At 34.7% G+C, this 72,089-nt stretch overlaps 3 protein-coding genes across 4 annotated transcripts in view; 1 reads left to right on the top strand and 2 right to left on the bottom strand.

Annotated features, from left to right (window-relative positions):
• The window catches only part of fbxw7 (F-box and WD repeat domain containing 7), a 276,839-nt gene extending 263,046 nt beyond the window's left edge, over positions 1-13,793 (bottom strand). For both annotated transcript variants that reach the window (XM_056459555.1, XM_056459563.1), the window contains exon 1: positions 13,395-13,793. The gene's annotated coding sequence lies outside the window, so the exon portion shown is untranslated. The remainder of the gene's footprint in view (positions 1-13,394) is intronic.
• A 10,980-nt stretch (positions 13,794-24,773) lies between these two features.
• On the bottom strand, positions 24,774-42,665 carry tmem154 (transmembrane protein 154). The gene is made up of 9 exons (XM_056459540.1): positions 42,448-42,665; positions 40,965-41,009; positions 40,746-40,784; positions 39,899-39,943; positions 39,579-39,788; positions 35,363-35,414; positions 34,530-34,603; positions 32,898-32,946; positions 24,774-26,822 (listed from the first exon to the last, which is right to left on the bottom strand). Exons 1-8 carry the CDS (start codon positions 42,500-42,502, stop codon positions 32,912-32,914), a joined length of 555 nt encoding a protein of 184 aa, XP_056315515.1. The 5' UTR covers positions 42,503-42,665; the 3' UTR covers positions 24,774-26,822; positions 32,898-32,911.
• Positions 42,666-43,694: 1,029 nt separating this feature from the next.
• mnd1 (meiotic nuclear divisions 1 homolog (S. cerevisiae)) lies at positions 43,695-54,354 on the top strand. Its single transcript, XM_056480052.1, has 6 exons — positions 43,695-43,742; positions 45,169-45,234; positions 45,386-45,443; positions 47,307-47,455; positions 54,062-54,136; positions 54,232-54,354. The coding sequence occupies exons 1-6, from the start codon at positions 43,740-43,742 to the stop codon at positions 54,352-54,354; spliced, it is 474 nt and encodes a 157-aa protein (XP_056336027.1). The 5' UTR covers positions 43,695-43,739.
• The last annotated feature ends 17,735 nt before the right edge of the window (positions 54,355-72,089 follow it).

The following is a 72,089-nucleotide window of genomic DNA, read 5'->3' as shown; positions in this document are numbered from 1 at the left end:
GACAAGCGTGAATGCTCCGAATCGGGCCCAGACGGTTCAGTTGGCTGGCCCTGGCCCAGTTGGAAGAGGTGTGCCAGAGTGCGGTTCACTTGAGCTTAGGCATGGTGCGCTTGTAGTGTGAGTGCAAAGCATGCCTGAGTGCAAAACTGAAGACGTGACATCACTTTCATATGGATTTATTAACAGGGCTCGAAACTGCCACCGTTTTGGTCGCACATGCTCCTGAAATTATCTATGCGACCTCAAAATATATTTGGGAGCATTTGTGCTAGTGCATAAAATTGTTGCCATGAGACCAGTTTTTGCTGCAAAATGTTCACCATATCCAACGTATTTAAGAGAAATTCTCGCAGAATGCATCTTTGCACCAAAAAACGCTAAACACAGCACTTGGGAATGGTTTAAAACAGTTGACATATCAACTTGCTGCAGTAAAGCCCACTATGCCTGTTCCGCCTTGAAGCGCTTCTTACTGGCCCACTGCTCTAGAACAGAAAGCAAATGGATTGGTTAATATCAGCTGTCAATCGCTCAGTTCAGATGACAGGGTGTAAAGGAATGACAGAAAATGTAAAGGTCTCGATACGAGAAAACAAAAGTAACAGAGATTTTGTTTTAGAAACCACTAAAGTTACAAATAACGGCACATCTTATTAGTGATCATGTGATAATTGTTAATCCACCATTTACGCTTTTCGAAGAGTGGATAAAGACATCCGGTGGCTTCAAGTCTGCTATAAAAACGACTAAAGCCATTCACCATAAAGTCTGTGGGACTGAGTTTTAGGTAACAGCATTTGCCACATCTACACATTAAGCACAAAATGTTCTAACCTTACTTAATCCTTCATTTAATCATCAGTGTGCTGTCAGTTGTCTGACCGGCACCGCGTTCACCATCGCAAAAGAGTATATATATATTCACTGAGATTGAACTAATATTGCAGCTCATGAAAAGACTGTTTTATTAATAAGTTATACATGAATATCAATGGTGCAATTTCAGACACCACCCGTGAGAACATCAAAGTTGTTATTGATAACTTCCTCTCGTTCACGTCAAGCAGTGCGTGCAGGGTCGATGAGCGCATGCAGATTTTTTTTTGGTTTGGTAGTTTTAGATTGCTTTCAAATGTAGTAAATCTGTTAATATAACAATTTTAGTAACTGTGCTCAAATTTAAGTTAGGAGCACCAGTGCTACCAAGCAAAAAGGTTCATTTCAAGCCTTGATTAAACATTCTTTATTTTCAATAAACACAAACTGTCAGTTCATCAAAGATTCAAAAGCCCCACTGCACATCAGCTGCACCTTAAGCAAACCTACTAATATGTGCAGCACGATGACTTGTGGTGGATCCATTCAGCAAAATATTTGACCATGCCACTGTTTCCCAAACGACTAAAAATAATATAAATAGATATAGCTAAAGCAATGTCCACTGTGCTGAGTGAGAGCACTCCTCTTCCGCTTAAACTGAACAGTCGCATCATCGATGATGTCACTGTGCTCCGGAAGGCAAAATATAGCATGAGTGCAGGACGTCGGGAGAGAGGAGAGGGGGCACAAGCATCCTTCGGCAGGGTTCAAAGCAACCATGCCTAGTGTGATTACACCTTTATATGAATTACTAATGTGACTGGTATTTTTACAGTATAGTTTAAAAACAAGCATACAGCATACAGTGGTCACTCGTTATTAGTGGGAGCAAAGTTCTAAAAATAACCTGCAATAGGCTAAATCTGCAAAGCAGTCAGCTTATTTTTTTACAATTATTATAGATGTTTTAAGCCTGTAAAACCCCTCACTACACACTTTATACACTTTTTTTTCAGACAGACATAAACATTCACACTTTTCTCTCTTGTTTAAAAACTCACAACGTTCAAACCTGCGTAAAAAAATAATTCCAGTATTACAGAATGAAACCAAAGATCAAAACAACTTGATCTTCATTTATTTATTCCATAATGGCCCTCTACATCTGTGTAACATCTACTTTGCTTTAGCATGTCCAGAAGTTAAAACTTTGTGCGATGGTTAGCATCTTCCTCTGCCATTTGGGTGCTACCGCAGGTGCCTTTGACGGAGGCAGAACATTTGCAGAAAACTTGCAAACATACAGTACAGCACTTCAGAGCGATCGAAGATTTATGTCAATTTGGCAAGCTGAACGCATTTTGTACTGTACAGGAGACTCGGCACGGAGGAGATTGAGTGACAATAGTCTACAGCCAGTCAGGACGCAGAACACAATGTGCTGTAGAAAAAAAACATGTCAAATTACAAGAAAAAAAAAATCAACAAAACTGCGAGGCCACGAAAGGTGAACCGTGTTATAGCAAGGGATCATATGTTTTAGCATTGTATTTGCTGTGAGGCTTTTAAAAGTGTTTTGTAAACTTTGATTGTTCGATTTTTCCAGAAATATATAAAAATTCTAAAAAATTTACTCAAATCCACTTAAAAATAACACCTTTTAGCTTTAAGCACTAGTGAAGAGATCTAATGTGAAACAAGCTGTGTGGGAGTAACTCCAAGTGTGAGGATTACATATCTATATTCTCAGATCAACTATAAAACAAACCATCATTGGATGAAGTTTTTAAGAGGGGATCGCTACAGAACAAGACTAATTCCATTTTCTACAAAGACATCTGCAGTTATGTTTTGCAACATAGGCTTTGGTAGACTGGACAAACAGCACAAGTCATCTTTGGGTTCAAACGAGGGATCAGTCAAGTGGTTTTAGTCACATGAATGGCCTGGTGTGACACACCTGCATGTACAGGAAAGAGAAAGAAAAAAGGAAGAACTAAGCAGAGAAAGTGAAGAATAACACCCTCCACCCATTTATCTACAGTCCGTGTGTTAAAAACAACTTCACCCAGCAGATAAGCAGTGTCGATGCTCAAGAGAATTTTGGGCAAATCAACAGGTGGAATAAGGGAGTTAATCGTTATTATGAGTATAACAGCATGGCAAGGAGCCCAAGTTCAGTTCCCGGAACAAATGGAGTGTCATTTTTTAAGAGAGAGGAGGGCAACTGCAGAGATATGCAGACATTCAAAATGACTGAGTTGGCATAAATTTCTTCGTTTGCAAAGACCTGATGGGGAAAAAAAAGTTAAGAGAGCTTATTACAGCAGCAAAGCAAATAAACACTCCATAATTCATCAGAAGTGGGACAGGGAGGCTGTGTGTTCACAGCGTGATTCACAAAACAACACAGGAATTCACCACCCATACAGCAAGGGCATACACCCAAGACTTTAAAAAGAGATACAAAGCTAAAATAATCTCTCCAAATGTCACAGAGACATCTGTGGAGAAATTAAGCCTTGGTATGCAGTGATTTGGTTTCATTTTTTGCTATAATTCCTTTGTAAAGTAAAAGGAAAAAAATATTGGTAACCAGTCCATCATACTTTGCTAACAATATATTTCAATTTGTGATTTCCCAATGCCTGAGATGAAACAAAACGGTTAGTGGTTTGCATAGGCCATAGCAGATGTTGACTAGTAGTCCAAAAACTGGGATCTACCCATACTTACGCACATATAAAAAGTTAAAAATAAAAATAAAAAACCGGAATGGCAACACTAGGATGTACATTAATACTAAGAAGTGTTTAGAAATGAATACAATAAATAGATTCAGATATTCAAATTAATCATTTTGAAGTGAACCATGATTTCATTCAACCATGAGTCCAGATATTAGCCAGTCCAATAACAACTAGGGTTGGGCAATGCTGACCAATTTGGCATCGTACGATGTCTAATGTGAAACATCATGACATAGTCGGCTGTGAATTATCATTTATGAATAATTAATTAATAACTAATTAATTATTTGTAGCCTACTGTTTCAACTACCTGACCCGCATGGTCTTTGTTTAACCCATAATCAAATCATAAATAAAGATAAATTACAAACAAATTACCATCTGTCAAACATTCTCAAAAAATAAATAAATAAACTTTCCGCAAGACTCTGGCATGAATAGGCAGAGTGATCTTTTTCATTATAAATGGCATCGACAAACTTGGTTGGTAAAAAACGTGCACAACCAAGAGGAATCAACCAACAGTATCTGAGGTTTTTGCTAAAATTACTAAGTAAAAGCGTGAACTCGAAAGATTAAAGCAGTGTACTGAGGCTGTGACGCCTTACCTGATAGATTCAAAAGACTGAAGAGTCATTAGATAGAGACAAGATTAAGTAATAAATATCACGTTTAACAACTATAGTGAGCCGTGATCCAGCGATACATCCTTAATAAACTGTGTGACTGTAAGCTATACAGTCATTTATTTGGCTTTAAAGCAAAAACACTTTAAAATTGACATGTTTTCAGAATACACAGTGCCCGTTTTGCATTAGCATCTACTAGGGCTGGGCAATTCATCAAAAAGTAATCGAAATAGTCATTCAGAACCTATAATCAATCTAATTTTTCCACGTTGATTTTTTTCGATAACTTTCCTACCATATGTGGAGTCACGTGACTCCGCTCTGTTAGCCACATTTTGCAGCCACATCTGATCTCTGGTCAAGTAGGAAGATGGACCCTTAATGAGCCTTACTTTGCACTACATTGATGATTTTGATTTTAGGCCAAATCGCTAAACCCTAGCATCTAATAAAGCATGATTTTGTGTGAGCCAAATGGAGACTTTAAATATTTTACCCATTTCTCAACTAAATGTCTGTTGTTTTCCACACTAAAGGGAAGTTTCTAATTTATACACACACTTGGGCATGAAGCATGCCGAGTCTGATCAGGGACTAATTAAAAGGATGTTGTAGGATGACATGGAAAACAAGCTCTTATAACCTTAGGCATAAATGTTTGCGGATTTATTTCAAACTCAGCAAGATATTTGACTGGGAGAGCAACCAAACACACAGATTTCTGTATTATATTCCCTCCTGAAAGATGCACCACCCTCTGTACTTATGTCTGATTGCTGTGAGAGCACATGAAACAGCACAGCAGCCACACTCCATGGCAACTCACACCTCCGTTAAAGCAGAAGAGATGACAGTCATGTGACCGTGGCCTTTTATATTCCCTCTGCATACCAACTGAACACACACAACCATATCAAGAACTCAAGATAGTGTGATGTAAAGACTAAAGGGATTGCTCAACCCAAATTTTGTTGCTTTACTCAACATGTCAATCCAAACCTCAAACTTCTGTGGAAGACAGAAATATACAAATACAAAATAAATTGGTAAATACATATACAAATTTATATTAGAGATATCACAATACTCAATATAAGATTGAACCATTCAGTCCAACATCCATGGTTCAATACATTTTGAAATTGCAGTTATTTAGTTTTGTTTTAAATTTTAAATTGTATTTTGCATTTCCCCCTTTCTTTAAAGGAAGGGGTGCTGAAACAAGGCTCACTGCGAGAAAATGTCCCATCAGTGAGCACTAAAGTTATGGATGCTTTCAAGTGAAAATTAAATAAAATCAAATGAACCTGAGAAGTGCCTCATCTGAACAGGTGAATGACGTGCAAATTAAGTCTTCCTTCACAATGGTAAAACTCAATTATAACCAGTGTTGGGCAATAACGTGTTACTACTAATGAGTTACTGTAACGGCATAACTTTTGACAGTAAATAAAACTGCAACATTACTTTAAATATATTAAAGAGCCCATATTATGGGTTTTTGAAAATGCCCTTCCATGTAGTGTGTCACACAGCTCTAAGTGAAGTGAAATATCCAGCTAAGGCTTAAATCTGTAAGTGTACAGTGTTTAAAACTATTGATTCATCTATAAAAGAGTCGACTCATAGTGCTTCAAACGAGTCGTCTTGATAACGAGTCATTAGGTGTTTCGCGATGACGCAGCTACGAAACACAAGTAGTTGGGCGCGCAAACCCGGGAGATTTGAAACCTGCGGCCCCGCCCACTAACATAAAAAAAAAAAGTCTCACACACACACACACAGACAGACACCGGTCGAATGAAGTCACGCTGTGCAGATGGATATTATGGACAGTCTAATCAAAGATGAAACATCAGCAATATAGCCCAGCCTTGAGCAGTTCTGAGTGCTTCTGAAAACTATATGATTTCAAAGAAGACTTCTTCAGTTTGTTAAAGGAAGGATCAGTGAAGACTGTCTGAACATGGATCAGTGGATCATGGATCAGTTTCTTCCCCCATTTCACAAGTGTAAGTACGTGCGATTAAAATTATTGCCTCGTTTACTCTATCTTGCAAAATATGTATTTAGTTGTGTTTTGTTACTTGTAACCGCGTGTGCTGTATCAGGTTAACTCTTTATATTCTCATATCGCCTGTAAAGCCACGTTGAAAACGCGACGCGTGCCGCTTTGATTACGGATCGTCAGCTGTTTACACACATGCAACTGTCAAGTTTCAAAATATTTCAGCTCAGGTTCGAGGTGAGGTGTCTAAATTGCACCCAGCAAGCTGAACTAGCGCTCTAGGCGTGTGTGTCGTGTCCTCGGGTAGGAGTAATGTGTCTGTGTGTGTGTGTGTGTGTGTGTGTGTGTGTGTGTGTGTGTGTGTGTGTGTGTGTGTGTCCGTGTCTCCTCGTGTGTGTAACGCACGGGTATTCGCGGATACAACTGAGCGCCGCGCCGCGCCCTCTCAATTCAGCCGCTCCTCTATGGAGGCGCCGGCCCTGTGTGTGTCTGTGTCTCCTCGTGTGTGTAACGCACGGGTATTCGCGGATAACCGCGCCGCGCCCTCTCAATTCAGCCGCTCCTCTATGGACGCGCCAGCCCTGTGTGTGTGTGTGTGTGTGTCTCCTCGTGTGTGTAACGCACGGGTATTCGCGGATATAACTGAGCGCCGCGCCCTCTCTATTCAGCTGCTTCTCTATGGACGCGCAGGCCCTGTGTGTGTGTGAAAAGAGCAAGAAGACTGTGACTAGGAGGCTAGGAGATCTCCTCGCCAGTTCTTGGACTTTTTGCTCAATAAAATAGTTAGTCGTCAGTATTTTCTAGTCCATCGTCTGTGTTTACATTCACCCACTGGCAGCCAAAATCCACTATGAAGCGTGTATGCACTGTGACTACTTTTATATTGTAGATCAGCAGCTGGGCATTTCACTCTGTCTCACGCTGAAGCCTTGTCCGTGTCGACCAATCGCAGCAGGCTGTCATCGGTCCAATCAGCGCAGATTAGTTTCGCGCTGAGGAGGGGTTTGGGAACATATGAATCGCTGAACGATTCATATGGGAGTCGGTGGGATAATTAGGTAAAAATAAATGCAGATTATAAGACCATCAAAGTGTTTTTTGACCTTGCATGCATATTAGACTGTTGTTGGAGACCCTTACAACCTAAATATGACCCTATTTCATGTATAATATGGGCTCTTTAACTCCGTTACCATTACAATATGATGCGTTTGTCCGTCAATTGGCAAGTGAATTAATTTTGGCTGCAATCTAGCCTACATCTTTCTGTTTACAGCAGCGACGCATTGTAGGATTGGTGGATGCCAACCAACCACTGTAAAGACATGTGGTGTACGAGGCTTCAGGCTGGACAAAAGTAAAGTGAAAGAACAGAGACCGGGTGCACGTGAGAGGCCAAGTGTACGCGCAAGAGAGACAGAATGTGCCGTGGTAGGCCGATTGTGCACACGCAGAAGACCGAGACTATTAATGTTATTATTATTAATTCTTAAAATTTAAGGTAGTCTATAATAGCAACTTTTTTGGTGCCGTGTTTCACCAAATCGATTCTGAATGATAATTCAGATTACTTTCATGAAGGTTTTGTGTTTGTTTTGCATATTGTCGCTATTTTCATACTCAAGCTCTGAAGAAAAATGTTTCAGGGTTAAATACAAACTTTCATGATACTTAAACAAGCAAAAACTAAAGCTACTTGTTTATTCAGCTGGTTTATATTATTATATAGTTGATATTTTAATTTTCGTACTGCTGGTCTGATTTAAGTGTTTACAATTTTTTTTTAATTTAAGTCTCTTTTGTATTTTAATTGTGAGAATGCAAATTAATCATAAACTGAGAAGCTGACCACCAATTTCTTTTCGATGCAGCACTGATGTGATGTTATAAGGGCACTAATGGGAGAATTAAAATAAAATGTTTTTTGGAAAATGTAACTCAAATTACTTTTAACAATAGTGCATTACTTTCTGGTGTAAGTAATCAAAGTAATTGAGTTACTTTTTGAATAAGTAACTAGTAACTGTAACAAGTTACTATTTTTCAGTAGGTTGCAAAACACTGATTATGACCAATAATCATGACAATCTGTCCCACTTTGTAGAATCTGTCCAGCATACAATAGATTATAACATTCAAGAAATTGTGTTGTCTGAACTTACTCATTGTGCTGCATCTTAAAGTAAAAACATCTTATTCCTGCTGTCTGTGTTTTTAATATTATTCAAACAACAAAAGATAATTAAAAACCACTTCCCCTGCTCTTGACTAAGCTACATACTATAAAGGCTACTGTAGCTCAATAATGGATAACCTTTATGCAATTTATGCATTGAAGATACTTTATTTGACAGTTTATGTAACTGAAAGCTACTATTAAATATACAAAAAGCACTGGTTATTTGAGTAGTATCTTTGCTATATTGTATTAATTTTGTTTTCCATTTTACTAGTAGAGGTGTTTTTTCCTTAAATTTTTATTTGAAAGAGCTTTTTTACTGCACATATCATTTAGACCTTTTTCTTGGAACGCAAAACTACCCATTATGCTTTGCGTGTATGCGCAAGGAGAATGCTAAGAACTCCCGGCTGGCAGCTGATGCGTGTAAACAGTCACATTTGGACAGCTTTGAAACGATGATTGTAAACTATTTTAACTGCATTTATCTTCTTTAAACTGATACTGTTGTCGATAAGCACCACCTCCTGGACTGATCATTTTAAAAAATGGGATCTAATAGGATGGAAAACAACTAATGTGGGACATTTTCCCCTCGTTGTCAGACGGCATCTTCTGCTGTTTACAATGAAGCCTCGTCATTGCTAAAGTCACATGTACTGTCCCACTAGCACACAGATTTAATAACTGTCACAAAGTGAAAATAAATTGACATTACGAAATGACAGAAAAACACAAACCGTGGTAAATACAACACACTAAATGAAAAAAACAGCTCACGATTAGAATGAACATGCAAATCAGCCAGCAGAGTATCAGTAACAGACATTTATTTGTCATTTTTGTAAATTGCATGACTTGCATACCTGTTAAGTTTCATGCCAGTAATCTGGTTTGCTCTATAGTGCAATGAAGTATTGCGTGTGGCGTGTGTGTATTAAAGAGCCGCTGAGCTAACAGCTGACAGGCCAGGGAAACACCACACACACACTGTATTTCTGACGGCAGACACGTGAACTAAGAGAACGTTTTTTACGTGCACTTGAACCACTTCTGACAAATTGCAATGGCTTTAACACACCTTTCAAAGTTGTGTCACAAAAACACTCCGTAATCCACTCAAAACCCATTTTCGGAGCACAAATTACCGGTTGTTAACGCTGCAAACGGAAGTTCTTAGCATTCTACCGGAAGAAGCTGGTCGCTATGGTGCCCTTTATGCAGCAGCCAAGAAAAAATATTCTATAGCAATCTGTACAAAATCTGACCCTAAAACCGAACCATGAGAAGTCTATTGCTGCATTACTAATTTATTTTGAGAAATAAATGACTTTTGTCCAAACAGAAGTCAGGAAAAGTAGAAATAACATGTGGGTGAGTAAGGTCCCATTTTTACGGGGCGTCAGCATCAACACTTCCCATTCACTTTGAATGGGTGACATCAAACGTTGCTGAACCAAATTACGGGTCTGACGGCACTGCTTCTGTGGCATTGCACATTGCGGAAGTTGGGAATTTCTCAACTTTTCAAGTGCCAACAGAAGCGTCGGCCAAACAGATTGCTTTATGTAAATTCCCCAGCTTAGACAGCCGATTGCGGACTTGTTTCATTAGCTGACGCTGATATGACGATCGCATCAGCCCCAACTTCAGAAATGCATTAACTGGGCGTAAATTATGACAAGAATGTTTTTAGGGTAAATATTTTTTTATGAGAAGGCCAAATCAGTGCTGCAAAGTTAAGGTGCAATACATCAAGCAGAACTTGGCATACATTATTTTTGCTGACAAAATTTTTCCATGTTTTTAAGTGCAAATACCTTGTGTAACTTACGTTTGTGTGATTTAACAAAATATTAAACAACTGAATTAATATGTTGAGCTAAGTTGATAATTGTATCTTTTAATACTGTAATAATGTGCTGGTAATACAGTGTCTTACAGTTAGAAGTATTAGCTGAGATATTTAGCATTTCATCCATCTGAAAAAAAATCTTAAAGAATCTAATTTATTAAAAGAGCTAGAGACTGTTCAATAAACCTCCGTTTTTATTAGCTAAAGTAAAAAAAAAAAAAAAAAAAAAAAAAAAAAAAAAAAAAAAAAAAACAGTAAAAAAAAATGGTACTTGGTAACATAATTATGTAATATAGTAAACAATTCAGTACTAGTGTACTTCAAATCAAATTTCTACATTTTCCACTACTATAAGAAAATCACGGAAACCCACAGCCCTTTAACACTAACAATATTGTAAAATATTATACATAAAACATATTGGAGAATTTAATGCAAAATAAGACAACAGCTGGTCACTTACTAAAAAAGAAAGAAAAGTTTCTTTGGTGTGGATATCAGTATAGCCGGCTTTATCTTTAGCTTACTGTTGTGTAAATAGGCCTCAAATATGACCTTACAAAGTACTGAACTAATATTTGTAGCTAGGAGAAAAAAAATGAAACTGCTGCTCCAATTCAAAGAAAATAAGCAACTGAAGCCCTTTTCTCTTTTAGACCTATAACAACAAGTTTTATTTTTGTAGCAAGCATCTGCCTTCAGCTGAAATCCATGCCATGTAAACTAAATAGCTCATTTATCAGAACACTTGGCCCTTTGCATAATTTACTTATTCCAAGATTCATTTAACTCCAAGCAGATCTTTCAGTTGAGCAACAAAATCTATCATATTCCACCACAGAAGAAGAAAGCGATTGAAACTTGAGAAAACTTGCTGCTAGTGAACACCCGGAGGAGTCCAAAGAAGTCCAGAGAACACAAAGGGAGTTCGAAGTGAAAGGCTGCCGACTGCTGCAACCCTTTTAACCAAGACTATCTTTAATCAAAACCACACAGCAGACCTGCTTGCATTTTAGCTGAGTGCCACTAACAAGTGGCTGACCTGAACAAAATATTCTCTTCAAAGAGCCACTCATTAGATGACCCGCTTCCTTTCTCTCATCTCCCAGCCCAGTCATGCTTTCTGTATGCGCTCTTTGTGTTGTGTCAAAACATTAAGGCCATTCAGCAAATCTCAAAGATCCATATGGGAGATGTGAAGGACTAGAACCTTGTACGCTTTCATAGCATGAAGGCCACAGTGAGAAAGAGAACAAAATATTAGCTGGGAAAGCAAAGCACTACACCCATCCAAGAGGGATGCCGGATTCCAATAGTAACTCTGGGCTCTTGGAGGTGGAAATGGATGTGGTGGAAAGGGTGTGAGAGGATGAAAGACCTCACACATTATCCTTCATGTTTCCTGCTTTTCTTTTTCCTTCTTCCACTCCAATTTAACAGTCAGACAGTGACCCACAAAATTCAGACGACTTCAAAAGATCTTTTTTACTCACCCAAAGAATCACCTGATGTTTCAACTTCGCAACAGGTGAAATAACTGCTGAAAACTAAAGACTAGATTCTTTTTAAACTCGCAAACTGACCTCTGCCTGTTCTGTAGAGAAACTTCACTCCCTCCTCCTTCCAAGTAACTTTATTTGACAACAGATATTACATAAACACATGGAGCAATCGATGGCAATACAAACCCTGTGAAAGTTACATAATATTACAGACGATGCTGAAATTTTCAAGCAAGCGCAAAACACCGAAATTAACGAGGAGAGCCATTCTTGCATATTTATAAATTAAAATACTATAGGGTTGATCTGTGCTTGTGGAACTTATTGACTTTTGGTGCTAATAAAGTTATAGCCATGTGATCATAGTTGTAGTTGTTTTCATGCGTTTAGCTCCCTGGGGTTTTACAGATAAATAAGTTCTCATTACTATTATGAAGCGGAAATGTGATAAACTAACTCAATCAATAGTTTCAGAGAAAAAAAGCACATCTGTATCACAAATAACAAACTTGTATCGACTTCTAATCGGTGGTAACATGTGCTTATCTCGCGCCGTGCACGCGCTGCACATAAATCTATACAAATTAATAATTTCATACTCGCAACGTGCCGCACCGGCTAACATTTCTTGAAAATGACTATTATAAAGGGGAAAGTGTGTACGGATATTGGCGGGTACTTGACGAGAATTTAAACCCCTTATGGGAGGCGGCGGTGGCAAAAGGCTGAACGTCGATTGTTAGCCGGCTAAGCTAATATGCTAGGCTAACCGCTATCAGATGTTCCAGGTGCCCTTGATGACACTGGCACAAATGGAGCACCTTTTCATATAAATGGCAATGTAGTGGACAAACGTATAAACGTATTCGTGAGCAACTGTGTGTTTCGAATGTCCAGCTGCTTATATGCTAATAGTGTTAGCCTGAGCTAAACCACCTATGGCTAACCGGCTAAATAACAGCAGAACATCCTAAAACAGATGGAATATTGATATTAACGATGCATTGATGATTATTAGTAGTCTACAACGAAAATCGACCATAAATTGTATAGAAACACCGTATAAATGCTGTTGTAAAATTGTGAAATGCATACAACTGTTATGAGGCAACGAAATTAAGCGTTTTGGTCTTCTGTTAAGTTGTATTTTCAAACAACGTTGGATTTTTTATATAACAAAAACATTAAATTCAGGTGAAGTTTGTACACAAATAAAACTAAATTCAATCAAACTGGAAAATAATTAAATACTGTAGCTCACGCTTTTCTGTATTAGGTTTGTTTGCTGCAACTTCAAAAGTCCAGTAAACACAATTTTATTGTGTTCTATTTTCGGAAATGGGTTAACATTAATTTAACTATCGTTACAATAGTTTAACGCGAGTCATTTCTCGGTGTTATTTCGTGATGTAGTTTTAAACGCCAGGCAACCTGCTACACTACCGTCACACACCATTACACTGAAAATGAGAATTAAAATACTATATAAACAAGAAAGGCCATGCATTCGGCTTAATATGTCCTATACATTCACGAGGTTGTGTAGTGAAGCTGGTCACATGGCCTTTTACTTTAAATATCAGCCTCGCATGGTCAAGTTTGCCTTCCTGCAAAACACTGAGTTTAAACAAGAGACATACGCAAGTATTTACCCTGAAAACTGGTGGAAAGGCGAAGAGGGAAAGCTCCTATGTGCAAACGAACGGTTAGTTTCCCCAGATATCCAATCCAGAATCCGGTTTGGGTAAACCGGTCTCCCCTCTACTCCTCTCCGGTTTGCCCGAACGAAAGATGAAACGATCCTCTGAAAACGAGCTGAAGTTTTACAAGCACAAACCAAACATTTTCATCCGCCAAAATAAAGTAGGAGCGTCAGTAGCACCCTTCGGAGCCCTGCATCAGGGAGAGCTGAAATGACTTCTTTATCTTCTGCAAAAACTCAAATCCCCCTGGAATGATATGTGACCGATCTGAGAACGCTAGGGATGCGGCACGCGACTCCGATGCTGCTCCGTTAAAGCGCGATCGCCTTTATCCAACCGATTCCCGACTCCCTGTCCACGGATGATGGCGTCACGGTGTCGTCCAAAACGTCACAGTTGCTCTCGTCGCTTAAATAAGACGCAATTACGTCACCCATGCCTGCGAGTTTAATTTTAAATGGCTTTACTTGCAGCTCCGTACGATCATTTTGAAAAAAAAGTGCAAGATAATAAGGTTGATAATAAATAATGTGGATGCTGAAGGTTTGACTTTCTCATTACAAGATGTACTATATGGAATACCTAAATATTGTTCTGCTTTGCACGATTTGATAAATATGATCATTGTATTAGCCAAATATTTTATTCATAAATGCAGATATTTTAAAACCCCTCCACAACACAATGTCTTTATAAAAGAACTTAAAACCTTATTGGATGCCCTGACCAAAATGAAAACAAAAACTGTCTTAAATTTTTTAATTTATTTGTTTCGTATAACTTGCCATAGCCGAGATCTGTCTTATATTGAGTTCTTTTTTATCTTTTTTAGTTTCACTCTTAATTTTACTTTAGTTTGGATGGTTTTTGTCATTTACATTTTTGTATTTTTTTATATTATTTCGTGTTGAGCCTTCCACATGTGATACACAATTTGTAAAGTTGAATGCCATTTTGTAGTATTTAGATTTTGTATTTTTAATTAAAAAAATTTATAAATAAAGAAAAGTTTATTTTTAAATGGTTTGTTTTTGGATTATTTATTAATTAATTAAATTATTTATTTATTTATTAGTATTTTTTAGCTATTAAGTTTGGCACGTTTGTCATTGCAGGGAAGGCAAGATTTAAAATCGAATCAAATATTAAGTGTAACATAAAGTAATGATAACAATAACAGATAAAAGGTAACACGTCTAATCATAACATATTGAGCTGCATAATAAATCATTCAAATTATTAACATGCTTTGCGATACTTTTTTTACCATATTTGTTAGTATATTATTTGCCTATTTAATGAATTGGTGATCTATTTATGTATCTATTGATATATGAACGCACTGCACTTTAACCAAATTCTTACTTAAAACAATAATGACTACAATAATTTTCCACCAACGGTCAAACTGTGTGTACACTTTTTTGCATGTGTACTTGTCTACCATGTGCCTACGTGTGTGTAATGTGTTTTTCTTAACGTATTTATAGTCTGTCATGTATTTATTGTCTTATACGTATTACTGTCAACATTGCTAATAGTATATTGTTTTGTTTTTTGGTGTATGTTGCCAGGGGTGTAGTGGACATTTTAAAAGTGGGGGGGACAGCTTTATGAAATCCAAAAGTTTACATTCCTAATCACCTGTTACTAACTGGTCTGTCTCTAAAAGTGAGAGGGACGCATCCCCCACGTCCCCCCGCTTGCTACGCCCCTGTATGTTGCTGTATTTTGCACTGTCTGTATTGTGTTTGTCTGAAGTTAGCACCTAAGCTTTTCACTCATTATAGTACATGTGTTGCTGATGATGTGACAATAAAAGTGATTTGATTTAATTTGATTTGATATTCACCAAAATTTCACATCATAGAAATAAATAAATAAATACATCTTCAACTGTTTATTTCATTTATAATAAAAAAAATAAGCAGATAACGGCATCTTTGCATAAACAAACAAACAAACAAATATTTATTTATTCATTCATTCATTCATTTATTATTTTCTTTTCGGCTTAGTCCCTTTATAATCAGGGGTCACCACAGCAGAATGAACCGCCAACTTATCCAGCATTTGTTTTACACAGCGAACGCCCTTCCAGCTGCAACCCAACACTGGGAAACACCAATACACACTCATTCACGCACATACACTATGGCCAATTTCAGCATACCCAATTCACCTGTGTCTTTGGACTTGTGGGGGGAACCGGAGCACCTAGAGGAAACCCACACATACACGGAGAGAACATGCAAACTCCACACAGTAATGCCAACTGACTCAGCCGAGGCTCGAACCAGCGACCTTCTTGCTGTGGGGCGATTGTGCTACCCACTGCACCACCGTGTCGCCCTCAACAATGAATATTATTATTAATACATTTTTGAGGGTGACTCAGTGGTTAGCACTGTCACCTCACAGCAAGAAGGTCGCTGGTTCGAGTCCCAGCTGGGTCAGTTTGAATTTCTGTGTGGAGTTTGCATGTTCTCTTTGTGTTCGTGTGGGTTTCCTCTTGGTGCTCCCATTTCCCCTACAGTCCAAAGACATGCGCTGTAGGTGAATTGATTAACTAAATTGGTCGTATTGTGTATGTGTGTGTGTAAATGAGAGTGGTTGTTTCCCGGTGTTGGGTTGCGGCTGGAAGGGCATCCGCTGCGTAAAACATATGCTGGATAAGTTGGTGGTTCATTCCGCTGTGGTGACCCCACAGGAATGAAATAATAATTTTTTGAGCCTCACTATAATATAGCAGAGTATGTGCAATAACAAAATAAATGTAAAGCAGTCTCCTCGTATTCATGGCAAAAAGTACCATTTATATCAATACCATTTTTACATTTTTGTAAGTAATGTATTCCTTAATAAAATCTGTGGATAAGTTTATAGGATATTTCTTTCATTTTATTTCTCATATGATATTTCTGTGGTAACAGTCATACTTTTCTCTAGCAAATCAATTTACCTTTAATTCTTCTTCTTCTTCTTCTTCTTCTTCTTCTTCTTCTTCTTCTTCTTCTTCTTCTTCTTCTTCTTCTTTCTTTCTTTTAAATTGTGTTCTGTCATTTCAGCACATCATTATTGATCTCCCAGAAAGTGCTAGAGACTGAATTGCCAAAGAATGTATTTCTGAAAAGCATGTAGACACAGCAGTAGTGCCAACCAAAGCTCAGAGGGATTTTAGCAGGGGGGGAAATCATTTATGCATTGAATTTTAATTTCTTTTTTTTACTTTTAATATTTAGTTTTTAATTCATTTTGTTTTTAATATTTCTTTATTAAATTTTTTGTCAGTTAACATCTTTTAATATTTAAAACCTTATGATGATGCTGAGCGTTAATTTTGTTGTAAACAGTTATGCTTTTTTAATATTCGTTTTTGCATTGTACACTGTAAAACCCAACAGTCAACTTTATCAAATGAAATGAGTGTAGTTAACTCAAAATTTACTGAAGGTTAATTCTACTTATTTGAAAAGAGTTTTAAACTTGTTGAATGTAATGAATTAATTAAATACCTCATTACTTCAGCTTAAATGAAGTAAGTTCACAGTACTCATATAGATTGTTTTTTTAACTCAAATGGTTTGTTGCAATCGGTTTCCTTAAACGGTTTGAGTTGCCTTAACTTATTGGCTTTTACAGTACTCAGTCGGTTTGAGTTTTCTTCATTTATTGGATTTTACTGTGTTCAAATTGCATCATTTACTCAAATAAATTAAGTTCACAGTACTCATTAGGGTTAGTTTATGAACTTAAATGGTTTGTAGCAATCTGTTTCATCAAATGGTTTGAGTTACCTTAACTTTTTGGGTTTTACAGTGTATGTATATATGTTCAGTGGTTAGTACTGTCGACTCACAGCAAGAAGGTTGCTGGTTCCAGTCCCACCTAGGCCAGTTGGCATTTCTGTGTGGAGTTTGCATGTTCTCCCTGTGTTTTCCTCCGGGTGCTCCAGTTTCCCCCACAGTCCAAAGACGTGCTATAGGTGAATCGAATAAACTAAATTGGCCATAGAGTATACTGTAAGTGTATGGATGTTTTCCAGAGTTGGGTTGCAGCTGGAAGGGCATCTGCTGCATAAAACATATGCTAGAATAGTCGGCGGTTCATTTCACTATGGTGATCTCTGAATCAGAAGGAAAATGAATGAATGAATATATTTATATTTCATTCCTTTATTTTCCTTCGGTTTAGTCGCTTTATTCATCAGGGGTCGCCACAGCGCAATAAACTGCCAACTTATCCAGCATATGTTTTACGCAGCGAAGTACATAATATATAATATTAATGGTAAAATAATTATAAAATAAATAAATAAGTAAATAAAATAAATAAATAAATTAGATTTTTTTCAGAAGGAAAAATATAATAAGAAATATGTGACAAACTTGGGATATATTTCCCAAAACACAAAATGTCAGAATATAACATACTTTGGTTAATTGGGGTATGTTAATTAGGTTTATGTTAATCAGGCAAGTCACTGGGCAACAGTTATTTGTTCCATAGCTAATCAAAAAATTGTATAATAATGTCTTAAAGGGGATAACAATATTGACCTTAGCTAAAATAATATAAAAAAATAACATTAATGTTAAATAATATTAAACTAAAATAAAAAATCAATACACAATACGTTAGATAAAAATAAATGTTGCAGTCTGATTTTACACATTATGATATTATGTTTATAAACGTAAAGCACAAAAATGCTGCCAAAATCCCTACAATCTTAAAGCACACTAAATATAACCTCAACAATTCTCAGACAGCTAACAAAACAGTCTGTAATACGCAATGATTAATGCATGAGTACAAACAACTCATTCAAGACGCAAATGCATCTGCACGGAATACTCCGATCAACAGGGTTTTAAAACCAAACAGACCAGACAAGAAGACTGGAGGAGCAGGAAGAAAAAAAAAAGAATCTAATGAGTTCCATCTGGTGTTGTTTTCCACCACTGTTCCACTAGTGCATGGGTTCTACTGCGCCTCATGACAGCAGGACTGCGCTTGCCTAAAGTTCTGTTTTGTTCCAAGCCCCACTCAAAGGTAAACACTGTTCTCTCATATTCCCATCATATTCCAGCAGACCTTTGGCAACGTGTTTAGAAGAAGCTGCGTGCGAGGCCAAAAGAATGATCACTTTATTGAATTACACAGTCACTGGGGCAGCATAAACTCTGTAGATCACAGAAAGTTCAAATGCATAACGTTCAATAAATTGTCAAAGCTAGTTTGTTCATGTCATTTTTCATGTTTACATGTGTAAGATAGAATTGCAGTGTGTTGTTGAGTGTATTTACCGCCTTATACTGAAATGACTTTTTTTAAACTCTCATTTATATTATTTTTTTTCTTCAGTTGGGCTCAGTTTATTGTATTATTTTGGAGGAAATAATACATTTGTATAGTACTGATTTAAGGGCGACACGGTGGCTCAGTGGTTAGCACTGTTGCCTCACAGCAAGAAGGTTGCTGGTTCAAGTCCCGACTGGGTCAGTTGGCATTTCTGTTTGCATGTTCTCCTCGTGTTGGCGTGGGTTTCCTCTGGGTTCTCCAGTTTCCCCCACAGTCCAAAGACATGTGCTTTAGGTGAATTGAATAAACTAAATTGGCCATAGTGTGTGAATGAGTGTGTATGGATGTTTCCCAGTACTGGGTTGTAGCTGGAAGGGTATCCGCTGCGTAAAACATATGCTGGATAAGTTGGCAGTTCATTCCACTGTGGTGATCCCTGATGAATAATGGGAGTAAGCTGAAAGAAAATGAATCAGTGAATGTGTGCGAATGAGAGTGTATGGATGTTTCCTAGTACTGGGTTGCAGCTGGAAAGTCGTCATCTGTGTAAAACATTTGCTGGATAAGTTGGCGGTTCAGTCCTGATAAACAAAGGGACTAAGCTGAAGGAAATAAATGAATGAGTGTGTCTGGATGTTTCCCAGTACTGCGTTGCGGCTGGAAGGGCATCCGCTGCGTAAAACATATGCCGGATAAGTTGGCGGTTCATTCCACTGTGGCGATCCCTGATGAATAAAGGGACTAAGCTGAAGGAAAATGAATGAATGAGTGTGTATGGATGTTTCCCAGTACTGAGTTGCAGATGGAAGGGCATCCACTGTGTAAAACATATGCTGGATAAGTTGGTGGTTCATTGTACCGTGGCGATCCCCGATGAATAAAGGGAGTAAGCTGAAGGAAAATTAATGAATGAATGTGTGTGAATAAGTGTATATGGATATTTCCCAGTACTAAGTTGCGGATGAAAGGGCATCCACTGTGAAAAACATATGCTGGATAAGTTGGTGGTTCATTCCACTGTGGCAATCCCTGATGAATAAAGAGACTAAGCCGAAGGAAAATGAATAAATGAGTAATTTATTAAGTAAAAACAAAACAAAAAAAAAGTAATGGCATAGATAAATAAAATTTTAATAATGTAAATAACATTTTTCAATAAAGATTTTTAGGTTCCATGAATGCTAGCAGTTTATCAACCATCAATATGAATAAAGATAACAATAACATTTATTTTGAAAAGCAGTGAATTACTTTTGAATAATTCATTGTTGGGCAATGCAGTGGTGCAGTAGGTAGTGCTGTCGCCTCACAGCAAAAAGGTCACTGGTTCGAGCCTTGGCTGGGTCAGTTGGCGTTTCTGTGTGGAGTTTGCATGTTCTCCCTGCGTTCACGTGGGTGTCCTCTGGGTGCTCCGGTTTCCCCCAAAGCCCAAAGACATGTGGTACAGGTGAATTGGGTAGACTAAATTAGTGTAGTGTAAATGATTGTGTGTGGATGTTTCCCAGAGATGGGTTGTGGCTGGAAGGGCATCCGTTGCGTAAAACAAATGCTGGATAAGTTGGCGATTCATTCTGCTGTGGCGACCCCAGATTAATAAAGGGACTAAGCCGACAAGAAAATGAATGAACGAGTGAATAATTAATTGTTTTTAAATAAACACAGTTCCCTAACAATCTCAGCTTCACTAAATCCTGAAAAAAATAGCATGGTATTGTCAGAAATGTGAAGCAGTACAGCTGCTTTTAACTGTCATTATAATGAGATTATATATTGCAAAAGATGATAGGATCAATAAGTCATGACAACAATAGTCCAAACAACACAATTCTAAAATTGTTTTGGGACAACCATGTTTCCCCGCTCATGTTATTTTGTTTTTTGTTAGTTGTTATTGTAAATATTGTACTTTGTATATACACTGTAATATACACGGATGCCACACTTTTCTTTTCTGTAAATATTTTCTCTTGTTATTATATATAGTCGGGGAGATAGGAGTAGTTTTTGCATTTTTATTTTTGTTATTTTGTTAGATGTACAGTTGAAGTCAGAATTATTAGCCCCCCTTTGAATTTATTTATTTTTTTAATATTTCCCAAATGATGTTGAACAGAGCAAGGAAATTTTCACTGTATGTCTGATAATATTTTTTCTTCTGGAGAAAGTCTTATTTGTTTTATTTTAGCTAGAATAAAAGCAGTTTTTAATTTTTTAAAAACCAAAAGGTCAAAATTATTTGCCCCTTTAAGCTACACTGTAAAAAAAAATAATGTAAAAAAAAGGTCAAATGACTGGCAGCTACGGCTGCCAAACAAAAACCATTATATTATGGTAAAATTTCTTTGTTGAAATAAAGTGCAAAAAATAATAAATCTACAGATATTTTCATTAAAATGTTTACAGAAAAACACTGTTATTTTACAGACTTTTCCTAGATTATTACGATCAAATCCGTTTAAAAAAGTTACACACTAAGAGTTTTACAGAGAAACACTTATTTCACAGACTTTTCCTAGATTATTATGATCGAACACCATCAATAAAGTGACTGCACTAAAATTTCAAGAGAAAAAATGTTATTTAAAAGAATTTTCTCTCTCAACCATTACAATTAAACACCTTTAATAAAATGCCAAGACATGCTCATGGTCGTAATTTAACAGTTTTATTTTGGATCAAAAACGTCTGGATAAAACAACAAATGAGATACAACGGATTAAAATTCTCACAACTTTAAGATTACAGTTGTTGCATTTTATTGAATAGTATTTATATAAAACATGTAGAGGTTTAAGATATATGGAATAATTCAGTTACAAATCTTAAATGAAATGGAACTGTAATGTGAAGGGGATGCTGACAAAGGAGTGCAGATCCAAATGCAGGTTTATTATACAGAGATGGTCAGGCAAGCAACAGTCAACACAGGGGCAAACAGATGCATGCAGGGAATCCAGAGTCATGGTAAAATAACAGCCAAATGGTCAGTCCCGGCAGCAAACCACATAAACAATTAACAAACAAAGCACGGCAAAAGAATAGAAACGCATCATAATGTTCACAGTAACAGTATAACAAGACTTAGCAATTGGTGCGTCCGTCTGTGCTGCTTTTAAAGTCCATGTAATCAGTTCATAACAATCCTCCGACTGTGTGTGTGCAATCAACGGAATCCGGAGCAGGTGCATGTGAGCGGAATTTATCCATTTTATTTATTGAACAGATTTGATCACAATAATCTGGGAAAAGTCTGTAAAATAACAGTGTTTTTCTGTAAACATTTTAATGAAAATATCTGTAGATTTATTATTTTTTGCACTTTATTTCAGCAAAGAAATTTTACCATAATTTTATGGTTTTTGTTTGGCAGCCGTAGCTGCCAGTCATTTGACCTTTTTTTAAAGATTTTTTATTTTTTTTACAGAGCAAATAATTACAATTTATTACTTTAATTTTACGTAATTTTAAATGTACTTCAAAAAAACTGGAAAAACCCTGTGTAAATAATACGGCAATTGTGATGTATAAAACAGGAAAATTGCTGTAATGTGTCATTAATTATATAGTACATAAAATAACAGTCAAGCTGTTAATTTACAAATATTCTTTGTAATTTTTACGGACTTTTGAATATAATTTAAAATAACAGAAAAAATACTGTATAAATGATACTGTAATTTCCCTATATAAAAACAAAAATGTCAGTAATTTGTTTTTAATGATAAAGTACCTAAAATGAAAGTCAAACTGTTAATTTAGAAAGATTGTTTTTCATTTTACTAAGCTTTGAATTTAATTTGAAATGACAAAAAAAACTGTAAAAAATTTAGAGATATTTTCTGTAAAATTAGGGTTTTTTTTACAGTGTATATATTTTTTGATAGTCTACAGAACAAACCATTGTTATACGATAACTTAATGTAACTTCAAGCTGTATAGAATAGTGTATAATGTCTTGAAAAATATCAGGTCAAATATTAGGTATACTGTCATCATGGCAAAAATAAAATAAATCAGGTTTCAGAAATGAGTTATTAAAACTATTATGTTTAGAAAGGTGTTAAAAAAATCTCTCTTTTAAACAAATTGGGGGAAAAATAAACAAGGAAGCTAAAAATTATGACAGCAACTGTATTTAGTTTCATTTCGATGTTTAGGTAGGGGATATATATTTTTGCCTGTTATTTTTTTGTTGGTCCTCTCCAAGGTTTTTGGCTTCATGTTTTGGGTGTTTAAAAAAAGAAAAAGATAAAAAATAAATAAATAAATAAATGGACCCAACTTCAAGGGTTCATAAAAGTGATTTTATTTGTCCAGTGTTCTTTTATGTTATGTCCTTGACCCTAGACCACAGTCGTAACACTAGTTGTTTTATGTTGAATCCACAAAATTTAAAAAACAAGCTAACTCAATTAATTTGTGTTGGGACAACATGAAAAAAACTGTGGAACCCAGCACTTTAAAAAAATGACGTTTGCTGTTTGTTCAAACTACTTCTTTAAAATGAGCTGAAACTACCCAATTTTGGATTTTTTTTTGGGGTGGGGGGGATGGGGGGGGGCAACTTAATTGTTTTATGTTTAATCTACTTAAATTTGTAAAAATTTAATTCTTTCATGTTGTCCCAGCACGAATTGATTGTTTAGAACCCACCATTTTTTACAGTGTACACTGTAAAAAATGCTGGGTTTCACCCAATTCCTTCAATTAAGTTATTTTAATTCAATTCCTTCGATTAAGTTAACTTAACACCTTTAACAAATTCATGTGGATTAAACATAAAAAATTAAGTTAGCCCAATGAAATCTCAAGACTTGTGTTGTTTCATCTCATTTTAATTAGGTAGTTTGAACGACCAAAAAAATTATAATTTTGAATGTATGTTTTATGTTAATTATAACGTATTAAAGTTAAATAGATTTAATAGATAAGTTAATAACAGTTTAATGTCATTTAGGTTAAAATAACTCAACATAAAATTTAAGGTAAAAATGTTGTAATAGTGTAATAATATTATTTTTCTTCAGCACCAAATCATCAGGGATCATGAAGGCTTATAAAACTGAAGTAATGACCGAAAAAGAAAAATCAGCGTTGCCATCACATGAATTAATTACATTTTATATTAAAAGAAAACACTTATAAAAAGTGCCTTTCTCCAAAAGTGCCTTTTAGAGAGCATATAAGGCACTAGGGAAGCTGTACTCAAAATAACAACAAAGATGACAATTGTTCCTCTTTTAATATAAAAAAGGATTACATAGCAGGAAGTGCGTTGGTGTGTTCTCAAAAATAATCAGGTGATTTAAACAGCAATATATACATTGTAAGTACCGTAAAAACACAAAAGTTGTCACTGTGTGCACACATTTGCAACACTACAAAATGTAAAAAATAAAAGTGTAATAGAATGTATTAAGGTAAACAGAGTAATGTCTTTATAATTTAAATGAAATGATTAACCACATTCATTGAAAAAGTTTTGTGGCAGCCCTTGCATTCAGAGAGGAACCATTATGACACAGTAAACTAATAATGTGATTTATAATAATGTTATGTACTCCATGTCAGAAACAATCTTTTCAAAGGTACACATTTAAACCTATTGTACATATTATTAGTAATATATGTGTATTTATTAGAACTTAAAAGTGTTCAAAAGTGATAGTTCACCCAAAAGGTAGAATTTTGCCCTTTTCTTGTTCCAAACCTGAGTGAGTTTCTTTCTTAGGCTGAACACATAAGAAGACATTTTGAAGACAGCTGAAAGCCTGTAATCACTGACTTCCTTAGTATTTTATTTTCCTACACTGTTAACAATTTCCTGTAAAATCTACAGTAACTTACTGGCAGCAGTTCGCCAGTAACTTACTGTAAATCAATTGCAGCAAAAATACCGTATTTACATATGCAGCACCATTTATCTTGCTCTATATGTATTTACAGAATTATATGTACATATAAAATGTAAAATATATAGTATTTTTTACACTGTAAAACCAAATAAATTAAGGTACTGTAACTCAAACCATTTGAGTAAACTGATAGCAACAAACCATTTGTAAGTTCATACACTAATCCTAATGAGTATTGTAAACTTAATCCATTTAAGTACACAAAGCAATTTGAGTACATAAAACCTTATAAATGAAGAGAATTCAAACCAACTGAGTACTGTAAAACCCAATAAGTTAAGGCAACTCAAACAGATTGAGGAAACTGATTGCAACAAATCATCTGAGTAAAAAAAACTAATCTATATAAGTACTGTGAACTTACTCCATTTAAGTTAAAGTATAATGAGGTATTTAATTAACTCATTACCTTCAACATTGAGTTCAAAACGTTTTTAAAATGTGTAGAATTAACTTTCAGTTAATTTTGAGTTAACTACACTCATTTCATTTGATAAAGTTGACTGTTAGGTTTTACAGTGCGCAATGCAACTTTAAAATACAGTAACATACTGCATAAATATCTTAAAGTAAAATACAGTTCATATTACAGTTAAATACTGTCTAATTTACAAAAATCGTTAACAGTGTAGTATTTATGTCAATGGTTACCCGTTTTCAGCATTCTTCAAAATATCTCTTTTGTATTCAACTGAAGAAAGAAACTCATAAAGGTTTGCAACCATTTGAGAGTGAATAAAAAGTGAGTGGATGTCATGGTGGACAGTGGGTGGCACGATTGCCTCACAGCAAGAAGGTTGCTGGGTCAGTTGGAATGTCTGTGTGGAGTTTGCATGTTCTCCTCGTGTTTGTGTGGGCTTCCTCTGGGTGCTCCGGTTTCCCCCACAGTCCAAAGACATTCGGTATAGGTGAATTTAATAAACTAAATTGGTTTGTGGATGCAAGAGTGTATGGGTTTTTCCCAGTGTTGGGTTGTAGCTGGAACGGCATCAGCTGCGTAAAACATAAGTTGATGGTTCATTCCGCTGTGGCGATCCCTGGTGAATAAAGGGACTAAGCCGAAAAGAAAATGAATGAATGAATAAATAGTGGATGACGAAAAAGGATTTGAGGTGAACTATCCCTTTAATTTCGAAGTTAACTTGTTTGGTATTAATGTGTACACTTTGTATTCCTGACAGTGTGAAAAGTGGCGAAAATCTTAACATCAGATATACGCAGAGAATCATAACAGCTTCCCAAAAGAGAAGTGTTGTATCCTCTTCAGTGCAATAGACAGGAAAACATTTTTATGTTTCATTCAATTTGTTCTTTTTCATTCAAACAGGAACGTTCTTCAGGCAGCAGGCTTTGATCATTTACACTGTTAAAAATAGCTGTTAACTAACAGTTTCTGTATTTAGTGATTCACCATTTAATAACAGCCGTGAATTGCATAATGGGACACTGATCTCTGCTCTGTCCAATTTTGATGTTGAAAATTCCACTCTACAATTTAACAAAGTGACATTTGCTGACATTTTAGTAGTTTGAAATAATGTATAAAAAATAATATAGGCAGTAATGCAATGTATTTTTTTATTTAATGCCATGTCAGCAACCAAGGCTATTTTCATGGCAAGAACATTTAAAAAAAAATAAAAATACAATTAAAAATCTACAAACAAATGAATACATAAATTAAATAGGATTTTCAGCACAAAAAATAAAAAAAATTCTCGGTGTCACTTTGCTAAAATAATATAGGGACAAATAAGTCTATAAAATAACAGAAATTGCACTGGCAGTTTATTACAAAGTTTTTTGTACAGTAATATACAACACCAACCCAGACAATATAACAATTTAAAATATAAAGAAATGTTAATAAAAGTCAAAATTTCAAACTTTAGGTTAAAAGTTGTTGGAAGAAAGATCAAGGTCCCATAATGCAATTTAAAAAACATAAATAAACAGGGAAATATGGTAAACTGCTAATTTGTGGATTTTTTTTTACAGTGTACAAGTGTGTTTTAACAAAGGTAGAAATGTGAAGCACGACCTAAAAAGGAACATACAGTACCAAACTATATCTCAACATGTACTCTGTGCACCATTGTGTATGAGGACACCTGAGGAAACTGTAAAAAAACAACTGCACCAAGTCCACAACATGTACCTGTAAAACAAACAAAGCAAAAACAACCGATTAATTCCAATATGTACCAAACTACACTTACTATCTGTGTCTTTTACAAATATTAAGCTTTTTTCTTGAATGTGTGCAATTTACAAATTATTTAAAATGATATAAATACCAATAACTACAACCATGGAAAAATAAGGTTGAAAACATTCATGATTTTTGGAGGATATGGTGGATTTATGGATTTATTTTAATTGGTCTTCATTTTTTCATATCTGTATATCTGATCTATATGAGTTCAGTTAAACTCGAGTTTATTTGTATAGTGCTTTCCAAATATATATTGTTCTAAAGCCGCTTTACAAAATGAGTGCGTTATTAAATTACAATTACAATCATACATATTTTAGGTGTGAGTAGTGTGGACAGGACAGCTGTCAAGCGTATACACAGTTAATCTGCTGTTATAAATATATTTCATTTTTTTAAAAGGGTTATATCTATTCTGTGTCTGTGTCTTTACAACATTGTTTTAGTGTGTTTATAAGAAACTGTCAGGTGCATATAGAGAGAAAAGATTTGGTTTTCAACTAAATAAATGATAAACTATGTTAATTACTACATTGCAATTTCCAGCAGTATAACACACAGTTTTTTTTGTTTTGTTTTTGTGCAGCTAAAACAGCTGGAAGTAAATTAAACTGGAAGCCTGGTGTACCTGTTCTTATATTAAATCTCCATTAAGTGAAAAAAAAAATGTGTTAAATATATTTAGTGAATTATTTATAAATTATTGTGCATAAAACCCCAATATTACAAACAAAATAATGCACACTTAGGTTACAGATTGAAATGAACAAGAACCCAATCTGTTACAAAACTTTCAGAGAATTCTCTTATAAAACAATTTATTAATTTATTAATTCATTCAGTTCAGCTTAGTGTCATTATTTTTGAAGAGGTTGCCACAGCGGAGTGAACCGTCAACTTATCCAGCATATGTTTTACGCAGCGGATGCCCTTCCAGCTGCAACCCAGTACACTCTCAGAAATAAAGGTACAAAATCTTTTCAAAAGGTACATTTTTGTTCCTAACAGATCATTAAAAGTACATATTAACGCCCCAAATAGTACAAATATAGTAATTTAATAGTACAAAAGTAAATCTTACCGTTACAAAAATGTACCTTAAAGGTATTAATGTCCACATGTAGGTACAAAAGTTTACCTTTTAAAAAGGTACCACTCCAGTGACAGATTTTATCTTTATTTCTGAGTGTGTACACTCCCACATTCACACACATACACTACGGCCTATTTAGTTTATTCAATTCACCTATAGCTCATGTATTTGGACTGTGGGGGAAACCGGAGTACCCGGAGGAAACCGGTGAATTTGTGTGTGAATTTGAGAGTATGGGTGTTTCCCAGTACTGGGTTGCAGCTGGAAGGGCATCCGTTGTGTAAAACATATGCTTGATGCTGAATAAAGGGACTAAGCTGAAGGAAAATGAATTAATAAATGAAAATAAAAACATGTATAAGATGATCTCAACAATTTCATGTGAACTGTTAAAAGAATGCTTAAAAAGGCTTATTTTACAACTCCTTTAGAGTTGTACAGTTGTACAGTTGAGTTTTACCATTTTTGAATCTATTCAGCCGATCTCACTTTTAGCTTAGCTTAGCATAAATCATTGAATTGGATTTGACCATTAGCACCTTGCACAAAATGTCCAAATAATCTTTTTAAGACTGTTCTGTAGTTACATCGTGTATACTAAGACTGATGAAAAATGTAAAATTGCTATTTTTCAGGTCAATACCATCATGATATGGCAGCAAAGTTCCTTGATTATTATGCTGGAATGAGAGTATAGTTCCTAGAGAATAGTTCCTCATCCTAGAGAATAGCAACTTTTCATTTTCCGTCAGTACACTATGTAACTACAGAAGAGTAAAGTTTGAAATAGGGAAATGATCTAAACTCTTGGTGATTTTTGAGCGAGATGCTAATGATTTATGCTAAGCTAAGCTAAAAGTGTTTCTGGAAGACCAGGAGATCGGCTGAAAGGGTTAAAAAAAGTGATAAATCTCAACTATTTAACTCTAGGTGAGCATATTTCTCACCTTAAACCAACAATATTCCACAGAACTGAAAATGATTTCTGTTTAAAGATCAGACTGGTTCCATTTAAACCTCAAATCAGCACAAAAAAAGAGCTATGCCCTTACTCATGTACTGATGTGGCCTCAGATATCCCCCGTTTATGTTTATATAAACATCAATTTGTCATTTTGACATCACCTAGCCATTGTTAGGCCTGCTCCCCCATAGCGCTCCAGACCAATCTGATCCTGGGAAAAACACAGTCTGCATGACGTAAGCTCACATTCCTGGCTTGTGGACTCTGACCCTCTGGTGTTCCCAGGGAGAGCGAGACAGAGAGCACGCATGAGGGGGAAAAAAAGAGGCCCTCCTCATCTCTGGCCCGGCCCGAGCCTGTGTTTCCACGCATGCCTGCTGTAATGACTAGCAGATGTCAGTGCTCGCGGGTCAGAAGTCAGCCGTCGCAGCTATTCTGCTCCTCGTATGCAGCCTCATCAAAACAAACTTGACAGAACGACACAGTCTGTGTTTGTGTCTGTGTTAGAAAGCAAGTGGACTATCGGTGGGTGTTTGCTTAAGAGCCGTTCGCGACTCTCTGCTGATCATGTGGAGGTCAACAGACAATGCTGCCGTTTATTATTCTGTCAGACTTTGACGCTTTAACACTATGATGGTCTAGACACTTGACAAGAGTCAATGCTTTGCTAAAATTGTATTCATGTCTAAGGATTTTTTGTGTTTTGCTAAAAACATAAAGTAGGGATGCACAAACAAGAAATGGCTTTTTATATACAGTATGCTGTATACTATATATATATATATATATATATATATATATATATATATATATATATATATATATATATATATATATATATATATATATATATATATATATATATATATATATATATAATATTATATATTTATACGAAATAAAGCAACTTTGGTTAATAATGAAGAAATGGTCACAATAAATTTCCATCAGTTAATGTATTTACTAACATGAACAAACATTGAACAATACATTTATGACAGTATATATTCATCATTTTTGACATTAGCTAATTTTTTTTTTACTTCTTGTTAATCCACAGTGCATTCATATTAGGATATATTTAGGTCATGACGTCAGGTGACCAAATTTCTAGCCAGCGTCTAAGGACAATGTTATTTTGACGTCGAATAGCCTAACGACGTCAAATTACGTTGATATTTGGTTGATTTTAGGTTGTGTTTGAAAGTGACCAAAATCCAACGTCTGATAGATGTCTTAGTGGTCGTCAAGGTGTAACATGATTAGACGTTAATATTTGGTTGATTTTATGTTGATTTTAGGTTGGACATTGGACTTTGACGTCAGCCTGATGTTGAGTTATGACGCCAACCCGATCTTTTCCAAATACAATCCAATGTCCCAACGACGTTGGGGTACGTTGGGGTACAGCGACAATATGATGTCATGTTGACAACCTGTGCCTGCAGGGATTTAACTTCTGAACCAGGATTCTAAACAAAATATATTATGACATGCCATTAGAGTAACTGTATTCAGCATTTCAGCATTGATAATAATATTTTTAATCTATCAATATTTCATAAATTATGTTTTAATATGCTTTGATAAATCAAATGCAGCCTTGATGAGCATAACCAGCTTTCAAAGACTTAAAAGATTTAAAAACCTTACCTGACCTCAAACATCTGATAATATTACTATACAATTATAAGTTCCTAGAACTGTGTGAAAGCTGACCAAAACACCAACATGGCTTGGACTTAAAGAGTTTACGGAGTTCACTTAATGCCCAGCAAGCAATTTTATGTTTAAATAAATTCTAACAGACGTATAAACATTGACTTCTTTGTAAAAACAAGGCTAACTTTGGGCTGCCTGCATGTGAAAATCTAATAGACGTCTAACAATAGTCCAATAGATAAGTCATCAAATAGACAGCAGTGAATGATTACACATGCATGTGATCTAATCTGTCTATTTGATCACTAGTCTATTTTTGGACTATTGCTATAGATGTCTATTAGATTTGCAATGACAGCACGCCTTTTTTTAAGCAAAGACGTGTTTAAACGTCTATTAGACATCTAGTAAACACAAAATTGCTTGGTTGGGTATTCTGACAAAATTCGAACAAACCAAATTTATACTGTCTATTTTATACAAGTTGATCTCCTCTTTTACTTCTACCTCTCTTTCCTTTATTAAACAACAGTGGGAGTCAGACCTTAATCTTACAATTGAGAATGAGACGTGGAACCAGATTTTGTCCCGCGTTCATACCTCCTCTATTTGTGCACAACATTGCCTTATCTAATTAAAATTTGTTCATCGAATATACTGGAGAAACGTGAAATTGGCAAAAACAACTCAAGACTTGGACCCTATATGTGATCGCTGTAATCAAGCACCTGCAGACTTAATACATATGTTTTGCCTTTGTCCATCAATTACTTCTTTTTGGCTATCAATTTTCAAGTGTTTCTCTTCTGTGACAAAGATGCACATCAAACCATTATTGCACTTTTTGGACTTTCTTGGAATATAGCAGGGTTATCGAGCTGTACTGCAAACTCCCTTGCAATTTTTACACTGTTAGCAAGATGGTGTATTCTTTTATTATGGAAACAAAGATTTCCCCTAAGTTTTGACAACTGATTGCGAAATGCAATGAGCTTCATCCATTTGGAAAAAATCAGGTTTACAATAAACGGCAATACTAGGGCTTTTTCTGAAACATAGGACCCATTTAGAATTTTCTTTTCTGAGCATGTGACTATGTCTACAAACTGTCAATCTAAATCTCAGGGCCATTCAATTGCAAAGCAAATGTAATGAAGTATTTTGTACTTGAGGATTAATGTTTGTAATGTTGGGTTATCAAGGTATATGTGTATTCTGTACAGGTTTTTTATTTTTGAATTTTTGAAAAAAAAAAATTTTTTTTTTAATTGTTTTATTTATTTAAAATTTTCATTTATTTTTATTAATATTATTATTTCTTCTTTTCTCTCTAAGATAATTATAATTTCATCTTGTTTAGAAAGTAGGGGGGGGGGGTAATATTTGTTTAAATTTCTCTGTAAAATGACTTTGTTATATCTGTAAAAGGTTTAATAAACGGATTTAAAAAAAGTCATTGCTTTTAGTTTGCAGTTTTTGCCCATCCACTTTGTAATTGTATGCATTTTTTTCTGGTCTTCTAAGAAGCAGCAGTATGGCATTAAATATTTATCACATTAGAAAACAAATTGCAGTTGTGCTACGTATCACAAGATTACATTTTTGGTCAAATTGTGCAACCGTATTAAGCAGGATAAATTTGTACAGGGAAATTCCAATTTGTACTGTACAGTAGCTCCTGACGAGCGAGGGATTTCTCTGGAAAGTAAAGAGGTAACCTTATGTCATTTCACTGTTCCAGGAAATGATACCTTACACATTACATTACAGGGTGTGACACATGCGAACACAAATCTTCATGCCTTGTCTTGCACCACTGCTTGTGAGATTTGACTACGTTCCACAAACAAATCTACACAATTTTACCATGTCCACTTACGAGGGCCCCCAATTATTATCCAAATATCTAATCCTCCACAACCCCCCGGAGAAAAAGCAGAGTTTCATGTTACTGATGTGAACCAAATGGTTTCTCTGTGTATATCGTACACACTACACACACTCTTAAACTGTTATTAACATCATTATCTATTTGACTCTTGTCTTCACTTTGAAACAATGTGAAAATGATTAAATATGGTGTGTCAATGTCATTAATCAAGAAATGCACAGCACTGGTCACAGATCTGTGCCGAAAATGAAATATTTGCAAGCTAGTACAATGACTTCACAGTTACCAACCATTAGACCACTGTCTGAACCAATATTTTATTGCAAATATGCTTTGACTTTGTTTTAGAAAGTGTGAAGCTTTCCCAGGTTTGCATAAAAGAGGGAATAATAAGCCTAGTGTACTCACAAAAAAGCCATTCATTATATTTGGCCAGTGTCCACTTTCTTGCCTCCATCTGCAAGCAAACAGAAGAAAAACAAAGATTATTCAAGATAAAGCATTAAAAATATTCCACATAAAAACAAATTACATATTAATACAAATATAGAGCACTTTATACATTTTCCCATGACTGTTCATAAGCCAAACAGCTTTGCAAACCTGTAAATCTAGTCTATTTGTATGAGGAATGCTTTGGACGATATACTGTTTCAAAAATGGTGGTGAATAAATGTGAATAAGCAAAAGACAGCTGCTTTAAAAACAACGTTCATACAGGAGAAGTTTCTTGAGAATTTGTATGGGTTTTTAACGCAATGGCTCCCCCTGCTGGTCAATCCAGCTTCACTGAATTCACTGATACTGAAGAATGTCATTTAAAATGTGACTCTGGACCACAAAACCTAGGGAAGTAGTGTATTAATGTATTAATGTATTGTAATGTATTAAAATTTAGGAACAAATCTTTATTTTGCAAACACTGGTGGGAGAAAGGAATATGGTCATGCAGATGTTAGATAATACCAGAGTAATGTCTTTTAAAACGTTTAGTTCTAAATGTAATTTATTTGACAGAAAACAATATGATATCGTCAAAGCTATCCCACAATCTATATTTCAGATGTCTTGTAATCTATCTCAAAATAATATAACACCTTGTCTTCCTCAGCTTTTGGTGAATGGAGTTTCAATTATCGATATACACTTATCCAATTCTGTAATCCGGAATATTTTTATTAAAGAACTATGTCCCTTTTATTCAAATAAAATGTATTATTTTATTATTTCTCTAAGGATAAAATTAAATAGCTTAGAATAAAACATTTAAAGTTTCCAGTGGCACCAGAAGTAAAGGAAGTTCATTTTAAAATTCTAAATGAAATTTTGTGCTTTGTGATCAACAAAAGAAAAAAATTAATAAAGTGTGTAATATTCATGTGTGTAATACGTGCGTAAAATGGTGAGGACATTTTCATTTTTCAGTGAACTGTGCCTTAGTGCTTTATACTGTGCTGCAGAATATAAGTCATGAAATAAGCCTTAAAATCCACTCCTTTATTCCTTTCAGGATAACTTTAACTAAGACTAAGTGACCTTGAAATTCAAATTTTTTTAAAATTTTTCTGTTATTGTGACCTCCTTTATATGCACGAGAAAACAAAAACATGGAAAAACGAGCCAGTAGTGTTTAACAAGCATGTATTATTTCCCAGAATAAAATAGTGGGTCCCACTTTATTTTGATGGTCCGTTTGTTGAATTTAAGCTATATTGCATCTACATGCCAACTAATTCTCATTAGATTATAAGTAGACTGTTAGGTTGGGGCTAGGGTTAGTGTTAGTGTAAGTTAACATGTACTTGCAAAGTTTCTTATTGTCAGTTAAATGTCTGTTGAAGGAGCAGTATCAACAGATATTAAGCAAACAGTCTACTAATACTCAAATGGACCATCAAAATAAAGTGTTACCAAATATTGTGATTTTCTCCACCAACTCTGATTGAGATTAAACACTAAATGTACAATATCTGAGACACACCAAGGCCCAGACTTGGACATGTAACTCAGAATTACAGTTGAAGAAACTGTAATAGTTACCTTTCGCCATCCAGTTTTCCAGATCTTCCATTTCCAGCTCCATCACTGATGGGATGTCGTCCTCAAACATTGGCCTGTGAACAAGAAAAGAATAACAAGGTCATATTTATATTTATATTCAAACTATTATGCTTATTATTTCATTTATGGAAACCCTTTTTGGGCACAACACAAACAACTGAGATGTTAAGAAAACAAAAAGAAAGAGTTAAGTCCAATGACAGATATATTTTGTGTAATTATGCAAAGCAGAAGTGAACTGAAGAACAGCATTTGTGGGTAGTTTATGCTGAGGTGGAAGTAGGTTTTGTCTCCTGTTTGCAGAATTTTATCTTTAAAGAGGAACCAGCAAACTATGAGCAGCTTTTGTGGTACATTTTATCACTTTACAAATGCCCAGTTTGTGAACGGTCTAAACTGCTAAAGCCATTAAATATTGTATAAATTATCTTAATGGTACAGGGCATCTGTAGGTGTTTGCTGTGGTCAATAATTATTAAACATGACCTTTTCATACACGGTTCATATATGCATCTTAAGGCATGTGATTTACACATTAAAACATTAAATATAACCACAATATATGAATACACTTTTTAGATCACAAGCTAAACATTATTAGCATTACAAATGTATAATGCTGAAAAACTAAATTAAGCTATGTGTGTTTTTTAAATACTTTAATTATACGTTTACATTTTGAGTTTTTAAGGTTGATAACATTCAATGAAGGTTGTATTTTCGGTTAAAGTGGAGACAGGACAAAACATATCACTGATTATACTTAGATAGTAGTAACAGAACATGATTCAACAAAACATGCTTCTACCTACATTGGGACTTTTTCATGGTCTTCATCGTCCAAATAAGCATCTTCTTTTGTGTCTTTGAAAAAAAGAAGTTGTTAAACCCAGTATAAACAGTAATTTCCTTCAGTTATAAGACATCAGCTTGACTTGCCTTCTATTAATTTAGAGGAATATGCACAACACAACACACACTCTCAGAAAAAATGGTACAATGTTGTACCAAAGAAGGTACAAGCCCTTTTTATGGAACAGAATTGTACCTTAAGACAAAGAAACAAATTTGTACCATTGCAGTTTGTACCTTTAAGGACATTATTTGTACCATGGGAAACCAAAATGTACCAATATTGCAGATACAATATTGCACCTTCATCAATGGTACAAATCTGATCCATGAAGGTACCACCACAAGCGCACAATGTTGATTAGTTTTACACTACTAAAATGTCTGCATGAACACTTTGCATATGCAGGACTTTTGCCAGCTCACGTAGTGGAAAGCAAATGTCAAAGGGCGTGGATATCAATAATGTACATATAAGATGTGCAAAAGAATGTGCATATAAAAAATGCTTAACACATGTTTATTAGAACGCCGTTAGTTTACAATACCTAGTTTTGTATTTTAGTTTTGTATTATAGAACTTAACAATTAATGTTGATGAGTTTCTTTATGCTTTTAAATGATGATTCATGTTTTAATATGGAAATTATTTATAAAATCACTTTGCCTTTCCAGTAATATTTATTTTCATAGATATTGTAATAAAGAAGGAGTTGTCCAACACTTATGTACCTTTTTTATGAGAACAATTGTGCACCTTCATTTCAATTCTACCATAAAAGGTACAGAACAGTTTCAAAGGAAGTCTTTTCTGTATACCATATACTGTAAAGTACAACTTTTACAAAGGTGCAAACCTGTTCCTTAAGGAACGATATTTGTACCACCGTGTACCTTTTTTCTGAGAGTGTAACATAACATAACATAACATAACATAACATAACATAACATAACATAACATAACATGACATGACATGACATGACATGACATGACATGACATGTTACATATAATATTCAGTTTGAGAAACTGGAAGCAATTTAAAATTCATGAAACAAACAACAGCCACGGTACAAGAACTTTACTCTAAAGATGTTTCATTTGTAGTGCCATGAATGCATAATTGTGCCAAAAAACATATTCCTCCTAATCTGCATGAATAGGCAGTTGCAGCAATGTGGTCTATAAATTTCAGCTGTTTATCAAGAACCTCTCCTAGGTTCCTGACTGTTATTGTTGAGGAGGCCAGCTGTATGGGCAACGTTTTTCCATGTTTTTTCCAACATTTCTATTTTCTCAACATTTATGCCAGATTTCAAGCATCAGCAAGCTTAATTTTTTCATTTTAAAAATGTTGTCAAACTTTGATATATGGTATCAATGGCTATTGCGAAAAAGCTCATTCATGCTTTCATGACCTCTCGGTTAGACTAATAATAACCGAGTATAATAACAATAATCATTACTAGTAAATTACTTGTATTGTATAAGCAAAAGTTCAAAATGCAGCTGCTAGAGTGCTTTCTAGAACAAAGAAATATGATCATATTACACCAGTTCTTTCATCATTGCATTGGCTTCCTATTAAATATCGTATACATTTTTGAATTTTAATGACTACCAACAAAGCCTTGAACGCTCCCCAGTAGTTGAGGGAGCTCCTGGTGTTTTACAGGCCCTCATATCCACTATGCTCAATTCATTCTGAACAACTGATTATTCCCAGAATCTTAAGATCAACTGTAGGTGGTAGATCTTTCTCATATCTGGCACCAAAACCCTGGAACAGCCTTCATAGCACAGACACACTCTGTCAGTTTAAAACTAGATTAAAGACACATCTCTTTGCATTAGCATGCACATAACACACAAATGCTCTGAAATCCAAAAAATCCAAGGATGGTTAGGCTGCCTTAATTAGGGCAACCAGAGCTGGGAACACTTCCCAAAAGACATTATAATTTGAATGACATCTAAGCTTATTTCAGTTTATTTCTCCTTATTCAGAGGTGTCCATAATCCTGGACCAGGTCGTATCCTGAGCAGATGCTTTGGTGGTCATGGAAGAGTGGAGAGCAAGAGACTGCTTCCTGAAAGACCCGGCAGTTCAGCTAGCTCTGCCCCTGTCTGCACAAGAAGTCTGACCAGAGGAGAAAGGGTCTTACCCAACTGAGCCTGGTTTCTCTTAAGGTTTTTTTCCTTCATATTTGTCAATTGGTGAAGTTTGTTCCTCGCCACTGTCGCCACTGGGTTGCTTGGTTTGGGGCTTTTGGAGCTGCGCATCAATGGATTTGCTTTTTAGTGTTTGGACTTTCAGCAGCAAAATTTTAATTATACTGAACTGATCTAAACTGCACTGAAAACTGGACTGACGCAGTTTCAGTTTACTAGAACTTCAATGTTAAGCTGCTTTGACACAATCTACATTGTAAAAGCACCATATAAATAAAGATGAATTTAATTCAGCTGAATATGGTGAAGTGGTTAATTAACTATTGGGCTGGTCGGGATTAACAGTTAAGTGTATAGAAGCCTGAGTTGTAGGTGATGGTCAATTTTCCAGCAGGAAATACCTGTCAGACCTGCTGATATCAGCAATATCAGCAATTGTCAGATTGTCTGGTTTGAATGAGAGGTAGAGTTGGGTGTGGTCAGCATAGCAGTATTAGGAAAAACAATGTTTCTGAATGAAGACCCAATTGATGTGATGTAAAATGAGAACAGAAGTGGTCCAAGAACAGTGCCTTGAGGCACCCCCGGAGCAAGATGATGTGGTTCAGATATTTTACCCCTTCAAGAGTCCCTGAAAAACCTACTTGGGAGGTAAGAACTAAACTAATGGAGTGCAGTTTCTGAGATGTCCATTGTCTTTAGGGTTACCAAGAGAATTTGGTATTTCACAGTTTCAAAAGCAGCAGACAAAACCAGCAGGATGAGCCCTGATGATTTGGATGCAGCTCTTGAGAGCAGATTAGCCTTAGTGGAGGGCCTGCTTTTAAAACCACACTGGTTAGTGTTCAGGAGATTGTTCTGGTTGAGAAAGGCAGAGACTTGGTTGAAGACAAAATGTTTTAGTGTTTTTGACATAAATGGCAGGAGGTATTGGTCTGTAATTGCCTATAATAGCTGGGTTTCAAGTTGTTTTTTATGCAGGGGAGCTATCTGAGCCTGCTTGAATGCAACAGAAAATGTACCAGAGTGAAGGGATGTGTTAATAGTGTGAGAAAGACTGAAGCTTGGTGAAGATGAGATAAGACCAGGACCAACTGACAGGAATTGGGGGACAGTGGCAAGACAAATTTTGATACTTCAGTCTCTTGATCCAATGAGACTGGTGGGCACAATGTTTACAGCACAAGTTTATTCTTGGTTTAATTTTGAAGACCACCACGTGGAAATCATCCTCGATGTTCAGTTCCATATTCATCCTTTATTATCTTTATTAATTTATAATGTATCTGAGTGTCATAAAAGTGTCAAAAAGTGCCATAAAGTCAATCTACGGCAGGTGATAATTCTAATTGTTTAATAAAATTTATTTGACTTTTGGAAATCACCAAGCGACCCCTCGTTATTGTCCCTTGAATCAGCACATCCAGGTCCGAGGCCATGGTGCTTCACTGGAAAAAGGTGGTTTGCCATCTCCAGGTTGGAGGAAAGTCCTTACCCCAGGTGGAGGAGTTCAAAAATCTTGCGGTTTTGTAAACGAGTGAGGGAAGGATGGAACATGAGATTGACAGGTGGATTAATGCAGCGGCAACAGTAATGTGGTCTATGTACCGGTCCGTTGTGGTAAAGAAGTAGCTGAGCCGAAAGGCAAAGCTCTTGATTTACTGGTCAATCTACGTTCCTACTACATTCACCTATGGTCATGAGCTTTGGGTCAAGACTGACAGGACAAGATCTCGGTCAAGCGGCTGAAATTAGTTTAATTTGGCACGTGGCTTTTTAGATGTTTTATATTTTTTTGTTTTGTGAAATGCACCTGGAGTTTACCAATGCCACCCAGTTGGTTTAAGCAGTGCATCCATTCATATTTCCTACATACCGTTATCACAGCTTCATTCAGCTCTAAATGATTCCAAGGCTGTGTAAATATTTGTGTCTTTCAGATAAGCATGCAAACATATGTAAACACTGACTGCAATTCCAGTTTGTTAGTTTATTACAGACATACCATCTTTTATTCTCCACCTGCGGCAGATGATGACGACACACACGATCATGGAGATGACGATTGTGAGAACCAGAGGAATGATGATCATGATGACTATGTTCAGATCCTTCTCCTTGTTGTCTGTATCTGCCTCTGCCTGTGTCTGTGCTGTTTCCTCATTATTAAGTGACTCTGACTCACTGTTTTGTGTGGATCCTAAATCCGAGGTAGCTGTGGTTGCATAAGATTTAAGTGAAGGGTGATTTCCAGAACCAAAAAAAATCTCAGAATAATCTTATCTCAGATTGAGGTCATGCGTTTGAGAAAAGCAATATACGTACTCTGACTCATTCCATCTCCAGATCCTGCCACATCCCCGTTATTGTCTTTAAAGAAATAAATTCATTGTGAAACTACAAGTAAACAAGCATTCATTGTTTACAATACTGTATATGATGTATAAGGGTTACAATAATAATTTCCTTAAATTTTTTTGGTCACACTTTATTATACGGTTTCATTAGTTAATGTATTTACTAACATGAACTAATTATGAACAATACTTGAACAGCATTTATTAATCATAGTTCTACATTCAGCATTAATAACATCCAAATTCATGCTTGTTAACATGAACTAACCATAAACAATGTACTTTCAATAACTTATGTTAACTGAAATTAGCAAATACTGTAATAAATCAAGGTGGGGGGAAGGGGGGTTCCAGTGTTTGGAGGGATATTTAGTGATTATTACTATTTTAGAGGTTATTGTAGGTCAAACTATACAAATAATGTGTCTAATTTTTTTAAGCTACATGCAGATATAAACACCTATTTTACAAGAAATGTGTTTTGTGTAAACAGTAAAATATTGAAAATACCTAATAATACAACTATAATAATTAATAAAACTTTATAATAGAATTTTATTATATATTCTACAATTTGAATTCCTGTATTGAGAAAACAGGATCTATAAGTGCCATTAGGCCATTATTCAGTGTCAGAAATAATTTTAAAATGCTATTTTCAAACATTTTTATCATTGATAATAATAATTATGCTTCTTCATAATTTTTAGTGAAAGTATTTCTAAATTATTTTAATAAATAGAAATTAAGTTTAAAAGAATATCCTTTACATTTAATTGAATGTATTTATGTATGTATGTGTGTCAATTTCTTACCTTTATCTTGAACTTCTGCTTTAGAAGTTACAACTACAACTGTTAATTGTAAAAACAGATCAGATTTATTCATAAGGGAAAGTGAATGCTTGCATAATGTTAATGTTAATTAACAAAACATTACGGACAACTATGGCAGACATTTTATTTGATTCAATTTATTTTCAGTTCTATGGCAGTAAACACAAAGCAACTTCATCTGCAAAAATGGATACTCACGTTCTTCATCAATAATCTCAGGACTTTCTTCGTCTTCGCTTTGAACTGTAAAGACATGCAGCTAAAATTAGTTGACATATTTCAGAATTCACTGTAAAGAACCTTCATCTGACATGGTGGAGATTGGTTGAGACCACGTTACAGTTCAAAAGAAAGACGTTATCTGAGAACCAGCCTCATGTATCAGAGAGAAATTAGATTTCTTGCCTCAAGAATATTTGTTTTAAATAACTTGTCTTTCATTTAGTTTATATGCAGTTCAGTGGATGAACATTAGTTAAAAGGCTAAAAATAACTTTACAGCATTCATTTTCTTTTTATATTAAAAACTTCTTGATAAAATAGTTTGAAGGATAATGGTAAAGTTTAAATATTGAAAAAAAGCATTTCAAGGGTTGAACTGTGATCATATACAGTTGAAGTCAGAATTACAAGCCACTCTTTGAGTGTTTTTTCTTTATTAAATATTTCCCAAATGATGTTTAACAGAGCAAGGAAATTTTCACAGTATGTCTGATAATATTTTTTCTTCTGGAGAAAGTCTTATTTGTTTTATTTCGGCTAGAATAAAAGCAGTTTTTAATTTTCTAAAAAACATTTTAAGGTCAAAATTATGAGCCCCTTTAAGCTATATATTGTTTCGATAGTCTAAAGAACAAACCATTATTATACAATAACTTGCCTAATTACCCTAACCTGCCTAGTTAACCTAATTAACCTAGTTAAGCCTTTAAATGTCACTTTAAGCTCTATAGAAGTGTCTTGAAAAATATCTAGTAAAATATTATTTACTTGTCATTTACTGTATTTACTGTTTTACAAAATAAAATAAATCAGTTATTAGAAATGAGTTATTAAAACTATTATGTTTAGAAATCTGTTGAAAAAAATCTCTCCGTTAAACAGAAATTGGAGAGAAAAAAATAAACAGGGGGGCTAAAAATTCAGGGAGTTTAATAATTCTGACTTCAACTCTATATATGCTACGCACTTTAAGGTTATAAGGCAATAATGTTAATCAATGCTGTATTAATGACAAAAAACTAGGCTTATTAAACACAAAACCTCACAGTACAGTGTACTAATATCATCCTAACTTAAATAACCTAATAATCAGCTACAAGGACTATAAAGCAAGAGAAAGAAACATTTATCCTGAACCAATATAATCTTTCTTCCTCAACAAAGACTAACTGTTTTATGTTTTGCATGAAACCAATAGCAACAAAATGAGAAGTTATTATGTATGTGATCCTCTTGTCTTCAACTTTATTATTGTCCACTGTGGTTAAAAGATACGACAGGTCATTTGAATGTGTACATCGATTGTTGTGTTGCCTAGGGGCCAAAAACAGTGTAAAATTATTTCTGAAGAACCTGCTTAAAAGAGCTGACAGAAAAGAGGAGAGTCATTTTAGATGAATGGAAAGAATATGGAAAAAGAGAAAGACATCGACAGGATTCTACTAACGTGAGCACCTACCAAGTCCAGTCCAGCAAGCTGTCAATCCCAAAAGCAGGAACAGTGTAAGATTCATTTCCCAGAGTCCTCTGTGGAAGCAGTGGCCCACAGTTTGGTTAGACAGAGACACCGACTCATTTCATTTTGACTGGTGACAAACACGCCTTCATGACATCCTGCTTCCTCTTTCAGCCCTGATTCACCTAACCAGGAAAAAAAAAACCACCACCCTTTCGCTTGCTCTCTTTTTCTCTCCCTCGGATGTGATGCAATCAAGCAGTGAGCTTGTTGCCACAAGCCAAGCTGTTCCTCAGTTAGCTGTGAAAACACATTCCTGCATATATGGTATGTGACCTGACCAAAAAACATAAAAAAGAGAGAGAGAAGCACAAAAAGAGCTGAGTAAACAAAGGCGGCTTTAAACTCTTTAAACAGGCTGAAGTAGGAAGAGTTTACATTGACTCTGCACTGCTACAGCTGTCTTTGGCAAAACAACTGTTATTTTTAGCAGCTAAAAATGGAAATTTGAAAAGGAGAATTGAAAGACAAAATATTGACATATATTACAGGAAGCATTCTCTTATATGCCTAAATGACTCAGTTTCACTTTCTAAGTGAAGTAAATTACATTACTGCCATTTCACATTAGGTTTTTATTACAATTAAGCTGCCACAACATTTTCCTACTGAGGAAATCAATTTCAAAGTGCTTTTTTAATCTATTGAAGCATTAAAGGTATGAATACAGCTTTTTGAGATTACATATATGTCGTGCAAACATTAACCTAACATATTAAATTTTTTTAACATTTTTAACACATATGTCTCAGTATTGCTGTCTTTTCCAAACAATAGGTTATAGCTAAACTATAGTTTAGTTTGAATTCAATGATAGAAAATAACAAAATCACATAAATACAGTTCAAAACTGTTATAAAAATTCCAAAGGTATATTATATAAAATGGTTTTATATGAACCCATCCATGACGGTTATGGATGTATGAATCAGTCCATGTTCTTTAGTAGTTTACAATGTTTGCTGGAGACACAATCGTGTCATGACAACGCAGTCATTACACGAAAAAAATGAGAATATTAAATACATGGCTATCTAAATATTCTAAATATTTAAATAATAATATTTCGGTAGTATGAGAAACGCCTTGCCAGCGCTAAAAAGGAAAAAGGACGGCAAAAAATAAAAAATAAAAAAATAAAAAATCATGCGCATGCGCAGTTCCACCAGCATCCATCACGCGCATGCGCAGTGAGATTGCCTTTCACATCTCGCGCCAAACTCAAGCAGTCAAACATGGTGAGAACATTTTATTATAGTTATTATATTTAAAAATATAGTATTTCGATTACTTTTAAGAGAATGGCACTTGTTTTTTGAGCTGCTCGAAGGTTTGCATAAATGTTTAAAATAACATTCGTTGTGTTCAGCTCAGGTTAAGCGCTGTAAATGACACTCATTCGCCATTGACTTGTAAACAACTTGTAGAAAACGTGTTTATGACAACCAGAACAGAGTTGTTTGGAAATAAGTGACGACGAAAGTTAGCGGGCATTGAAGTTTACGGCACTATTTTCACTTTATACGTAGATAGTTAAGAGGTCATTACAAATAAAAGGTGATAAGGTGAATCACTAAATAATTAGATTTGTTTTTAAATTATGACATGACATTGACGTCATTACTAACGTTACCCTTATAAAAAGATGGCTTTATCATGTTATATATTGAACGCCATATTTAACGTTAAATGTGTTATTGAAAAAACACTTTTGTGTTCTAACTGCAAGATGAGATTAATTTTAAAACATTTTCTTAACCTTTTGTAATCAAGTTCATAAGTGTCAAACTCGTTTATGCAATATAGCAAGAAAAGTTAATACAGTAACACATTTTTAATCTTGAAGCTCTTAATATATTTAAATTTCCTTCTTTTAAGTAAGTTATCAGTAGGGCCAGACAGAATTTGCAGACATTTTAGCTATTTCTGCGCAAAATTTAGTAAAAAAATCTGCAGATTTATGCGGAAAGATTTTTGGGAGTATCATAACTAAAAACTTACATATATTACATTAAAAAAAACAATACCTTTTTAACTTTAATGTTTACAATGCAAATCTAATTAGATCCACTTATTTGGTAAACAAAGCAAGTATCTCATAATATATCTATGAAAAAACAAACTGTATTGTAAATAAATCATATGAACATTTTTATATTAGATAATAATATTAGTCAAATTAATTTAAAAACTGAATATATATATATATATATATATATATATATATATATATATATATATATATATATATATAATTAATATTATTATTTATATATGTTTTTTTAATTTACACAAGTAAATAAATAGAATCTATAATGGGCTAAAATCTGCGGATTTCTGCGCGCACAGATTCTGTGTTATAAACAGCAGAAAAACAAAAGTACTTCAGTTTTAGTGTCAAGTGAGTTTTGTTGTTGTTCTGGAACACGTAGCTTAATGTTATGCCGCAAAAGCTTTTTTTATGATAACTGATATTTTGAAACACACTGTGTAAACACCAGTTTGTATAAAGGAGTCCAAACTTTTCATTTCTACTTCCACTCATTTAAGAAACGAGTTTAATGAGTAAAAATAAAAACATCAGCTATTCAGTAATTACTGTTTAGTTAGTTATTTAGAATAGAAAGATATAACTGCATTGATTGTCTGATTTATAATCCACAGTCTAAAAAGAAAGGACTTAGCTTGGAAGAAAAAAGAAGTCGCATGATGGAAATTTTTTTTGAAACTGTAAGTATATGTGATTTAACATTCTCATTTTATATGAACGTATCCATGAAGGTTATAGATGTGTGAATGAGTCCTTGTTCTTTAGTAGTTTGCATTAACACAAACCTTGAAAGATGAGATTAATTAAGATTATTTTTTTCCACCTCTTCAGAAAGATGTGTTTCAGCTGAAGGATATGGAGAAAATTGCCCCAAAATCCAAAGGAATCAGTAAGTTTTATTACCCTGTTGTGCTTTGTATATGTTGCAGGACCTAAGTCTATGTCACAGACAGAGGGAGCTCTAAGTCTCTTGGCTTATTTTATAAACAATGTATGTAATGGTAATCTTCAAAAAACCGACCCTTGCCTGTTTCATCTGGATTAAAGCAAATAATTTCCAGAGAAGTGGCCACTTGACCTGAAATGTATTAAACTTTTTGTCCTAGAACCTCAGAAATATCTAGTAATAAAGCTTTCTTTGTTGAGGACATTATAGCAATAATAAAGAAATGGCATAATGTTTAAAAAAGATAAAGGCTATGTTTGTCAGAACCTATACAAATGCCCCTTTACGATCAACATCCAGGATAAAACATTTTTCAATAGTACACTGGCAAGGTGACAAGCCTGTTTTTTAATAGATGTAAATGGAGGAGAGACTTCAGTGTGCAGAATTAACTGCTTTTGTGAATACACTGCTTAATGTATGTCCTCTAATCCTCAATATATTTGCTTTAAATACATACTATTAATTTCAGGGTTTGTTTATTTTAATGTTTAGATAACAAAAACACATTTTTTACAAGAGAATTAAAAAAAAAAATTCTAAAGATAATATTGAGTTAGTCTAATAATAGGGTTTTACATTGGATTTTGGATATTTGCATAAAATAAGCTTTCCCCAATATCTTATTGTCTGTGGATTGTGGCTACAGGGTATTTTGAATACATCTGCATTAATGCATCTTTTTAAATTATGATAATTGTTTATTCAAAGTTTTTTTATGCCACATTAGTATTTATTCACCCCCTCCACTCCCATCAAAATGACATTTGTAACACATAGGAAATTTTCCAGTGTTTTTGTATTACAACACAGTCATACTGTATTTTATGATGCAAACAGAACTGATTTAGAATTTTAGTCATGTTACAAATCATCAGATTGGTGACTGATCGGTTTTGCAATAATAATGTATAAAATACCACAGAAAACCAAATGCTTTTGTTAAGACATAAAAGTGCATGTACAAAATTGGTGTGGCAATAATACAGCACTGGCCTAACAGAACAGGAGGATTTTCGGTAGCACATTAGTATAGGGACCAATTCTTGCTATTAACTATTAGTGGCTTATTACCTGCCTAATAATAGTAAAATTTTTATTTTTTTAATAGTTAAAAAGTACATATTCTGAATGATTTTATTTCTACATGCCTAATCCTACCCAATACATAAGCCACAAAGAATCTGCGGCTATTTTTGCAGAGAATTTTGTAAAACTGTGGATTTATGCGCAATGATTTTAGGAATATCATAACGAAAAACTTAAAATATGAAATAAAAATAATACATTTTTAACTTTTATTTAATGTTTGCAATGCTAATCCACTTAGATCCACTTATTTGGCAAAGCAAATCTCATATAATAATATTTAACAGTACTATAAATATTTAAATACTATAAAACAGAAAATATTACTTTACAAACTGTATTGTTAATAAATCATATGAACATTGTAATATTACTGTTATTATATCACAATAATATTAGTAAAATTAATTAAAACATTTTATAAATACAAATTTACACACATTTACACAAGTAAATAAGACTCGATGGGCTGGAAATCTCGGATTTCTGCGCATTCAGATTCCGTGTGGGCCTACAAATACCTAAAGCCAACTACTACCACTAACTATTAATAAGCAGCAAATTAGGAGTTTATTGAGCTAAAAGTCTAAATGAAGTTTTCGTTTAATAGCAAGATTTGTATCTCAAAATAAAGTGTGACTAGATTTTCTAGATTTTCTCTTTATGTTGAGCTTTTAATTGCTCCATGTGTTCAGTGCTTGATTTCTTTTATTTCAGCTCCCATGTCAGTGAAAGGGGTGTTGCAGAGTCTGGTGGATGATAACATGGTGGACACTGAGAGAGTGGGCACCTCCAACTATTACTGGTCATTTCCTAGTAAAGCCCTGCACGCCCGAAAACGCAGATTAGAGGAACTGGAGAAACAAGTGAGGACATCTCTTTCTAATGTCTCTTATTAATCAGGTTGCTTATTGGTGTGCATGCTGTAATAAAAATCTGTTTAAATTACATTAAAAAGAATAAATCAATTGCTTGGTGGAAAGATAACAATGTTTCAGTTAATATATTGTTGTCTGTATATTTTACAACTTAAAAGTAGTTCATGAAGCAATCTTTCCAGTAGGGATGAGAGATTACTCAGACAATTTTCATGCACATTTTATCAGCAAAGTTGGTTTTAGTTAGGCTTCAGCACATGTTTTCAGATGGAGCATCATTTACTGCACAGTCAAAAAAAAAGATTTTGCTGCTTGTTCAATCTACTTATGCAAAATGAGCTTAAACAACAGAATTCTTGAGATTTTTTTTGAGAACAACTTAATTGTTTTAAGTTCAATGCCCTAAATTTATTATAATGGTGTTGTGTTGGGACAACCTGAATGAGTTTTGTGAAACCAGCATTTTAACAGTGCACATAGGACACTAAAATTGAATTCTATTTAATTGAGAGGTAATGACATAAATATAATTATTCAACTATTGCATTGCTTTTTAATTAGTTACAGTTCTGTGTAATAAATACTGTTTGTAAAATTAGCACATATAATAGTGTGCTTTTGTTCCAAACTTACCTGAGAACTCCAGTTGAGGTTTTAAAACAAATCCTTATCTGAGATGATTCTGTAGTAATTTGGAGATATATCCAGCTGCAGATCCTCGCATGTTTTAGGACACAATTCCCGCCACACAATCTAACCAGGGGCGGACTATACATGGCCAATATATATGGCCAATGACAGATCAGTCATCTTCTTGTTTTTCCTGTTTAACGGCAGCTAAGGATCATTATCACCTGCTACTGTAGCCAATGTCAATTTAACAATCAACTATCTCCAGGACGTCGACATGATTTATATGTGCAATATTTATTAACAATACTCAAAAAACTACAAATACATAGTTAGATATATATTAGTGGTGTAACGGATCACAAATTTCAAGATTCGGATCACACTACAGTTTTTGAGTCACAGATCGGACCATTTTTCAAATCGACAAAAAAGGGAGGAGACAAATGTCATTTGCTTTCCATTTATGCAGAAATATTACTGCAAAAACCATTGGCTTTAAACAACAAACATAACTTTGAACCTGTTATTTTAATAAAAATAAAAATCAAGAAAGAACCAGCTGAAAAAAGAAAAGTATTATATTAATTTTCAATTAATGATTCAACCATTCACACATAAAACTTCATGTTTCATTATAAGTGGATCATTTCTGAAAACCTATTCAGTGACATAATTTGGATGGTTGTTTGTCACCACCTGTTGGTTACACAATATAATTGCTTGCACCAGCATCAAAACATTAGCCAGCGTCAAATCCATTAAGCGGCGATTTTAATCTTTACCATACACTTTAGTGTGGTTATATCTGAACTATAAACTGTTCTCACAGTACTTCTGTGTTATTTAATTGTTTGTTACTCACTGAAAAGTGAGTAAAAACTGAATCTCTCTCGATCAAACGCAGATTTGAGTGCAGCGCTTAGAAGGATTAATAAACGTATGCAAATCATCATCATTTATCGTTCATCTTACGCGGGTTTGAATTGAGATCACGATCTTTTAATGTTTAATTGTGCAGCTTTACACTGAATACATTAGTGCAGGCTAAACAAACAGTGACAGCAAACACCTTTAATTAATAGCCTAAGAAAGCATTTAGGTTAGGTCCCACCACAACTTTTTCCGTCATCATTATTTATATATATATATATATATATATATATATATATATATATATATATATATATATATATATATATAGATAGATAGATAGATAGATAGATAGATAGATAGATATAGATATTTATTTATTTATTTTTTTAATATATATACTAAGGACTTTCTTATCTAAAAAAAGTATACTTAAAGGATTAGTTCACTTAAGAATAAACATTTAGAAATAATTTAGTCAAGTTTATCATTTAAGATGTCAAATTTTTATTTCTTCAGTCGTGAAGAACTTACTGTATTTGACGAAAACATTTTTTTAATGAATTCTATCTGTGTAGTGGACTTCAGTGAAGTTCCCTAGTTTGAAATTAAATACATCAAAATACATGATTAATAAATGAATTCAAGTTTTAAAATAAAACCTGAAAGTTACATCTGTGTGAAAAGGTTATAGTAAATCTTTCACAGCAAGCATTTTGGTTTAAAAGATGTCTAATAGACGTCCAAACATAGATGGCCAACCAAAGCCAAGCTAAATTTGGGCTGTCAGTGAAAATCTGATAGATGTTTAATTCAATTCAATTTATGTTTATTTCTATAGCACTTTTACAATGTAGATTGTGTCAAAGCAGCTTCACATAGAAGTTCTAGTAAATTGAAACTGTGTTAGTCCAGTTTTCAGAGTTGAAGTTCTGTTTAGTTCAGTTCAGTGTGGTTTGACTACACTGAACGACTACACATCAAGTCTGCTTAAACTCTTTGTTTGATATTTAGTCTATTTATTCACTATAGTCAGGCGTCTATAATATTTTTGCTGACAGACCAAATTTTGCCATGTGCTGGCAAAACAATATCATAAATAAATTGCTTTTGTAGTTTTTGCAATAATATTTTGAGCCATGAAAGAAAGTCTACTGTCGTCATCCATCTCAACAGAAGCAAACAGCTGCAAAAATAAGGATGGAGAGGATTCTTAAGAAACAAAGCGAGGAAAAGTAATACTATTTTATTTGTCTGGTGGAATGATGTAAATGTCTAAGTTAGAGATTTACATTCATATCGGCCTATATTGTCTTTATCTGCACCATTGTCAATGGTAATTTGTTATTGTTGATACTAGAGCAATTTAGAAAAATGGATGAGTGCCAAAATGAAAATATATGAAAAATAAGGAAGTATAGGTAATTGTTCTAAAATAATTATTTATATTCCTTTAACTGCCTGCTCTACCAAGTGGTTGACCGTATTTTGATTGTTTTAAATAATGACTGTTAAAGTCATTTAAAGAATGACTGCTTTAAATAATGGTTAACACACACACCATTTTTGGTTTACAAAAAAAACTAGATATTAAAGTTTGAGGACAAACTTTATGGTGGCTTGAAAAGCCGAGTCTGAATTAGCATGTTACTAGCATGAATTAGCAAGTAACTAGCATGATTCTAACATAAATTAGCATGTAACTAGCATGATTCTAGCATGAATTAGCATGATTCTAGCATGAATTAGCATGTTACTAGCATGTTTCTAGCATGAGTTAGCATGTTACTAGCATGTTTCTAGCATGAATTAGCATGTTACTAGCATGATTCTAGCATGAATTAGCATGTTTCTAGCATGAATTAGCATGTTACTAGCATGTTTCGAGCATGATTTAGCATGTTATTAGCATGATTCTAGCATGAATTAGCATGTTTCTAGCATGAATTAGCATGTTTCTAGCATGAATTAGCATGTTACTAGCATGATTCTAGCATGAATTAGCATGTTACTAGCATGATTCTAGCATGAATTAGCATGTTACTAGCATGTTTCTAGCATGAATTAGCATGTTATTAGCATGATTCTAGCATGAATTAGCATGTTACTAGCATGATTCTAGCATGAATTAGCATGTTACTAGCATGTTTCTAGCATTAATTAGCATGTTACTAGCATGAATTAGCATGTTATTAGCATGATTCTAGCATGAATTAGCATGTTTCTAGCATGAATTAGCATGTTATTAGCATGATTCTAGCATGAATTAGCATGTTACTAGCATGATTCTAGCATGAATTAGCATGTTACTAGCATGTTTCTAGCATGAATTAGCATGTTACTAGCATGATTCTAGCATGAATTAGCATGTTACTAGCATGATTCTAGCATGGATTAGCATGTTACTAGCATGATTCTAGCATGAATTAGCATGTTACTAGCATGTTTCTAGCATGAATTAGCATGTTACTAGCATGTTTCTAGCATGAATTAGCATGTTGTTAGCATGATTCTAGCATGAATTAGCATGTTTCTAGCATGAATTAGCATGGAACTAGCATGATTCTAGCATTAATTAGCATGTAACTAGCATGTTACTAGCATGATTCTAGCATGAATCAGCTTGTTTCTAGCATGAATTAGCATGTTGTTAGCATGATTCTAGCATGAATTAGCATGTTATTAGCATGATTCTAGCATGAATTAGCATGTTTCTAGCATGAATTAGCATGTTATTAGCATGATTCTAGCATTAATTAGCATGTTACTAGCATGTTTCTAGCATGAATTAGCATGTTACTAGCATGTTTCTAGCATGAATTAGCATGTTGTTAGCATGTTTCTAGCATGAATTAGCATGTTTCTAGCATGAATTAGCATGTAACTAGCATGATTCTAGCATTAATTAGCATGTAACTAGCATGTTACTAGCATGATTCTAGCATGAATCAGCTTGTTTCTAGCATGAATTAGCATGTTGTTAGCATGATTCTAGCATGAATTAGCATGTTACTAGCATGACTAGCATGTCACTATCGTGTTGCTAGCACCTTTCTAGCAAGATTAGCATGTCAGTAGGAAGTTTAAACTGTTAGCATGTGTTAGAAAAGCTAGTCACAGTCTCTGGGACAGTTGCTAGGGTGCTGAAATTGGTTGCTAGGGAGTGGCTAGTAAGTTTAAAGGTAATCAGTGATTGGCTGCTGGCTAGACTGAGTTGATTGAGGCCAGACTCTAGTCTGTAGGACAGTCTGATGCAGAGTTATGAGCTCACAAAGGTTGATCCAATGTTAAGTAAATGGGAGTCTTTTACAATGGAAGTCTATGGGACAGTTGCTAGGGTGCTGTAAGTGGTTGCTAGGGAATGGCTAGTAAGTTAAAAAGTCATCAGTTATTGGCTGCTGGCTAGACTGAGTTAAATGAGTCCAGTTAGAAGTCTGTAGGACAGTCTGATGCAGAGTTATGAGCTCACAAAGTTTGACCCAATGTTAAGTCAATGGGACTTTTGGGATTTTTCTGGGTCGTTTTTCGGAAAACCCAAGGTCGGATCAGTTAGAAAAGATATAGCAACCCGAGTCAGACCAGTTCGAAGGTTTGACGAAAGTTTGAAGTATGTAGCTTGAAAGGCCTAGGAGGAGATACACTTAGAAATTAGTCTCAGAAGAATAAGAAGAAGAAGAAGAAGAAGAAGAAGAAGAAGAATAATAATAAGTTTAAGATAGATAACAGTATGCTGGCTTTTCAAGCCACCATAATAAACAAACATAATCCTGTTGCACTACTACACTTGATTTTGGTTTTATTGCGAATAAAACTGAAAATCATATTTTCAGATTTTTCATAGTATATGTATTGATTCCGGTACTTTTACCATAAACCGACATATCAACCATTGGTAACACTTTATTTTGATGGTCCCTTTGAGTATTAGTAGACTGCCTGCTTAATATTTGTTGATACTGCTGCTAAACAGACATTTAACTGACTATAAGTAACTTTATAAGTAAAACCTAATCCTAACCCCAATCTTAACCCCAATTTAACAGTCTACTTATAATCTAATGAGAATTAGTTGGCATGTAGATGCAATGTAACTTGAATTTAGCAAACAAACCATCAAAATAAAGTGTGACCCAACCATTTGGTAGAGGCTGATATTTTAGAAATTATGGCATGTTAAAAAAATTCATTGAGTGTGTTAACTAGCCAATATTTTTTTTCTTAGTGGGGCAGTCAAAGGGTCAAATGAAGTATATAAAATAATTTAGGCTGAATGTTTAGATTTCTTTTTAGTTTGATTTTAGCACTTGAGTACAGAAATGTGTCCTATATTTGTTGTGCTTAAACTTACAAACATTTCTGAGTTTCTTTAAAATAGTTGAAAATGGATAACTATCGATACCCATAGTGGGATAAACAAATACTATGGACGTCGATTTCCACCATTCTTTAAAATATCATCTTTTGTGTTCAACAGAAGACAGGAAGTCAAACAGGTTTGGAGAAAGTGAAGGGGGAGTAAATGATGACAGAATTCTCAATTTTGGGTCAAATACACACCTAAATGTACTGATAAGCACAACAATACAGATTGAGCAATAGAAACCACACACTGAGTCAGAGGTCACTGTAAGTGAGCTTACTGTATAGAATATCAATGCATGGTCAATACTCGTGTATATAAACAGTGCACGGGGTCATACACACAAAGACAAAGCACCATCAGAGTTAAAGACTACAGTAAAGTTTGATTTCATTTTCAACCGCTTTTGGGGCCGGGTCGCGGCAGTAGTCATTTATAACTACATCATAAAAATTACATTACAGATTCACCATGAATTGCACTATAAAACCTACTTTCTAAGCTTTCATAAATATAAAATGACACTGTAATAATTAAACTTATATTTAAACTTATATTTCATTGATAGTTTTCCCCAGATTTAGATAAATCTACCATTATTACTGGAGATTTGTTTCTGTAAAAATGACAAAAATTATGCTTTGATGTAATACCATTGATAAAACAAATATTAGTTTAAAAATAATGTGTCTTTTTATTGCAGAAATGTAATGTATTTTTTGTTTGTGTAGCTTGAGGATGGCAGTCAGCGTAAGAAAGCCCTTCAGCAAGCAGTTGACAAAGCCAAAGTTGGACGTGAAGTTAATGTACGTGTTCAGCTGTCTTTCTCTCTGAACTACATTATTTTACAGCTCTTATGTTTGTGGGCTCTGTGTGTCTATTGATTTTGTTGTGTGTTTAGGAAGAGCGAGAGGATCTCTTGAAGGAGCTCACGGCATTGAAAGCTCAGCGAGATCAGATGAAGGTGGAAATGGAGAAGTACAAAGAATGTGATCCAGCGGTGGTGGAGGAGATCCGTGAGTAAACTTTTGTCTTTGGTGTCATGGATGAATGACACTCTCATAATCTCATAATCAGTGTTGTTATCTAAAAAAAACACACATTTGTTGCCCGTTAACTGACTTAAATATAAAATAAAAGTGATAGTTCAGGCAAAAATGACAATTTACTTGCCCTTAAATGGATCCAAACTTGTGTATTTTTTTTCTATATTTTAAATAGAAGATATTTGGAAGAATGTTGGAAAGCTGTAACCATTTACAGCTGTAGTAGGGAAATGGAAGTCTAGGCTACGGGTTTGCAACATTTTTCAAAATATCTTCTTTTGTTCACCTGAAGGATTAAATTGGAACAAGTAGAGAGAGCACAAGGAATATTTAATGAAACAAAAATGGTCAACCAACATTGGTTTTCCTCTGGCCGATGCTGGTATTTAAAAATCAAGGCAGCTGAGGGAAGATATAATTTGACCTTTTTTTTCTCCCTTGTTCTAATAAAATATTAAAGTTATAAGACATGATGCAGAAAATTACTTGTTATTACTTACTAAAATCAATTATTTATTGAATAAACAAAAGCATGTCCAATCAGTTAATTATAATGCAAAGCTTTATAGATTTTGGCATTTATCACAAGTAAAAATTGCAGTTAAAGTTAACCTACTATTTCATTAACAAATAGACAAAATGAAATTATGACGTTTTGTGTGGAACTCATTTGGTAATGAAATAATTTTTAATATGGTTTGTTATACAAAGTTATTAAATTATAATGAAATCTAAAACTATAATAAAGAAACCACGCTAAATTGCACAGTAATCAGCACAGATAAACTAATTAGTTCACATCTCACCTTGTTGAAGTGTGCATAAAACATTGATTTTTGCAAAATTGCATAATTACGTGAAATAGCTCACTCGTATTACACACTCATATTCAACGGAAAGAGGTTAGAGAAACCTATTTGCAGTTTGTGTAAAAATGATTTGAATATAAACTTATTTTATTAAAAAGTATATTTTTAAATGATATTAGAGAATGTTTTTTTATCCAGGAAATATGTTAAGGAGAATGTTTAAAAGAAGTGTCTCCTGCAGAAATTGTAGATTATTTATCACTAATTAAATTAAAAGATCCTTTATGACTTTTTAATCTGTGAAGTTATTTGTATGTTTTTTACATAATGCATGATTAAGAAGCAGTTATGATTGTAAATTATATATTGAATACTTAATACCATCAGTATATAAAACATAAAAAAAAACATAAAAACAACCACCAACAGAACTTTAGAAGAAGACTTTAAAGAAAACTTTACAAAAGTGTACAAATAGCATTTGATTAGGATTGAGTTTTTCAGCAGATTATTAACACGTCATATTAATTATGCACATATTGTACATGTTTGGGCCATATTGACATGATAATGATTTGTCGGCCACACATCCATGATGCATCCATCAAACCTCATCCCAAAGGTGGTGACTGGAGGTCATTTGACTTTATTGAACTCACTGTCACTTTCATGAAACCAATACGAGATGATTTGAACCTAGTTGTGTTGTTCTGTTGGTAGCATTGCAAGAGGGCTGTGATGATGTTTAGCAGAAATACTCAGGTAGGCTGTAGTATTTGAACAATGCCCAGTTCGCATTAAGAAGGCCAATAAGTGCCAAGTTTCACACCATTAAACCATTAGTGACCTTAATTATTGATACTAGGCAGACTAGATCCCATGTTCATTCCACTTTCTGGTTCTACCCTACCAATTTTGGTGAGCCTGTGTGAATTGCAGCCTCAGTTTGCTTTTTTTGACCTGAGCCTTATATATTTATATGTAATTCATCAGCCACCTTGCTTTCTGTGATTGCACGATTTAATGTTTTAAATTTGAGGGTTCTTAAATTTGGAGACAGAAAAGCAAAAATCGCAACGTTAATAATAAACATTTTTATCAGTCAACTGCTACAAGTCATATTTAGATACTTTTTACAGTTTTAAAAGGTATGGAATTGATTGAGTGACAGGTTTCTCACTGTGAGCAAAGAGAAGAGATGTTAAAAAAAGGAAGCGGGTGGTGTTAAATATTACAAGATCACATAAATAAAAATACTAATACCTTTTAATGAATATTTGGTAAAAGTTTGGGAAATGTTGATTTAGATTTTTTAAACTTTAACTCCGTTACACCAAACTTTAGCGCCATTGACAAGATAAGAGCAATTGTTTTGTATCTTTATCAGGGCACGCCACAGTGAAATGATCCACCACCGTTGATCTGCATGAGGTTAGAAATGTATAAGGGTTTTACACACACATACACAAACACACATGTATACACTCACTGGCCACTTTATTGGGTACACCTGTCCAACTGCTCTTTAACACAAATTTCGAATCAGCCAATCACATGGCAGCAACTCAATGCATTTAGGCATGTAGACATGGTCAAGACAACCTGCTGCAGTTCAAACTGACCATCAGAGTGGGGAAGAAAGACTTTGAACGTGGCATGGTTGTTGGTGCCAGACGGGCTGGTCTGAGTATTTCAGAAACTTCTGATTTACTGGGATTTTCACGCACAACCATTTCTAGGGTTTACAAAGAATGGTCCGAAAAAAAGAAAACATCCAGTGAGTGACAGTTCTGTGGGTGCAAATGCCTTGTTGATGCCAGAGGTCAGAGCAGAATGGCTGATAGTTCGAGCTGATAGAAAGTCAACAGTAACTCAAATAACCACTTGTTACAACCGAGGTATACAGAAGAGCATCTCTGAATGCACAACACATCCAACCTTGAGGTGTATGGGCTCCTGCAGCAGAAGACCACACCTGGTGCCACTCCTGTCAGCTAAGAACAGGAAACTGAGGCTGCAATTCACACAGGCTCACCAAAATTGGACAATAGAAGATTTTAAAAAGCGTTGCCTGGTCTGATGAGTCTTGATTTCTGCTGCGATATTCAGATGGTAGGGTCAGAATTTAACATCAGCAACATGAAAACATGGATCCATCCTGCCTTGTATCAACGGTTCAGGCTGGTGGTGGTGGTGGTGGTGTAATGGTGTGGGGTATATTATCTTGGCACACTTTGGGCCCATTAGTACCAATTGAGCATTGTGTCAAAGCCACAGCGTATTGTTGCAGACCATGTCCATCCCTTTATGATCACAGCATACCCATCTTCTGATGTCTACTTTCAGCAGGATAATGCACCTGGTTTCTTGAACATGACAATGAGTGCACTGTACTTAAATGGCCTCTATAGTCACCAGATCTCAATCCAATAGAGCACTTTTGAGATGTTGTGAAACGGGAGATTCACATCATGGATGTGCAGCCAACAAATCTGCAGCAATTGCGTGATGCTATCATGTCAATATAGACCAAAATCTCTGAGGATTATTTCAAATACATTGTTGAATCTTTGCCACGAATGATTAAGGCAGTTCTGAAGGCAAAATGGGGTCCAACAGGGTACTAGTAAGGTGTACCTAATAATGTGTGTGCGAGTATATATTTGTTTGTGTGTTTGGGCACATGCGTGTGCATTATATATCATCTATCTTGAAAATGCATTTTTCAAAATTTTTGGTCAAAATAGCTTCTTTGATGAAATTGCCTACAATGAAGTGGGGATAACAGATGAAAAAATTAAAATAAAAAGCTTTTTTGGTTGAAAGCAGAGGCTTGGTTGGTTTTTATTTTGATATGTAATATGCTCAAATATTCTAGCTGAGCATTTTCTGAAAGCCATGAAATTTAGCTGAAAATCATCAAATGCTGGCGGTGGCTGGCAACGTTTTAAAAAATGCTGGTGGTGAAAAGAGAAAAGAGACAGAAAACAAAAATTGCAGCAAAAAAATTTTATAATAATAATTATCAAAAAAAAAAAATTTATCAGTCAAACGCTACAGTTCATAACTAGATACTTTTTGCAGTTTTAAATATGACTTATTCTTGAAATTTTCCATGTTTACTATAAACCTTTTGGTTTTATTACATTAAAAAGTGTTACTTATAGCTAAAAGTGAAAATAAAAACTCATACAGACCACACAAATGACAGGAAAAGTGAAGAGTCACTCACTCTGGATTCTCGTAACAGGAAGTAGTGATGTTTCTTCATGTTTTCAATATTACGATGGTTTCTCAATTTCATAACAAACATCAGCTGGTTAGTTCTTTAAAAAGCATGATGCGTGCTTGTCTGCCTTCTGTCACGGAGATTGTAACTGTAGAGTGACGTTCTGTGCAAATTCAAATCAAGAACCCAGCAGGGCGCTACTGCTATATTTATTTGTTTTTCTATTGTAAAGATCCCCGTGTTGTAGCTGTTTGTGCTTTTTCTATTGTGACTTTTGGTAAAGCAATCATCTGCTATATTCTGACAAGACCCTTGGGAGCTCTTAGCACACAATAAAGATTCAGCAATTGACTATGTCTGCATAATTCTGCATAATAATGAGAACATTGCTCAAAGCGAGTCTGAAGTCTGACAGTGATTGTCTTTAATTTATAGTTGGATACAGCAAATTTGTACACAAGTGGTGTTTTGATGACTGCAGCAAGTGCTTTAAAGGAGATGATTTAAGAGACTAAACTTCCCAGCGAGGGAAGTCAAAAATGCTCTCCATTTGCTCCATTACTTGAGATTTGTGTGTTTTTTTTTTTTTTTTGTTTAAGCACCATTGTAATTATTAAAAGCTTTGCTCAACCACAGTAAGTGTTGTTTACACTAATGTGTTTTTGTTTTAAAATGCATAAGTTTTGTTATGGTTACGCCTGTTGTCCACATTACTTGTGAAAACAGAGCAGATTGAAAATGCCAAAGACCCCATTTTAGTTTAGAAATGCTGGTGTTGTATTAGTGTAGATGTACTGAAATGCATACTTTTGGAAATTAGAGGTGTGGCTATCCACAAAAAATGTGTTTTGTATAAGCACCTGTTAGTATCTAAATGTACACAGACCTGGCTTTGTCACGACCACAGGGTTTCCTGTAGGGTGTAATGGATCATGGTTGATTTGTGATTCGTCCGGACCAAAACCCCTGGTTTGGAACACACGTGGCCTGCGGATTAATACATTTATACATTTTATACACAATACATTTACTGGTAGAGTAATCCTTAATTTGTAATGATCAGAGATATCGCCACTCGCGTCATTTAAGTCACATGTGAAAGCATTTAGGCCTTCCTGTAAAATATAATGAATATGGAAGAAGTTGTGGTAGGTTATTCTGGATTTGATGGGTTTCTTAGGTTATTAAAAGTGTTTTACATCACTACTTGTTTAGCCTACATTAATGCATTCAGTGTAAGCTGCACGATTAATCATTAAAAGTCTCAACACTCAAGCAACATAAATTATAAATGATGGTGATTTGCATATGTTTATTAATATAACAGTGTATAGATTAGATAAAAGTGTATAGTTGTATAGATTAGATTAGATAAAACCACTAATGTTTATGGTAAAGATTAAAATGATGATCATATGCATTTAACAACGCTCAAAAATGAAAGTTGTAGGCAGCATTTACATTTTTAACCAATAGGTGGCAACAACCAGCCATCAAAAAAATGCCACTGAATAATTCTTCAAAAATGACACATCCAGCAATGAAACATAAAGTTTAATGAGAGAATAACTGAGTCATTTATTGAAAATGAAACTAAAAATAAATATGGCTTGTACAGATTTTGATGTTAGATTTATACATTTAGCATTATCAGTAACAGTGAATTTTTCACAGTACTGATATTTTTATTCAGCTGATTATTTCTTAATTTTCTTTTTTTAATAAAATCACAGGTTCTAAGTTCTGTTGTTAAAACCAAAAGTGTCTTTCAGTACTGTTCCTGTAATAAATGGAAAGCAAATTACTTTTGTCCCCTCCCCTTTTTTGCTGATTCGAAAAATGGTATGATCTGTGACCAAAAAACCATTGTGTGATCCAAACCGTGAGATATGTGACTAGTTTCACTAGTTTCCACAGAACCTAAAATATTTTTAAGTACAGTTTTTATTAAATGCAAGGTTATTTTAAAGTTTGCATAATAGAAACGTTTGAATAATCTTTGTTTCCTTAAAAAATGTTACCTTGTTATGAAGATTGAAATGAAAATGCTAAAATTGGCTTTTGTGTGTATGGAATTGTGTGGACTGACAGGTTGTCCCACTTTTGTCTCAGTGAAGAGATGTTGAAAAAGAAACGGGCTGGTGTTTTATTAAATATTATGAGAGCACATAAAAGTTACAATATTTTTAAATACATAATGCAATGTTTTTAGGTTTTTATCTTTAAGAAGGATCAGAAAAACAAAAAAACATAATTTGACACGAGTCATTATAAAAAGCCCCACATTTTACTCATTATTTTAGATTTTTTTTCTTGAATACTCTTGGTATATTTTACAATATGAAACAAACAAACATTACATTCAGTGTAAAATTGTATTCTTCCTGGGACAGCCTGTCTTGGGAAGGAGTGGGTACGAATGTTAATTTAACATATAATTCATATACAAAATGTTCATTGTTGGACATGATTTCAACTGAAGCAGAAAAACAAGGCAGGTCATAGAGTAGCTCTGCTCCTTTTCAGACTTCATTCACCCCAAAGGAAATCATATTTACACTGTCTGTATACTTATGTAGTACTATTAACCATATACAAATTGGACACTGTAACATTTAATTTGAATTTCCTAGTTTCCTGTATGCTAAATGTGTATTTTACCCCTCCTGGGCTTACCGAAGACTTGCACACTATTCAAAATGACTAATATCAACACAATTTTGCTATTATTTATTATTTTTGTATATTTGCAAGTGTTTAGATGAACCCTTGGTTTAAACATTTTTTGACTTGACTAAATGACCAATTTCATTGACAGATCATTTGATGAGAAACTGAAATATGTGACGTCAAATAATTTGTTGATTCATTTTACCAAGAGTGACAATACTAAAGCTTTCAATGTTTAAAAGTGAATTCTGTCACTTTAGGAGAAAACTAACTAGATCGCCCTAACATATTTATCCTAACACCATAAGTGTTTTATTCGGACTTTACAGGGTCTTTAAAAGTCTTGATTTTGATTCCAGAAACTGTACTGTAGATACCCTGCAAACATCATACAACTAAAGTTTCACAGAAACTTTCAATGCTTTGTTATAATTTTCCTGGCATGTAGCATATTTTCAAATCAAACGCAGCTCTCTATGTTCTGTCTCCAGACAGTCCTCCGATCAGCCGTGAATAATCATCTCTAGAAGGCGCTGGTGGAGATAATGACTCACGTCTCTTGAGAGAAAACAACATTTGTAACCTCTCTTTACATCATCCACCTCGTTCATCACCACGTCCCCGCAGCTCTGTCTCTCTAACAACCCCTCCGGTTCTAATGCTGTGAAAATGTCAGTGGTCCCCGTTGAAATACTCACTGCTTTCTCTGCCTTGAGGGATTCATTGTTATGTCTATGTTTTAATCACATTTAGAATTGGCTCACAGACAGCCCGAACTATTACATATCCCTGAGGTGCGATGTTCTCAAATATGTTTAACAGAAGAGCATAGAGCACCAGTCTCGCACAATTCTTAGTCAACCGGCAAAACATTTTTATTTATCCAATTTAGGGTTCAAGATATGCACATTGTATTCATGCCTGTGACATTGAAAGGACATTTCTATTGTTAAATATCATCACTGTAGGGTGGGCTCCGCGATTACTGTCATTACAGGCTAAATTAAACTATTTTTTTTATACAGATACATGCAAGACATTCAAAAGTTGAAAAGGTTTACATTAATTTGTGTGTATAACCATAGACTATTGAATACACAAGACATGTCACTTGTAGGGATGCTTCGATCCGGATTTTTTGCAGCCGATACCGAGTACCAATTCCTTGTCATGGTGTTCGGCAGATAGAGTACCAATTCTAATGCTTCAAGCTTTATATTGCATTAAAGCACATTTTACCTCTAAGTATAATACTTAAGTGGAGATCTCGCTCTACCTAAGAGAATAAATTAAGGATGTTGCATATAATCCCTTAAACATGTCACTTTTAATCATTTAGGTGTGAACATGTAATGGCCAGAAGCAGCTTTACAGAAAATAATATAACACACAAAAATTGGTAAGAAATATTACAAACAATCGCACCGCTCGTGTCCCAGCGGCTCAAAACATGGTAAATACAATGATTGCACTTGCAACAAAGAGACCATCACTCATGCAAGTCGCGCCAATAGGCTGTATAAACAGAGGTCTCACCGCATCTGTATATATTTGAGCTGTTGTGACGCGAGCACATCCACACATCATTTACTTTCTCTCGTGTTGTGGCTGTTGTAGGCTATGTATAATATACGGGAAAACAAGTGCATCTTCCTCTGCTTGTAAACTTCTAAACAAACAACTGTGATTGGTTCATGAGATTGGCCAGAAGGGCAAGTACCAATCGAGTCATTAAATGTGATTATTGGCCAATACCGATCTTCTGACCATCAATCGTAGAATTGGCCCCATCTTTTAGTAAGAAGCCAATCATTGTTCGCTATAGCAGGGGCATCGCTAGACCCCATTTACTGGGGCACGTGCCTCAGTAAAAATCACCAGTGCCCCAGTAAATACTTTGAGATACAATTTACTTCATAGGCAAGTGTATTCATTAAGAGTGGTAATCCCAGAATAAAGACGTTATTCTCTATGTGCAACCGAATCAACACTGATGAAAGCAATGTAGTTTAATCAAAAAGCGAACTGAGCATGTGCGCAGAAAAAGAAAAAAAAAACATACCCGCGCGCCTCACACACCGCTCCTGCTTGACGCTTCTCTGCTCCCGGTGTAAGTCCTGGTAGTGAACATGCATGCCGAAGAAATAGCCCGCGTAACAGTATTTAATACGGAGGTGTTGGCACGCAGTGAGTTTTGCAAGTCGACAAAACAAAGTTTAAATAATATGGTGATTTTTGTATCAAGCAAAAAGGAGGGATGATGAGTCAGGGAGGTAAGACTTAACAAAACCTAATTCTCTGCCATGAGTCGGGACTAAGACAACACAAAACTAATAATTCTATAAACCTTTTTTTTTTTTGTATTTTTATAAGTTGTCTATAGAATTTCATTGTATTAATATTTATGCAAAATATTTCTTAAATTATCTTAGTATCACTCCAGTTGTGTCTTTAGATTGTTTCCTAATTACATTTAGGATTAATTTCTGTTATTTATTTATAATATTAATTGTACAATAATATTGTTTTATATATATATATATATGTGTGTGTGTGTGTGTGTGTGTGTGTGTGTGTGTGTGTGTGTGTGTGTGTGTGTGTGTGTGTGTGTGTGTGTGTGTGTGTGTGTGTGTTATAAAATATTATTATTTATTTATTTATTTATTTATTTATTTATTTATTTATTTATTTTTTGGAGGGGGAGCTGTGCCCCAGTAGAGCTTTATGTCTAGCAACGCCCCTGTGCTATAGACTGACGTTTTGTCTGGGGAGGGGCTTGGACAAAACGTGTGCTTTTACGACAGTTCATGCAGTGGTTATGAATCATCATCTGGAAATATATCCATGTAAAGCTTGAAATCTCTACTTTTAAATGAACCAACTACACTTAAAAACAAATGTTCTCTGGTTTTGTAATCTATATGAAATGAATGTGTGGTACAGTCTGTCCCATTAAACGTATATCACAAGACAGAAATTACTTGAACGGCCAAAAACTTGTAAACAAAGAGGCCGCTGTCATTTTGGGAGGAGATTTGCCATTAAGAAGTTGGGAATTACTTTAAAAGACCAGTGTAATTGGATGAGGCAATATTTAGAGGACTATAATGTGTAGCACAAAAAGAAATGGCCACAAAGGAGGTTGGTGTCGTGATCTCGTTCACTTCAAGTGTGTATGCGCATTAGCTTGGGAAGATTTTGTGTGATTCTAAAGTTTTAAAACGCAACTAAACAGACTCTTGTTGATAATTTTATTGGTGATTTCAAATATGAAATTTAATCGTAAGCTTTTGCAAACAGTTTTGAAGAACTTGATGTTTCTCTGTTCAAACAGAATTCCCAAACATACTGCCTTGTAAGTTTCTTACAAACAAATCTCTACACCAACACACAACAAATGCAAGTTCAGACAGGCTTTGACTGAATTAATACATGAATTTATAAAGTGTAACTGAGAAGTTAGCATCCTAATTGTTTTTTGATTTGTACTCAAGTCCCATTTGATTACATGGAGTAAGTGTAGTTTATGACCTGTACCAGATCCAGCAACCAGGGGGCCCACAGCTTCACTTTTCAAGATGCATGAGCCACACCATTATTCGATGTATGTAAATCAAGGCCAAATGGTGTTAAAAGAACTACAAACATGGCCACAAACCATCTGATCACTGTACCACCTGACTGCTACAGAGTCATTTAAGCTCTGTTTAGGCATTGCTGGTGTTGCCATAGAAATACAGAATATCCAGTCCTAAGACATGAACAGCGTTGGGCAGAATATCATGTGTTGTCATCTCAATTACTGTAATTACAAGACTATGAGAACACAGCTACTGACTATAATTTGTAACCCTGTATGCTTTGATTCATTGAAATGGCTCATTAGAGACATTAGTTTGAGAAATGTACTGAGCTGGTCGCATTGTGAGTCACTCATAAGAGTCATTAATTCAGGAACAGGACTTAAGTGGGTGTGCTCTGTTATGGATTCAATACAACAAACTGGAGTTGGTTGCTTTGTTTCATAGTTAATAATAAGTAGACCTGTTACAGTTCAAAAAAGCTTGTAAGAGTATTATATTATGATGTACATCTGATACACAGATTCAGTTCATGTCCATTAACCGTTAGGGTTGATTACTAGCTTAAAAAAAAAATATATATATATATATATATATATATATATATATATATATATATATATATATATATATATATAAAATATTTTAGATTTTAGTATCAGTATGTTAGTTTTGACGATATCTATAAGCTATCCTGTTCTACAAAACAGTGGCTAAGTTTGCATTTAGAAGATATAAAACTCATAGAAACATCTAAGGCTAGCAGTTTGTCACTTACACCTAAATGGATAACAATTTAAACAATTAACAGTTTTTTTTCACGTCACCTCATATTTCAGTTTCTCATCAAATCTTGACCAATCGAAAGCTGTCTAGTATGTGACATGTCCCACCTACTTTAAGACTTTTCTCATTTGCTTTTCATTTGATGCACTTGAGCTCAACCATTCTCACTGGCAGAGCTGTGGTAAAAATGCTGTGGACTGTTTTTTTAAAGGGGAGGAGCTACTCTATGTCCCACCCTTGTGTTTCAGTTGAGGTTACGTCAGACATCATACACCCTTTACTCACGCTCTTCACTTAACTGTGGAGAAGGTTCATTCCACCTGGTGTTGACTACACTTAAAAAAAATAACTAATTGGATGAATATTAATTCAGGGCGGGATTTCCATCCAATAAATTTGTTTAGCACCAACTTAAAAAAAAAGCTATTTACACAAATGCATTTGAGTTGGTCCATCATGATTTTAGCAAATAAAAGTTAAAATACATTTGTATTTTTATTTAACTTAAACTCAAAGGTCTGTTAATGTCATGTGTGCCTAATATGTATCGTACATTTTGAAGTCTCTTAAATAAACTAAAGGAGCCATTAAGCATATTTCATGAGTTACATGTACAGTTGTTTGAGACTGATCTCAGAACAAATTTTAGGACCGTTATTGCTCACTGAGCAAAGCAACAAACTGCAGTTTTGTTAATTAAGCTGACAACACCCAAAGCATGGGTGCTTCTGCAAGGTGGTAATCTCAAAACTCAAAGCATTGCATGAAACTCTTCTAAATCTTCAAACTAAAGTAAAGATTAAACTATAACAAGTCGTTCTATTAACTTTAAACACCTGAGATTACTTTTATTGTATACATTTCTCTCTCTCATTTCAATCCTACGCAAAGCATGCTGGGAACTACAAATCCCCTAACCAGGTTGTTGAACCAACACAATTCCTTCATGTTGTCCCAACACATAATACTTATGTTAACTTAATGGTTTACAAATTTAAGTGGACTGAACATAAAACAAAGAAATTGGCCAAAGAAATTACCAGAATTGTGTTGTTTCAGCTCACGTAATTTAAACAAGCAGCAGTATTTTTTTTGTGTGTGCATAGCATTTGTACTGAAGCATTGGCCAGAAATATTTCCATTCACCATCTGACCTGTTCTATTGCCCTGTAGCTCTGCAGTGTCGTGCATCTGCTCCTGTCAAGTCAGTATTCACAGAGAGAACACAAGGCATTAAGGTTGCAGATTGATCTGCTTTTTCCCAGACTGGATGTGATCCAGAGCCTTGGAATTGCTTTTGAGCATTTGTTAATCTAGCTCTGAAATTGAAGTGGCCTGGCCAGCACATTCAGTATGATGGATTATATATATCAGATTGGGACTGCTAACTGTCTTAGAAGAAGATCTATGGACTATGCAAGAGAGACTAGCTAGATTGATTGATTTACAAACATCAGCTGAACTTTGAATTATTCAGTTTCACAGATTATTTGAAGGATCTACAAAGTGGAGGTTTGTCAAGATGGCAAATGCATATAAGAAAATAAGAAAGTTTTGTTTTACTCTATCATCAGTAAAATTACTGACTACATAATGTTGAATTTACAAGAATAGGAGATGAGTGGAGATTTATTTTTACAGTGTCAGACTGGGACACACCAAGTTGACGGCTGGCTGTTGGGCAGTGTTGTCTGTGAAAGAGAGCACTCTGATTGGATGTTGAGCCCCAAATTAGAGCACAAGAACAAAAACTGAAGTGATGAAACTAAGCAAATGACATAAGTGAAGAGGGAACACAATGAGGCTGGCTGTGTTCGCATTTGTTATGAACTCTAAACTTGAAATGTCTCCACTATACAACCTAGACCCATAACAGTTAATAAAGGTTATTCATTCATTCATTCATTTTCTTTTTGGCTTAGTCCCTTCATTAATCTGGGGTCGTCACAGCGGTATGTACAAACAATTTATCCAGCATATGTTTTACACAGCGGATTAATAACGGTCAATAAAATAATATTAAAACACATTCAGTTTGTAATGAGGTGTCCAGAGTCTCATGTCATGTGTTCATGAAAAGACAAATAACTCAGGAGGGAGGAAAGCCAAAACAACAAACAAAATTAAACCCTCATACCTAAACAAAATAAAACATCACAACTACTGACCACAAAACATGAGGAACTCTAAGAAAACAAAGGGCACTTTACTCCCCATGTGTGTTTTTGTACATTAGTCTGATTAGTTTAATAGTCATTCATCATTACAGGTTCAACAGTGTCACAGAAAATACAGTTTCTCACAAAAGAAAACTATAAACAAGCCAAAGAGAGGAGACTCTACTTATACGAATGCCCAGCCAGGTTTTAATGGGCTCCAGAAGCACCCCAGCGGGGTTCGTATGACATCATCGGGATTCGCCACACCTGTGTGCAATAACCTGACCTGAGAGAAGGGAACCACAACAACAACTGAAAACACATACTGAAACACAACTCAACACAAAATAAAACTTATAACACTTTTCTTTTGTTTCTCTTTAAGATAGTTACATAACATTTCTTAAATATTTAAGAATTGCAAAAACATCTTTGCTTAAAGCTTAGTTTAAATAAATGACTCTTCATTTTGAAGGAAACATTTAAACTAATCTCTCTTGAATGAATGATTAAGAGACATACATTTTGAAGCATTGTTTGGTTACACCTATTTGGGTACCAATTTATATAGCCTTCATTTAAAATGGTAACAGTGTTCGACAATAAGGACTGCCTGATGGCTTGGGGCCAGTGTGCGAGATGCTTGGGACAGTAGACGGGATCCTTACTGGCCCGATCAGGCCAGTGCTGCCTTGTCACTAAAGTTTAATTTGCCTGCGACTGTTTGTCCATTGCATGCAATTAGGGTGCTTTCACATTTAGATGTTTGTTTCGGAACCTGTCTTGTTTGCCCAGTTAGCGCGGTTCCTTTGACATATGTAAATCCTACAATTGCGCTTGGATCTGCACCAAATCAATTGGTCCAAGATTGCCTGAATGAGGTGGTCTCGGCTTGATCGAAACGAACTCTGGTGCGGATTGATTGTATTGAGAAAGCTAAATGATCCAATGAACTAACGAACCAGGCCAGGGTGTCTGCTGGGTCTTAAAAAGTATTAAAAGTTGATAAATCAATTATGAGAAAATGAAAGCCCTTAAAAGGTATTAAAATCTTAATCCTGTTTTTACGAGGTCTTCATTTTTGTTCAAGCGTTGTCCAAAGTGTTTGACTCCAAAAAAAGCATAAATATATTTATTTTCCTCGATTGGTTCCAGCTAAGTGCGTCTGGCCAAGCTGTCCGAGTGATGTCAAGTAATTTGCGACAAATGCAGGAAGGTGATGTGATGCTCTTCACATGTAGCCAAACCATAGAGCAGAGCTGTTCAATTGGCGGCCCGCGAGGCAATTTGTTCCGGCCCTCCAATTAGTGTGACCAAGACATCAAAAATAAATTTAGTTTAGTCGAAAAACGGCCACTATAGTTATGAAGTGACGTGTGTCTGTTCAATACAGCACGAGTGCAGAGTGTGAGTCACCTGACATTAAGCGAGTGAGTGGTGCGGACAGCCGAAAATTTTTGCATACTTAAGCTTAAAGGCTTCTCAACACTGCGTTTCTGTTGCACGGAACGAAACTGATGCAACTAAACAAAGTTACGCCACCTGTGCACAAGTTTAAAGTTCTGAGCTTATAGCTACACCAAGGCTAATATGCAAACACACTGGATTAACTAAAGCAGCGGGTCATTCACATATCGCGTCTTTTCCTCGCGGAAGTTTATTATTTCCAATATTTTAAAATATATGGCAATATGCGTGCAATTAATCCAGTGTGAATGTTTGTAAGCGGAAGCTAAGGAATGAGTGAACACCTTTTATTTTAACGACTAATTACACAATTTATCCATGTTCTCATTACAGCAGTAAAAATATTAAGATAAATGTAAAACCAATGAGTATGTTTACATGCACTTAATGCCAGTATAATAGAATTTTGCAATATTGCAATTAAACTTTACCTCTCGTAATTGCTATGATTCCATCTAAATAAGTAAGCATAAATCGTATAAACATAGCCGCCACCAGTCTCTGCTTCCTCATCCACAAACAGTACATAGACTGTGACGGCAGACAAATTCAGCTCACATGCTGAAAAAAATCATGAAATACAGCCTTACAAAGGGTTTTGCATTAGTCGTAAATAAAATTAAACAACGTTCAGGAACATTTTTCTAAGTCCATCATTTGCTATGACGTGAAGCATGTTAATAACAGCAATAAGAATAATAAACACAATTCTTAGGAAATAATTTGAATAATGGAATTTGCATGCAAATGGGATTGAAGAGTTTTGCACCTGACATGTAAACATTTTATTGCGATTAAGCCCTTGATTATTGGAAATAATAATATTATTTGTAAGACTCCAAAACATATCACAAATTTAAAATGTTTGGGTGACATTAAATGGACTGGAATGGACTGGAATTATTGAATATGACATTATGAAGTTGCTGAAAGTTGAAACAATATTTTCATTTAAAAAAAGGATAAAAACACCATTATGGCCAACCTTACTAACATATTCCTTCTTTTTCTAGGTAATGCCAATATTGCAGCTAAAGAGGCCGTGGCTAGGTGGACGGGTAAGTCATTTTCATACCTCACACCTCATGTCGAGTCATGTGACGCATCCATGTAGGCCACAGACAAATCCTGACAATCCAGTTTTGTCAGATCATTAATAGATCAGACCAGGCTGATTTTAGATCTCCACCTACATTGTTTAATATTCCAACACATATAGTTGTCTCAGCCTGTCTTTCATCTAACAAAATAAGCTATTCTGTAGATTGAAACATACCCCTCAAGTCAGTCTGTAATTAAAATGCACGCAAAGGTGATCTCTGTTTTAGCTTCTCTCAAAATGGGGTGTTGTTCAGATATGCTGTTGATATCTGTTAATTAACAGCTTCTGTATTTTGGATTCACAAGTAAAACACTTGTGAATCACAAAATACAGAAACTGTTAATTGATTTACTTGTGTTTTTAGTTTATATACGGTGGTGAATTGCATTATGGGACCCTGATCCCGGCTCTGTCGACTTTTGATGTTGAAAAGTCAACTCTACAAATTAACAGCTTTTATAGACATTTTAGTAGTAGTTTAAAATAATAATATGTATAAGAAATAATATAGAGAGAAAAAAGTGTGTAAAATAACAGAAAATGTACTGGCAGTTTATTACAAAATTTTTGTACCATAATATATACAACACCACCCCCAGGTTTCTGCAGAGTCCAAAATCCAAATTTTAGGCCTTAAAGAGTCTTAAATTTACTGGAATACAAATTGCAATCCAGTCTGGCCAAAACCCAAACAATCACCAACAATTCATTTTAATAAAACTTTAAACTTTTTATTTAAAAAGTTCATTATTAACTCTATTCATCACAATGGTTTAATTATTTTCCTTACAATAACATTTGTTTAAAAATTCTCCATGTTTTTACTGCTGAGGACACAGACCTGGACAGATTGTTGTCCATAGATTTAGTTTATTATAGTCTTTAATCTTTTTTATGTTGGGGGAAAAAAGTTTATGGATACAAGTAGAGCTTGCTTGTTTTACACAATATTTAAAATATTTAGCTAAGAAATAAAATCTAAAATATTTTAATTGTTTATTATTAATGCATTATTAGTATTAATTTATAATAATTTTTTCATTTGAAAAAATCCTTAGCCTTCAGTGCTTTGAGTCTAATATTTCATTCATAATGGTCTTAAAAATGTCTTAAAAAGTGTTAAATGTATCTCAGTGAATCCTGTAGAAACCCTGACCCCACACAATGTGTCAATTGAAGCTATTAAAATGTTTAATAATAAGTATAAAATTTTAATTATAAGTAAAAACATTTTTTTTTCACTTTTCAAGGTTAAAAGTTGTTGGAAGAAAGATCAAGGTCCCATAATGCAATTCAAAGGCATAAATAAACAGGAAAATAAAAATAAAAACATGAATCACAAACTACGGAAAGCTGCTAATTTTCAGATATTTTTTGCAGTGTGGCCTGATGGTCCAGTTTGCAGCTGAGTAAAATAAACTTGGATGTTTTTATAAGTCCTGACTCAGGCTGTACTGCACAAGCCCTCGGTTATTCCCAGGCATGATCTTTCTGGAATGTAGCAGACACAGACATGCACACCACTTAACTTCAGAATGGAAATTCCTTTATGCGTTCTGCGAACGTACGTAACTACAAAAGTGGTCTCAGATGAGCAGCGTATGAAAACAATCGGTGCAGGCATGTTTGGGAAAACACAGACATGCGAAATGGGAAGGGTTTAATGTTCTGTTTACATTTAACAGATCAGATTTCAGCTAAGAGTCAGACGCAACATACAATCCACACTAGGCAAGCGCAAACACATGTAGGTTCCAGTATATCAGTGAGGGATCTTATAGATGAAATGGTTTGTATACTGAGATGATGATTTGCTGTATCTTGCCTCGAAACCACACTCTTGCACAAACCTGACAATATCTGTGGATTTAATGCAATGTATCACTGAGTCAGTTTATGAGTTGTAAAAA

This window comes from Danio aesculapii, chromosome 1 (genome assembly GCF_903798145.1).
Source record: "Danio aesculapii chromosome 1, fDanAes4.1, whole genome shotgun sequence".
In the NCBI taxonomy this organism is placed as follows: domain Eukaryota; kingdom Metazoa; phylum Chordata; class Actinopteri; order Cypriniformes; family Danionidae; genus Danio; species Danio aesculapii.
Note: the sequence above shows the minus strand (reverse complement) of the source record. Positions and strands in the feature narration are given on the sequence as shown.

What these genes read in the sequence shown, in the direction of transcription:
- tmem154 (XM_056459540.1), bottom strand. Translation starts at nt 42,502, where the DNA reads ATGAATCTTACACTGTTCCTGCTTTTGGGATTGACAGCTTGCTGGACT. An exon ending in CAGGTGGAGAATAAAAGATG is followed by an intron (nt 35,415 to 39,578) that starts GTATGTCTGTAA and finishes TTTTTTTCAAAG; the next exon opens with ACACAAAAGAAGATGCTTAT. An exon ending in GACCATGAAAAAGTCCCAAT is followed by an intron (nt 34,604 to 35,362) that starts GTAGGTAGAAGC and finishes TCTTGTTCACAG; the next exon opens with GCCAATGTTTGAGGACGACA.
- mnd1 (XM_056480052.1), top strand. An exon ending in TGGAAATTTTTTTTGAAACT is followed by an intron (nt 45,235 to 45,385) that starts GTAAGTATATGT and finishes CCACCTCTTCAG; the next exon opens with AAAGATGTGTTTCAGCTGAA. An exon ending in TAGAGGAACTGGAGAAACAA is followed by an intron (nt 47,456 to 54,061) that starts GTGAGGACATCT and finishes TTGTTTGTGTAG; the next exon opens with CTTGAGGATGGCAGTCAGCG.